We start from the raw sequence: 72,089 nt of genomic DNA, 5'->3' as shown, positions 1-72,089 counted from the left end.
CGGATTGAATGCTCCAATCAAAAGAAATAGGGTGGCTGAGTGGATAGGAAAGCAAGACACTTGTATATGCTGTATACAAGAGACTCACCTAAGATCAAAAGACACACACAGGCTGTAAGTGAAAGGTTGGAGTAAGATATTTCATGCAAATAGAAATGAGAAAAAAGCTGGAGCTGCAATACTTAGATCTGACAAAATAGACTTTAAAATGAAGAATATATTAAAAGACAAAGATGGGCACTGTATAATAATAAAGGGATCGATCCAAAAAGAGGACATAACCCTAGTAAACACCTATGCATCCAATATAGGAGCACCTAAATATATGAAACAGATATTGACTGCCATAAAGACAGAGATCAACAGTAACACTATCATAGTAGGGGACTTCAACACAACTCTGACAACAAAGGACTGCTCTTCCAGACAGAAAATCAATATAGAAACAATGGCCTTAAATGACACATTGGACCACTTTGATTTAATGGATATTTTCAGAGTATTTCACCCCAAAACTGCAGAATACACATTCTTCTCAAGCGCACATGGAATATTTTCCAAGATAGACGACATGTTAGGCCACAAAACAAGTCTTGAAAAACTTTAAAAAATTGAAATCTTACCAATTGTCTTCTCTGACCACAGTGCTATGAAATTAGAAATCACTACAGGAAAAAAATCTGGAAGACACATAAATTCATGGAGGCTGAATAGCATGTTACTAAATAAAGAATGGGTCAACCATGAAATCAAGGAAGAAATCAAAAGATATCTTGAGACAAACGTAAATGAAAACATGATGACCCAAAATCTGTGGGATGCAGCAAAAGCAGTCCTAAGAGGGAAATTCATAGCATTGCAGGTCTACCTAAAGAAACCAGAAAAAATCACTAATCAACAATTTATTTTCACATTAAGGGATCTGGGAAAAGAACAGTAAAATGAGCCGAAAGCGAGTACAAGGAAGGAGATAAAGATCAGTGTGGAAATAAATGAAATAGAAACCAGAAAAACAATACAAAAGATCAATGAATCCAAGAGTTGGTTTTCAGAGAAGATAAACAAAATCGACAACACTTTAGCTAGACTCATCACAAACAGAGAGGACCCAAATTAATAAAATCAGAAATGAAAGAGGACAAGTGACAACAGACACAACAGAAATACAAAAAATTTTAAGAAATTACTATGAGGAACTATATGCCAAAAAATTAGACAATCTGGAAGAAAAGGACAAATTTTCAGAAGCATACAACCTTCAAGGCTAATTCAAGAAGAAATGGAAGACCTGAATAGACTGATTACCACGAGTGAAATTGAATCAGTAATCAACAAGCTCCCAACAAACAAAAGCCTTGGACCAGATGGACTTACAGGTGAATTTTACAAAACATTCAGAAAAGAATTACCACCTATTCTCCTCAAGCTCTTCTAAAAAATCCAGAGGGAGGGAAGGCTCCCAAACACTTTTTATGAGGCCATTATCACCCTGATCCCAAAATCAGAAAAGGACACTACAAAAAAGAGAAAACTACAGGCTGATATCTCTAATGAACATAGATGCAAAAATCCTCAACAAAATATTAGCAAACAGAATTCAGCAATACATTAAAAAGATCATACACCATGATCAAATGGGATTCATTCCTGGTATTCAAGGGTGGTTCAACATCAGCAAATCAATTAATATTATACACCACATTAACAAAACGAAATATACAAATCATATGATCATATCAATAGATGCAGAGAAAGCACTTGAGAAAATCCAGCAGCCATTTATGATAAAAACCCTTAAGAAAGTGGGAAAAGAGGGATCATATCTCAACATAATAAAGGCCATATATGATAATCCCAATCTAACATCATAATCAGTGGGGGAAAGCTAAAACTATTCCCCTTAAGATCAGGAACAAGGCAAGTTTCCCACTTTCTCCACTTCTATTCAACACAGTGCTGGAAGTTCTAGCCACAGAAATCAGACAAGAAAAAGAAATAAAAGGCATCCAAAATGGTAAGAATGAAGTAAAATTACCATTATATGAAGATGACATGATACTATATGTAGAGAACCCTAAAGACTCCACCAAGAAATTATTAGAGCTGATAAATGAATTTAGTAAACTGGCAGGATACACAATTAATATTTAGAAATCAGTTGCATTTGTATATACCGATAATAAACTATCAGAAGGAGGAATTAAGAAAGCAATCCCATTTACAATTGCTTCAAAGACTATAAAATACCTGGGAATAAAGTTAACCAAAGAAGTAAAAGATCTGTACTCAGAAAATTATAAGACACTGAAGAGAGAAATTAAAGAAGATACAAATAGATGGAAACACATACCATGCTCAGGGATAGGAAGAATTAATATAGTTAAAATGTCCATACTGCCTAAGGCAGTGTACAGATTCAATGCAATTCCTATCAAACTACCAAGGACGTTCATATAATCCTAAAATTTATATGGAACATAAAAGACCCCGGATAGGCTTGGCAATCTCGAGAAATAAGAACAAAGTGGGAGGTATAACGATACCTGACATAAAATTGTACTACAAGTCTACAGTAACCAAAACAGCATGGTACTGGCATAAAAACAGACACATAGATCAATGGCACAGAATAGAGAGCCCAAAAATAAATCCGTGCCTATATGGTCAGTAAATCTACGGCAATGAAAGCAAGAATTTACAGTGGGGTAAAGACAGTCTATTCAATAAATGGTGCTGGGAAACCTGGACAGACACATGTGAAAAAAGGAAGCTGGACCACCTCCTTATACCATATATAAGAATAAAATGGATTAAAGACTTAAATGTAAGATCTGAAACCATAAAATCCTAGAAGAAAATATAGGAAGAAATTTTACAGACATTACCTGGAGTAAGATTTTTACTGATATATCCCCTATGGAAAGGGAAGTAAGAAAAAAAATAAACATGTGGGATTATATCAATCTAAAAAGTTTTTTCACAGCAAAGGAAACCATCAATTAAACAAAAGGCATCCTACTGAATGGGAGAAGATATTTGCCAACGATGTATCTGATAAGGGGTTAATATCCCAAATTTATAAAAAACTCACTCAGCTCAACTTCAAAAATACAATCAACCCAATTAAAAAGTGGGCAGAGGACATGAAGAGACATTTTTCTAAAAAGGACATACAGATGGCAAACAGACATATGAAAAAATGCTCAACCTCACTAATCATGAGAAAAATGCAAATAAAAACCACAATGAGACACCACCTCACCCCAGTCAAAATGGCTACCATCAATAAATTAACAAACAACAAGTGCTGGCGGGATGTGGAGAAAAAGGAACGCTTGTGCACTGTTGGTGGGATTGCAGATTGGTGCAGCCACTATGGAAAACAGCATAGAGGTATCTCAAAAATCTGAAAATGGAACTACTTTATGACCCAGGAATTCCACTCCTACGTATCTATCTGGAGAAATCATAACTTTAATTAAAAAAAAAATTTATGCACCCCTTTGTTTATTGCAGCACTATACACAATAGCTAAGACATGGAAACACCTGAAATGCACATCGGTAGACGACTGGATTAAGAAACCATGGTACATTTATACAATGGAGTATTACGCAGCCATAAAAAAGAAAGAAATCTTACCATTCGCAACAATATGGGTGGACCTAGAGAGCATTATGCTAAGTGAAATAAGTCAGACAGAGAAAAACAAATACCGTACGATCTCACTTATACATGGAATCTAAAGAAAATAATAAATGAATGAACTAATCAGAAACAGTCTCAGAGACACAGAGGAAAAACTGAGGGTTGCTAGATGGGAAGAGGGGTTGAGATAAGAGGGAAGGTGAGAGGATTAGAAAGCACAGTCAGTAACCACAAGATTGCCACGGGGTTACGAAAGTCAATTTGGGGAATGTAATCAATAATGTTGTAAAGATTTTGTAGGGTATCTGATGGACACTTGTCTCATTATGGAGACCACCTCAGGGATGATGTGGATGCCTGATCACTGCACTGTACACCTGAAGCTGAAGCTGAACAATAATGAATGTCAACTACAATTTTACATATATATATATATATATATATATATATATGCATATATATAATATATATACATATACATATATATGTATATACATATATATACATATGTACATATGTATATATATATATATATATATATATATATTTACAAGAAGCAGAGTACAGCATTAGGAATAGAGACAGTGGAAATGTAATGGGTGTGTGCGATGTCAGAGGGATAATGGGTGGGTGGAGGGGCGTTGTCACTGTGTGAAGGATATAAATGATAAATGTCTAACTATTACATTGTTTTGTGCACCTGAAACTAATAAAAAATGTTTAAAAAAAGAAGTACAAATTTGTTGGTATACAGTAGTCATGGGGATGTAGGGTATAGCACAAGAATATAGTCACTAATATTGTCATAACTAGGTATGGTGCCAAATAGGTACTAGATCTATCTGGGTGATAGATGTGAATGGGTGAAAGAGGTGAATGCATTATGAAATACAAATTGATAGTTAAAACAATATGGGGGATATAATCAACAGTGTTGTAAAGATCATGTAAGGTGCCAGATGGGAAATGGACTTATTGGGGCATCACGTCATAGACTGTAGATGTCTGACCTATGTGCTGTGCACCTGAAGAGCTGAAGTAGAATAATACTGAATGTCAGCTATAACTAAATATATAGGTATATATAGTCACACGATATGGAGTACAACATAGGGAAGATAGTCAATGGTATTGTAACAGCTGTGTAATATGTCACAAGGGCAGTAGCTTGGGGGGGTGGGTTATCGCTTTATGAGGGTTTTAAATGTCTAACTATCACATTGCTTTGTACACCTGAAACTAAAAAAAAAAGTAACAAGAGACACCGATGGATATTTCTTAATGACAGAGTGAAAATACATCAAGCACTTGGAGTTTTGGTTAAGATGCTAGAGTAGTTGAATTCTGTGCTCACCTCCTCTCATGACCACATCAATATTACAACTAAACTACAGAACAACCATCGTTGAGCATCACATGAAATCTAGCTGAACAGAAGTCCCACAACTATGGACATACAGAAGAAGCCACCTTGACACTGGTAGGAAGGGCAGAGTCACAGAATGGGCTGGTGCTACACACACATGTGAGTTAAAAATCAGGAGGGGTATCATGGCTGCAGAGGTTACCCCCAGAGGAATGAGGGGTCCCAGTGTTACACTGCATCCCAAGTCCAAGGGTACAGGGCTGGTAGAGAAGTCCCATAACTTCTGGCTGTGAAAACCAGTGGAGACTGTGGCTGGGTGAAATGAGGGTGGCTGGAGTCCCAGGTGTTGCTCTTAAAAGGCCTGCACATGGACTTAGGTGCTGATGGACTTACTTGCTCTGAGCTCCAGCACTGGGGCAGTAGCTTGAAAGTTGACAGGGAAATTCTAGAATGAACTGAATTGTCTGTCTTCACGGCAAGGACTGAAGTGGCCACTTTCTCCCAGGCAGAAGTGCTGGAAGAATCCATTATTTCTTTGTTGAGATCTACCTCCTCTTGGTTTGCAGACACAGGCGACTGCCATAACTGACTCTGCATCCACCTAGCTAACACCATTGGTCGACCCTACCCTGGTGATTCCCTGAGACCCTGCCTCACCCAACTTATAAACCTACCCATGCAATTTCCATTGCATTTTCCATACAAATTTCCTGTTTTGGCTCATGTGACAGACCTTCTTAAAATCTCTCAAAGTTTCAAAAAACCCCAAACGAACGGCATCTGTCATCGGCATGTCCATACCTTTTGCTGAGTAGTCCCAATCCTGGCAATAATAGCAGCCAGCATTGGTTCATGGCTTTGTCTCTTGAGGTACCTCCAAGCCCAGCATGAGTGGTGGCCAACTGTGGATTGCTTTGTGGCTCATGCCCAGTGGCCCTACACAGCATACAGGCAGTGCCTAAACTTGGCCTACAACAAGGCCCCTCCCAGGAGGCCTTGGGTCCAGCCCACCAGTTTGCCATCTTTGGACTGAGCCTTAGCATCACATGGCTGCCTCCAAGGATGATACACACAAAGGGCAGAATGGGAAGGTACCACAATCCTGCTAAAGCCAATCCTGCTCCATAGCATCAGCCCCTGCACAACAGCTCCTCCACTGTAGTCACAGCCAGGTCTCACAACCAGTCACCTGAGGGTCAATCCCTTGTTTGATGTGCAGACAGCAACCAGGGCTGAACTACAACAGGAGTGCACACACAACTCACACAAGGGTCACACATGAAGCACGTGGTTCATGTGACAAAGAAAACTGTGCCACTGGGTCCCAGAGGACACCTAAGGCCACTCTACTAAGATCTGGAGACACAGTAGCCCTATCTAATACATAGAAACAAACACAGGGAGGCAGTCATAAAAGAGAGACAAAGAAACATGTCCCAAATAAAAGAACACAACAAAGCTCCAGAAAAAGAAGCAAAAAAAATGCAGACAAGCACTCTACCAAATGCAGAGTTCAAAACATTGGTTATAAAGATGGTCAATGATCTCAGAGAAAACTTCAATATAGTGAGAGGAAACGTAAAAATATAGACAGAAAACATAAAAATGAATCAGTCAGAAATAAAGAATGTAATAACTGAAATGAAGAATATATTAGAGGGAATAAATAGTAGATTAGATGAAGAAGAGATCGAATCAGTGGTTTAGAAGATAAGGTAGTAGAAAACGCCCAATCAGAACAAAAAGAAAAACAAATCCAAAACAATGAGGACAACTTAAGGAGCGTCTGGGATTGCATAAAGTATAGCAATATCCACATCATAGGGGTACCAGGAGAAGAAGAGAGAAAACAAAGAATCGAAAACCTATTTGAAGAAATAATGACAGAAAACTTCCCTAATCTGGCAAAGGAAATAGGTATACAAACCCTGAAAGGATAGAGAGCTCAAAAACAAAAACAAAAAACAAACAAACAAACAAAAACAATGAACGCTGAAAGGCCCACTAAAAGACATTTTAAAATTAAAGTGCCAAACATTGAAGATAATGAGAGAATCTTAAAAGCAGCAAGAGATAAGCACAAGGGAGCTCCCATAAGACTGTCAGCTGATTTCTCAACAGAAACTTTGCAGGCCAGAGAGGATTAGCAGAAAATATTCAAAGTGATGAAATGCAAGGACCTACAACCAAGATTACTCCACCCAGCAAAGCTGTCATTTACAATCAAAGGACAGATAAAGATCTTCCCAGACAAGAAAAAGCTAAAGGTGTTCATCACCACTAAAATAGTATCACAAGGAATGTTAGAGAGACTTCTTCAAGATGAAAATATGAATAATAAAATAGTAATAACTACATATCTACAATTACTTTAAATATAAATGTATTAATTGCTCCAATCAAAAGATAAGGTGGCTGAATGTATAAGAAAACAAGACTCTTACATAAGCTGCCTACAAGAGACTCACTTGAGATTGAAAAACACACACAGACTGAAAGTAAAGTGATAGAAAAAGATATTTCATGAACATGGAAACAACAGCAACAAAAAGCTGGGGTAGAAATACTTATACCAGACAAAATAGACTTTAAAACAAAGGCCTTAACAGGAGACAAAGAAAGACCCAGCAATTCCACTTCTGGGTATTTGTCCAAAGAAACCCAAAACACTACTTGGAGGGGACATGTGCATCCATATGTTCATTGCAGCATTGTTTACAATGGCCAAGATATGGAGGCAGCCTAGATGTCTGTCGATGGATAAATAGATAAAGAGGACGTGGTACATGCTAGGTTGGACAATTAAGTTGGAGAACTCATGCTAGACAAAGTGCTACATACCTCATTGCTGAATATCACTATGGTCACCTTCGAAGTACTCCTCTTGGGAAGCTATGCACTGATGCCAGCACCTAGTCCACCATTCAAAGCAATTTTGGAACTCTTTTCTGGAATGGCCATCAGAGCTGTCGTCATATTACCTTTGATGTCCTGAATGTCATCAAAATGTCTTCCTTTATCTTTGGGTAAATAAATAAGTCATTTGGGATCAGATCAGGTGAGTAGGGAGGATGTTCCAATACAGTTATTTGTTTACGGGCTAAAAGCTCCCTCACAGACAGTGCCATGTGAGCTGGTGCATTGTCGTGATGCAAGAGCCATGAATTGTTGGTGAAAAGTTCAAGTCATCTAACTTTTTCATGCAGCCTTTTCACACTTCCAAATAAACTTCCAAGTAAACTTGGTTAACTGTTTGTCCAGTTAGTACAAATTCATAATGAATAATCCTTCTGAAATAAAAAATGGTTAGCGACATCATTGCAACAACTTCATGAACTTAATTGTCAGACCTCATATATACAATGGAAAATTGCTCAGCCATGGATGGGAATGGGTTCTTGTCATCTGCGACAGTATGGATAGAACTGGAGGTTATCGTGCTCAGTGGAGTACGTCAGATGGTGAAAGACAGATGCAATGTGATTTTGCATACATGTGTAATCTAAAGAACAAAACAAACAAACAAAACAGAAACAAATTCATAGATACAGAGAAGGTTTTGATGGTTGCCAGATAAGCATGGGGTCAAGGATGTGGGTGAAAAAGGTGAAGGGATTAAGAAGTACAAATTCGTAGTTACAAAATAGTCATGGGTATGTACAGTAAAGCACAGGCAATATAGTCAATAATATTGTGATATTGTGGTACAATGTCAGATGATTGCTGGAATATCATGCTAATCACTTCTTTAGGTATATAAATTTGATAAACTATGGAGTACACCCGAAACTAATATAATATAGTATGTTAGCTATGTTTTAATAAAAATATTTTTTAAAAGAAGACATAACAATTATCAATATATATGCCCCAATCCGGGAGCACCAAAATATATAAAGCAACTACTAACAGAACTAAAGGGAGAAACTGACAAGAACACAACTATAGTAGGGGAACTAAATATGCCATTGATAGCTATGGATACATCATCCAAACAGAAAATCAACAAGGAAATATCAGCATTTAATGACACATTAGTCAAAATGGACATAATTGAAATTTACAGAACCTTTTATCCCAGAACACCAGATTATGCATTCTTCTCTAGTGCACATGAAACATTCTCAAAGACAGACCATATGCTGGGACACAAAATCAGCCTTAACAAAAGTAAGAAGATGGAAATCATACCAAGCATGTTGTCCAACCACAATGATTTGAAATTGGAGATCAACTAACAAAAGAAAGTGAGAAAAACCACAAATATATGGAGATTAAACAACATTCTACTAAAGAATGACTGTTTCAAAAGCAAATGAAAGGAGAGATCTCAAGATCCATAGAGGCAAATGAGAATGAAAATGCAACATATTCAAACTTTTAGGATGCAGCCAAAGCAGTTAAAAAAAAAAAAGGAAATTTTGTTTCATTACATGCCTATCTCAAGAAACAAAAAATCATAAATAAACAACCTAACATTACTAGAAAAAAAATAAAATCCAGTAAGCAGAAGGAAGTAAATAATAAAAATTAGAGCAGAATCAAATGAAATAGAGAATAAAAAGACTATAAAAAAATTAATACAACACAGAGCTTGTTCTTTGAAAAGATTAATAAAATTGGCAAACCTCTGGCTAGACTCACTAAGGAAAAAAGAGAAAAAACACCAATAAGCAAAATAAGAAATGAAAGAGAAGTTACAGCAGATGTAACAAAAATATAAAGGATCATACAAGAATACTATGAAAGTTTATATGTCACAAAACTCAGTAACCTAGAAGAAATGGACAAATTCTTAGAAATGTATAACCTACCTAGACTGAATCACTAACACGTGGAAAATCTGAATAGACAGAGCAACAGTAAAGAAATTGAAACAATCATCCAAAACTTCCCCAAAAGCAAAAGTTCAGGACCAGATGGCTTCAATAGTGAATTCTACCAAACCATCAAAGAGGAGCTAATAGCAATCCTGCTCAAACTCTTCCAAAAAATTAAAGAAGAGACAGTACTCCCTAAATCATTTTATGAAGCCAACATTACCCTGATACCAAAACCTGGTAAGGATAGCACAAAAAAAAGAAAACTACGGACCATTATCCCTGATGAACACAGATGCAAAAATCCTAAAGAAAATACTAGCAACTCATACATAAAAATATATTAAAAAGATCATACACCACAATTAAGTGGGGCTCATTCCAGGGGCCCAAGAATGGTTCAACATACACAAATCAATGAATATGATGCACCACATAAAGAAAATAAAGGACAAAAATCATATGATCATATCAATCGATGCAGAAAAAGCTTTTGACAGATACAATATCCATTTATGATTAAAATACTTAATAAAGTGGGTATAGAAGGAAAGTACTTCAAGATAATAAAAGCCATATAGAACAAACACTCAGCTAATATACTTAATGGTAAAAAACTTCACACAAAAAAAGACTTCACACACACACACACACACACACACAAAAACTATTAGAAACAATAAACAAATACAGCAATGCTGCAGGATACAAAAATCAATGTACAAAACCCATTGGGTTCCTATATACTAACAATGAAATTTCAGAAAAAGAAATTAAAAAAAAATTCCTCTTGTAATTGCAGCAAAAAAAAATAAATTACCTAGGAATAAACAAAGGATGTGAAGGATATATATACTGAAAACTACACGAAATTATTAAAAGAAACTGAAGAAGGCAAAAATGGAAAGATATTCCATGTCCATGGATTGGAAGAATCAACATAGTCAAAACGGCCATACTACCTAAACAAAACACAGTTTTAATGCAATCCCTATCAAAATCTAAATGACATTTTAAAAAATAAATAGAACAAAAAAAAAACATTTCTATGGAATCATGAAACACGAAATAGCCAGAGCAATTCTAAGAAAAAAGAACAAGGCCAGAGTTATCACACTCCCTGACTTCAATTTATACTGGAAAGTGACAATAACCAAAACAGCATGGTACTGGCAGAAAAACAGACACGCAGACCAATGGAACAGAATTGACAACCCAGAAATAAACCCGCATATAAATGGGCACATAATTTTCAACAAAAGAGCTAAAAACATACAATGGAGAAAGAAATCACCTTAAATAAATGGTGCTGGGAAAATTGGAAAGCCATGTGCAAGAGAATGAACCTAGACTACTGTCTGTCACCATATACCAAAATTAATTCAAAATGGACCAAAGACCTAAATATAAGACCTGAGACAATACATTGCATAGAAGAATGCATAGGTATTAAACTTAGCGACCTTAGGTTCAGAGATTATTTTATGAATTTGACCTCAAAGGCAAGGGAAGTAAAAGCAAAAATTAATGGGATATATCAAACTAAAAGACTTCTGCACAGCAAAAGAAACCATCAATAAATCAAAGAGTGAACCAACCGAATGGGAGAATATATTTGAAAACAACACCTCTGATAATGCACTAATATCCAAAATATATAAAGAACTCACACGACTCAACAACAAAACAAACAATCTAATTAAAAAATGGGTGGAGGACCTGAACAGACACTTCTCCCAAGAAGACAACAGACGACTAACACATATGAAAAGATGCTCAACTGCACTAGCTATCAGGAAAATGCAAATCAAAACCACAATGAGATACCACTTCACACATGTTACAATGGCTATCATCAACAAGACAAGTAATAACAGGTGTTGGAGAGGCTGTGAAGAAAAAGGAACCTGGGATACATCATCAAAATGGTAGCGTGAGGTGAGCCTCTGGAAATCTCCCTTGGAATTTACAACAAATTGAAAAACTATAACTCCACAAAGGACTACCTGCACAGCAGACAGGCAAGACGAAGAGGCTCACTACTGAATTCACATCAAGGTGGGCAAATTGCACAAGCAGGGGAGGAGAGAAGAGAGAAGTGCGGAGAGGGACCCACGCAGGTGCAGGACGCAGACCTAGTTCAGTGCTCCCAGCTCGCTGCATCCCGGAACTACCACAGCTGTGGGAAAGGGAAGAACTTGGACTGCTAGGCCTCCGTTTATGGCCCACAGGGCTGTGGGGACAGCATATAACATGGCTGAAGCCAACACTCACAGCAGAGACCTCAGAGCAAAGATTGAGGGAACAAGACTGAAAACGGCGGTTTAAGCCCTCACTGCTGAGCAGAGAACAGAAGCCTTAGGCACTGAGACTAGCCACCCCATCCCTACCCTCCCAGAGCTCGCCCCGCCCCCACCTGCCCAGTGCTATTAGTGGAATAGTAGCAGTGACAGATCAAAACAACAGAATATTTGCAGTTCTGAGAACTGTGGTCAGCAGACACAGATTCACAGCCCAACTAGTTCCAGCAAAGGGGAGGGAGCTGTGGAAGCAGGACTGCCTGTGGTGGTGGTCGCTACCACTGCTCTGGGCCAATTCTCACAACTCACCCCGCCCCTGTACCCACCTATCTGGGGGGATCCCTGGAGGAGTAAACAGAACTACTGAAACACATGGGCTCTGAATCTGGTGCAGGAAGAGCTTTGGAACTTCAAAAGCTCTCCGCATCCCCACGGGGATGTGGTGCCCTAAGACCCAGGCAAACTGTTAACAGAGGAGAAGTCTGCCTTCCAGGAAATACCCACATTGTGTGAGAAACTGGAGTAGTGCAGAGAAAACATGACACTACAGTGTGATAGAGAAAAAAAAGACTGCAGTCAGAGAGAAAATAAAACATTTTACAAACATGTACAGGAAAACAAAAGAAAGACCTCTTCCTATCAACCTGTTGCAGAACCCACTCCTTTAGATGTCTAGGAACAGAAATAATAAATCAGTAATTGCCACGAATAACCAAGGCAACAAGACAGCTCAGAAAGAAAGTGAAAAGTCTCCAGAAAAGGAACTTAAAGATATGGAAATATGTGACTTAAATGACAGAGAATTCAAGATTGCACTTCTTAAAAAACTCAATGAGATGCAAGAAAACACAGAAAGGCAGTTTAATGAACTCAGAAACACAGTCAAAGAACAACATGAGCATTTTACAAAAGAGATTGAATTAAAAAAAAAACAATTAGAATTTCTGAAGATTAAGAGCTCAATAGAAGAAATGAAGAATGAAATAGCCAGCTTAATTAGTAGAGTTGACCAGATGGATGAAAGAATCAGTGAAACCGAAGTTAGAAACCTGGAAATGGCACAGATGGAAGAAGAAAGAGACTTGAGACTTAAAGAAATGAAAGAACTCTACAAGAATTTTCTGACTCCATCAGAAAGAGCAATATAAGAATAATGGGCATACCAGAAGGAGAAGAAAGAGAGAAGGGAACAGAGAGTATATTCAAACAAATAGTCGATGAGAACTTCCCAAACTTGTGGAAAGAACTGGATCCTCCAATCCAAGAAGCAAATTGATGACATAATTACCTAAACCCCAACAGGTGTTCTCCAAGGCACATTGTATTGAAGCTGTCTAAAATCCACCACAAACAAAGAATCCTCAAGGCAGCCAGAGAAAAGACGATGGTAACCTACAAAGGAAAGCCCATTAGATTATCATCAGATGTCTCAGCAGAAACTCTACAAGCCAGGAGGGAATGGAACCAAATATTCAAACTGTAGAAAGAGAGAAATTATGAGCCAAGAATAATGTATCCAGCAAAGATATCCTTTAGATATGAAGGAGGAATAAAGACCTTTCCAGACATACAGAAGCTGAGGAAATTTTCGAATACACGACCTGCCCTACAAGAAATACTAAAGGAGCCTATTCGACCACCATCAAAAAGGACAATTTGTGGCACCCAAAACATAAAAAGGGGGAGAGTAAAGGCCTGAACCAGAATATGGGAATGGAGAAAGTAGGCGTGCTGAAGAAAATAGAATAAATATCAAACATTCTTTTACATAAATTTAAGGGTAACCACTCAAAAATAATCCGGAACTGAAATATATACTGTAATAAAAGAAAAAACAAAGGGAAACATCATAGAATACCACCACACAGAAATAATAGACAACAACAAAAAGGCAAAGAAATAAGGAGACACAGCCTTACCAGAAAACTAAAGACAGCACGACGGGAAATCTTCACATACCAATAATCACCCTAAATGTAACTGGACTGAACTCACCAATAAAAAGGCACAGAGTAGCAGATTGGATCAAAAAACTAAACCCAACCATATGCTGTCTCCGAGAGACACATCTCAGCTACAAGGACAAGCATAGACTCAATGTGAAAGGGTGGAAATTGACACTCCAAGCAAATGGTATCCAGAGAAAATCAGGTGTAGCCATAAATATATCAGATGAAACAGACTTTAGGGTGAAAAAATAACAAGAGACATAGATGGACATTTCATAATGGTAAAGGGGACTATAAACAAGAAGACATAACAGTCATCAATATTTATGCCCCAATCAGGGAGCACCGAAATATACCAAGCAACTACTAACAGAACTAAAGGGAGAAAGTGACCAAAACACAATTATACTAGGGGACCTAAATACATCACTGACAGCTATGGATCCAAACAGAAAATAAATATTGAAATAGCAGCTCTAAATGACACATTAAAAGAAATGGACATAATTGACATTTATAGAGCTTCAGACTTCAGACTAAAACGTCAGACTATACATTTTTTTCTAGTGTACATGGAGCATTCTCAAGGATAGACCATATATTGGGACATAAAACTAACCTCAGCAAATTTAGGAAGATTGAAATCATACCAAGCATGTTCTCTGATCACAAGGCTTTTAAATTCAATATCAATTGCAAAAAGAAGCAGGAAAATCCACAAATGCATAGAGATTAAACAACATAATTTTAAAGAATGACCAGGTCAAAGAAGAAATTAGAGGAGAGATCAAAAGATACATAGAAATAAATGAGAATGAAAATACATCCTACCAAAACTTTGGGGATGCAGCGAAAGCAGTTTTAAGAGTGAAATTTATATCATTACAGGCCTATATCAAGAAACAAGAAAAATCCCAAATAAGTAACCTCACGTTCCACCTTCAAGAACTAGAAAAAGAAGAACAAATGAAACCCAAGGTCAGCAGAAGAAAAAAAATAATAAAAATCAGAGCAGAATTCAATGAAATAGAGAACAAAAAGACAATAGAAAAAAAATTAATGTGACAAAGAGCTGGTACTTTGAAAAGATTAACAAAATTGACAAACCCTTGGCTAGACTCACTAAGATAAAAAGAAAGTAGACACTAATAAACAAAATCAGAAATGTGAAAGCGGAAATTATTACAGACACCCCAGAAATACAAAGGATCATCCAAGAACACTGTGAAGGACTATATGCCACCAAATTCAATAACCTAGAAGAAATGGACAAGTTCTTAGAAACATATAGCCTTCCTAGGCTGAACCATAAAGAACTGGAAAATCTAAACTGACCGATCTCCAGTAACAAAATTGAATCAGTCATCCAAAACCTTCCCAAAAGAAAAAGTCCAGGACCAGATGGCTTCACTAGTGAATTCTACCAAACCTTCAAAGAAGATCTAATACCAATCCTGCTCAAACTCTTCCAAAAAATTGAAGAAGAGACAGTACTCCCTAACTCATTTTATGAGGCCAACATTGCCCTGATACCAAAACCTTCTAAGGACAACACAAAAAAGAGAACAACAAACCAATATCTCTGATGAATACAGATGCAAAAATCCTAAACAAAATTCTAGCAAATCAAATGCAACAATACGTTAAAAAGATTATGCATCACGACCAAGTGGGGTTCACCCCAGGGGCACAAGGATGGTTCAACATATGCAAACCCAGCAATGTGATACATTACATAAACAAAAGGACAAAAATCATATGATTTTACCAATTGATGCAGAAAAAGCATTTGACAAGATACAACATCCATTTATTGTGACGGGCCAGCCGCCACAAATCGAACAGTACCCGAATGGGGGAGTGGGAATGAAAAAAGACACTCACACAAATGATGATGCGGCCGGTCTTCAGTGATCCTGAAGCACCGAGTTACTATTCTTCACCAATTTATACCATCTGTGTACATGCAGCTTAACAATCATGAGTATGCATTATCTCATTAAGAGTAAATTTATGACTTTTACATACAAACTACAAAATCCTTGAAACTTTCCCAAAGTCATTATCTCATGACAAAGCCTACCAATTATCCTGCTAGTCTTCAGTCCTCAGTGTCCAAGAACCGGTCACTCCCACCTACTTTCTCAGCAGCTTGCAAGCACCCTCCAGGTGCAGGCAGAGATAATGCCTTAGAAGCTGAAACAAGTTAATCACAAACTGAGCCACTCTGCAAGGCTTTAGAATAACAAGAAGTCATGGCTCCCCACAATTTATGATTAAAATAAAGCAAAATAAAACTTAACAATATAGACATAGAAGGAATATACCTTAATATAATGAAGGCCATATATGAGAAACCCTCAGCTAATCTCATAATTCAGGGTGAAAAACTGAAACCCTTTATTCTACGTTGAGGAACACGACAGGGCTGTCCCCCATCACCTTTGCTTTTCAACATAGTGTTGGAAGTCCTCGCCCGAGTATCAGGAAAGAGAAAGAAATAAAAGGCATCCAAATAGGGAATGAAGAAGTTAAATTATCACCCTTTGCAGATGACATGATGCTATATATAGAAAACCCTAAAGACTCCCCCAAAAAGCTATTAGAAACAATCGAGGAATACAGTAAAGTTGCCGGCTACAAAATCAACATAAAAAGTCCATTGCATTCCTATCTACTAACAATGAAATCTCAGAAAAAGAAATAAAAAAAAAGCAATTCATTTTGCAATTGCAGCAAAAAGAATGAAATACCTAGCAATAAACTTCACCAAGGATGTGAAAGTCCTATATGCTGAAAACTACAAGACATTTTTAACAAGACATTTTTAAAAGAAATTGAAGAAGACTCAAAGAAATGGAAAGACATTCCGTCCTCATGGATTGGAAGAATCAACATAGTTAAAATGGCCATATTACCGAAAGCAATATACAGATTTAATGCAATCCCCATCAAAATCCCAATGACATTTTTTAAAGAAATAGAACAAAAAAATCATCAGATTTGTTTGGAACCACAAAAGACCCCAAATAGTCAAAGGAATTTTAAGAAAAAAGAACAATGCTGAAGGTATCACACTCCCTGACTTTAGCTTGAATTAAGGGGAACAATAATGAAAACAGCATGGTATTGGCAGAAAAACAGACACATAGATCAATGGAATAGAACTGCGAACTCAGACATAAAACCACATAAATATGGACAGACAATTTTTGACAAAGAAGCTAAAAACATACAATCGAAAAAAGACAGCCTATTCAATAAACGGTGCTGGCAGAATTAGAAAGCCACGTGCAAAAAAATTGAAACTGGACTGCTATCTGTCACCATGTACCAAAATTAATTCAAAACGGATCAAAGACTTAAGCATAAGACCTGAAACAATAAACTGCATAGAAGAAAACATAGGTACTAAACTTATGGACCTTGGGTTCAAAGAACGTTTTATGAATTTGACTCCAAAGTCAAGGGAAGTAAAAGCTGAAATAATTGAATGGGAGCATATCAAACTTAAAAGCTTCTGCACAGCTAAAGAAACCATCGACAAAATAAAGAGGCAACCAACTGAATGGGAAAAGATTTTTGCAAACAGTGCCTCCGATAAGGGGCTAATATCCAAAATATACAACGAACTCATGAAACTCAACAACGAAAATCAAACAACCCAATTTGAAAATGGGCAGAGGACCCGAAGAGATATTTCTCCAAAGAGGACATACAATGGCAAATAGACATATGAAAAAATGCTCAACATCACTAATCATCAGAGAAATGCAAATAAAAACCACAATGAGATATCACCTCATCCCAGTCAGAATGGCTATCATCAACAAGACAAATAGTAACAAGTGTTGGAGAGGCTGTGGAGAAAAAGGAACCCTCATACACTGTTGGTGGGAATGCAGATTGGTGCAGCCGCTATGGAAGGCAGAGTGGAGGTTCCTCAAAACTTACGAATAGAATTACCGTACGACCCAGCAATCCCTCTGCTGGGTATCTACCCAAAAAATCTGAAAACATTTATCCATAAAGACACATGTGCTCCAATGTTCATTGCAGTTTTATTTATGGTGGCCAAGACATGGAAACAACCAAAATGTCCTTCAATAGATGAATGGATAAAGTTGTGGTATATATACACAATGGAATACTATTCGGTGGTTAGAAAAGGTGAAATAGGAGCATTTGTGACAACATGGATGGATCTTGAGACTATAACGCTAAGCGAAATAAGTCAGACAGCAAAGCAGAGAACCATATGATTTCACTGATATATGGTATATAAACCAACAACAAGAAAAGAACATAACAAACAAATGAGAAAGAAAAACTCATAGACACAGACAATACATTAGTGGTTACCAGAGGGTAAGGAGGGAGAGGGGTGGTAGATGAGGGTAAGGGGGATCAAATATATGGTGATGGAAGGAGAACTGACTCCGGGTGGTGAACACACAATGGGATGTATAGATGATGTAATACAGAATTGTACACCTGAAATCTATGTAACTTTACTAACAATTGTCACCCCAATAAACTTTAATTAAAGAAAAAGAAAAAGGAACCCTTTTACACTACTGGTGGGAATGTAAATTGGTACAGCCACTATGGGAAACAGTATGCAGATTTCTCAAAAAATTAAATATAGAATTACCATATGACCCAGCAATCCCTCTCCTGGGTATCTACCCCAGAAATCTGAAATCATTTATCCATAAAGATATATTTACCCCTATGTTCACTGCAGCGTTATTCATCGTGGCCAAATCATGGAAACAACCAAAATGTCCTTTGATAGATGATTGGATAAAGAAGATGTGGTACATATATGCAATGGAATATTACTCAGCCATAAGAAAAGATGAAATACTGCCAGTTGTGACAACATGGATCGATCTTGAGATTATGGTGCTAAGTGAAACGTCAGACAAAAATAGTTGAGAACCTTATGATTTCACTCATATATGGGATATAAAACTGAAAGCAACAAATGAACAGAAGAAACAAAGAAACAAAAATTCATAAACAGACAACTGTTTAATGGTTATTAGAGGGTAAGGGAGAGGGGGCAGTTAGAAGAGGGTAAAGGGGGTCAAATATATGGTGACAGAAGGTTTGACTCTGGGTGGTGAACACAGAATGCAATATATAGATGATATATTATAGAATTGTAGATTTGTAACCCATATAATTTTATTAACCAATGTCACCCCAGTAAATTTAATAAAACAAAAAAGCAGTGAAGCTCATTGTTAAAGAGGAACTCTAAATAATACACTTAGCTTCACTGACTGCCGGCCCAATTAACAGAGCAGAAAAACATCAGCACTTTGTAATTCCAGGTTTTGAATTCCTGAGCATTAATTTACAAGGTTCTTTTCCCAGGGGAAATTTGCCTAATTTATCATAAGTCCTGTACCCTGATCTGAATAATGTCGACAACGGACAGCAACTTGAATAGCTGTAAGGATTAAATCAGATAAAGTATAAAGTACCTATTGAGTAATATCCTTGTGTAAATGTTAATAACCTTTTCTCAGGTCACCCTCCAGAGAGAGCAACAACTCTGCTTTCATGCCAGCCTTGCTTAACACCTCAGGGACCAGCTCCACCATCTTGGTGCAAGGTTTCATCTCTATAATCAGGATCCTGTTGCGTGAGTACCCATTTGGACAAAATGCTGGGGGACTTTAAGACAATCCGTATTTTAAGCTTTGGAAGCTCATCTCAAAAAAGGAAGCTGATGAATATATTGTGGGGAGGGAAGGAGAAGAAGCCCCATTCCTGTTCCTGACTTGTTACATAACCCAGGAAAAGTGTAGTGCTTCTGTGGGCCTATTCTTGATCATCCAAAACATGGGAATAGTGATGCCTTCCTCAAAGAGCTCTGGTGAGAAGAAAAGGAAAAAAAAAAACGTTTGGCATATTGCATGACTTGGACAAATGTTAGTACTGCCCAACCTGCCTCCTCCCTCCTATGACAGAGATGACTTTAAAATAAACCAAAGGGCATATCTGTCATAAAGAGCATCTGGAAATGTAGCCAAGCAAAAGAAACGCATACACATTTACCTGGTGCATGAATTTTGGTGTCATTTCTGTGCTGTGGATGAATTAAGTGAGGAATTTTGAGAAAGGGAAGAAAACAATTTGTTTATTCCAGGTGATTTCCTGTCCCCTTCTTTTATCTTCTAGTTTGATACTAGAAGAGCAGTTTCCAACTGAGCTTCAAGAAAAGACAACATACATGGGAGCAAAGCCATAAAAGGTCTGCTGAACAGAAGACTGGCTTCAGGTGGCCCGTGACTATGCTGAACTACTGGACTTTGGGTAAATCCCGTCCCCTGTGCTGGCCTCAGCCCTAACACAGAAGAATGCTCTAAACAGAAATTGGTTTGGGGTGTAAGTTTGACCCCAGATGCCTTTAGTTGCAGGATGCATGATCTTTAATAAGCAATTTCCTTTCTCTGACTCACCTTTTCTCTTGTATTAAGTGGGAATCGGGATGATACCTGTCCCTTAGATTGTTTATATTACAGAAGTGTGGAAAATAAATTGTGCACGTGTCCCTTTTAACTCTTGCCTGCAATTCTGAACTGCTGATTGCCAGTCAATGAAAAAGGTCCCACAGAACTGACCATAATGTGAGATTCCATGCTATTGCTGTTTGTTTGGAAGTGAAAATAAATGACATGGACATGGAGCACCCGGTGTCAGCTCTGAGAAATGCACTGGGCAGACAGGCTGCCTCTCCCTCACTCCCAGGTGCTGAAGTGAGATCCCATCCACAATACACCTTCAGAAAGGCAGAGGGGACTGTACAGTGGATGGATGAAAAGACAAATGCAAGCATGGTGAGAGGTGTGAAAAGGCCCATTACCCATTCACCTGTGTGCAAATTATAAACTTGTTCACAGTATGGACTTTGAAAACATTCAAATGTTTGGAAGGAGAAGTAAAATATATGAGTCCTCATCTCCCTTCCTTCCACAGTCCTCACTAGCCAGTAGGCATCTCTGGCAAAGCCCTTTTGTGTCAGGTCTTATACCTGACTAAGTCACACTGTCTCCAAAGGCCAATATCCCTGGAAGCAGCATGTATCCCTTTTCATCAGAATTTATTGACAAACTACCTATGAGTCAAGCCAGATGTATCTGCTAGAAACTGCCAGGGTGAATGGGGGAGTTGGGGGTGGAGAGGGCAAGGGCTTTCAGTCCTGGACCCATTAGCTCATTGTTGGGCAGGGGAAGAACGATCCAAGACACACAACACACACTGTGCAACATCACTCTTTATTATGAAAATAAACAGCAATCATGAGTGGGGAAAATAGAACTGACACTCAGGTTACGTAACTTCAGTTTCTTGGTCAGCCAGGCCTCCAACCCCAATCATGGGCATGGCCTTAGGTTGGAGAAAAGAGAAACCAAAACGATGACGATGAAATCCAAAGGCTTTTTTTTTAGGGGATTTGTTTGAAGGCCTCTGCTGGGATCTGGCCATTGGTCTGGAGGGGAGAAAGTCAGGATGTCAGAAGAGCCAGCTCTCTGAGTTTCATTCCCAGGGCACTAGCCTCCACATTTGTGGCCTTCCCAAAGACCCAGAAATTTCCATCTTTAAATCACTTGATTCTCAAACCTCACCTTGAGCATAATGAAGATCTGACCAGCTCTGGTGTAGTTCCACTGGCTGTCCTGAAGGCACCTGGAGTGGGAGAGTAGGTTATCTCCATTAATACCACAGTAGACACACCAGCCATAAAATGCCACCACTAAATCTATGCGACTTTTTTGCTGGGACACAGGTACCAGAACGAGCACTATGTGTAATGAGGAAGAAAGTCCTAGTGAAAACCAAAACATCTGCAATTAGCATTCATGCCCACTAGAATTCAAAATAGAAAAATTGAGCTGTTCAAAGAACAAGGGAGCTTAATATATATTGATAAAGATGTTCAAGACAATAACAAATGAAAACTTAAAAAATACAAGTTTTCAATTATATTCTATTGAACTATAGTACACATACCACAGCATTTACCAGTTTAAAGTGTACAGTTCAGTACCTTTTAGTATATTACAAGAATGTGCAACCGTCACAGCTTTCTAATTGCAAAATATTTTTATCACCTCAAAAAGCAACTCCTTAAGGATGTGACATAGGAATGGCGGCAGCGGGGTGCACTTTTTGAGTTCTCCTCTGGATCTTATCACAAACGGGACATCTATAACCCATCAAATGACTCTCTGCTCATCACGCAGAACAGCTAAGAGACTCGTGCAAGGATTTCTTGAAGGAAAATATACACAACACAAGAGTCACCTTTGGCGCACATGCAGAGAAGAACAAAGTAGTGCAAGTCAAATATAAAGGACACATACTACATAAGACAACCCAGCAAGAACAAAGAACTCTAGGGGATCTACCTAAAACATCCAAGCAAACACAGAGAGTCAGCCAGAATGGGGAAACAAAGATACACGTCCCAAACAAAAGAACAGAAGAAACCTCCAGAGATGGAACCAACTGAAACAGAGGTAACCAACCTATCAGAGACAGAGTTCAGAACACTGATGATAAGAATGTTTAAGGAGCTTAGAGATGACATAAAGAAGGATAGAAAAATCATAATGAACCACCAATAGAAAAATCATAAGGAACCAACCACTAAAGAACATAATTACCGAAATAAAGAACTCACTAGAAAGAATTAACAGCAGGTTAGATCAAGAAGAGGATCGAATCAGCGATTAGAAGACAAGTTAGTAGAGATCACCCAAACAGAACAACAGAAAGAAAAAAGAATAAAAAACAATGAAGATGGTTTAAGAGACCTCTGGGATAACATCAAGCGCAACAACATGTGCATCATAGGAATACCAGAAGGTAAAGAGAGGAAGCAAGGGATTGAGAACATATTTGAAGTAATAATGTCCGAAAACTTCCCTAACCTGATAAAGGACACCAACATACAAGCCCAGGAAGTGCAGAGAGTTCCAACCAAGATAAACCCAAACAGGTTCACACCAAGGCACATTATAGTTAAAATGGCAAAGGTTAAAGACAAAGAGAGAATCCTAAAAGCAGCAAGAGAAAGACAAAGGGTTACATATAAGGGAACTCCCATAAGACTATCAAATGACTTTTCTGCAAAAACATTGAAGGCCAGGAGGGAGTGGCAGGAGGTACTCAAAGTGATGGAAAACAAAGGCCTACAACCTAGATTGCTTTATCCAGCAAGGCTATCATTTAAAGTTGATGGAGAGATAGGCAGCTTCCCAGAAAAGAATAAGCTAAAGGAATTTATTACCACCAAGCCAGCATTGCAAGAAATACTAAAAGGACTTCTGCAAGACCCTTGTGTATGTTGTATACAAGAGACTCACCTCAGATCAAAAGACACACACAGGATGAAAGTGAAGGGTTGGAGTAAGATATTCCATACAAATGGAAATGAGAAAAAAGCTGGAGTTGCAATACTTATATCTGACAAAATAGACTTTAAAATGAAGAACATATTAAAAGACAAAGATGGGCACTATATAATAATAAAGGGGTCAATGCGACAAGAGGACATAACCCTTGTAAACATCTATGCACCCAACATAGGAGACACCTAAATATATAAAACAGGTACTGACTGACATAAAGACAGAGATCAACAGTAACACTATCATAGTAGGGGATTTCAACACACCTCTGACAACAAGGACAGGTCTTCCAGACAGAAAATCAATATGGAAACAACAGCCTTAAATGACACATTGGACCACTTTGATTTAATCGATATTTTCAGAGCATTTCACCCCAAAGCTGCAGAATACACGTTCTTCTCAAGCGCACATGGAACATTTTCCAAGATAGACAGACAGTATGTTAGGCCACAAAACAAGTCTTGATAAATTTAAGAAAACTGAAATCATACCAATTGTCTTCTCTAACCACAGTGCTGTGAAATTAGAAATGAACTAAAGGAAAAAAACTGGAAGACACACCAATTCATGGAAGCTGAATAACATGTTACTAAATAATGAATGGGTCAACCAGGAGATCAAGGAAAAAATCAAAAGATATCTCGAGACAAACGAAAATGAAAACACCACAACCCAAAATCTATGGGATACCGCAAAAGCAGTCCCAAGAGGAAAATTCGTAGCATTGCAGGTCTACCTAAAGAAACAACAAACATCACTAATCAACAGTTTATCTTCACACTTAAGGGATCTGGAAAAAGAACAGCAAAATAAGCCCAAAGGGAGTACTAGGAAGGAGATAATAAAGAACAGAGCAGAAATAAGTGAAATAGAAACCAGAAAAACAGTACAAAAGATCAATGAATCCAAGAGTTGGTTCTTAGAGAAGATAAACAAAATTGACAAACCTTAAGCCAGACTCATTAAAAAAAAGAGAGAGAGGACCCAAATTAATAAAATCAGAAATGGAAGAGGCGAAGTGACAACAGACACTGCAGAAATACAAAACATTTTAAGAAATTACTATGAGCAACTATATGCCAACAAATTTCACAATCTGGATGAAATGGACAATTTTCTAGAGGTGTACAACCTTCCAAGGCTAACTCAAGAAGAAACAGAAAACCTGAATAGGCTGATTACCACCAGGGAAATTGAATCAGTAATCAACAAGCTCCCAACAAACAAAAGCCCTGGACCAGATGGCTTTACAGGTGAATTTTGAAAAACGATCAAAAAAGAATTATCACCTATTCTCCTCAAGCTCTTCCAAAAAATCCAGAAGGAGGGAAGACTCTCAAACACTTTTTACGGAGCCACTATCACCCTGATCCCAAAATCAGACAAAGACACCACAAAAAAAGAAAACTACAGGCCGATATCTCTAATGAATATAGATGCAAAAATCCTCAACAAAATATTACCGAACAGAATTCAGCAATACATTAAAAAGATCATACACCATGATCAAGTGGGATTCATCCCTGGTATGCAAGGGTGGTTCAACATCCGCAAATCAATTAATGTGATACACCACATTAACAAAATGGAAAACAAAAATCACATGATCATATCAATAGATGCAGAAAAAGCATTTGATAAAATCCAACAGCCATTTATGATAAAAACCCTTAAGAAAGTGGGAATCGAGGGATCATATCTCAACATAATAAAGGCCATATATGATAAACCCACAGCTAACATCATACTCAATGGGGAAAAGCTAAAACCATTCCCCTTAAGATCAGGAACAAGAAAGGTTGCCCACTTTCTTCACTTCTATTCAACATAGTGCTGGAAGTTCTAGTCACAGCAATCAGACAAGAAAAAGAAATAAAATGCATCCAAATTGGTAAGGAGGAAGTAAAATTGTCATTATATGCAGATCACATGATACTATATATAGAGAACCCTAAAGACTCCACCAACAAACTATTAGAGCTGATAGATGAATTTAGTAAAGTAGCAGGATACAAAATTAATATTCAGAAATCAGTTGCATTTGTATATACCAATAATAAAACATCAGAAGGAGAAATTAAGAAAAGAATCCCATTTACAATTGCTCCAAAGACTATAAAATACCTGGGAATAAATTTAACCAAATAAAAGATCTGTACTCAGAAAATTATAAGACACTGAAGAAATAAAAGAAGATACAAATAGATGGAAACACATACCATGTTCATGGATAGGAAGAATTAATATAGTTAAAATGTCCATACTGCCTAAGGTAATATACATATTAAACGCAATTCCTATCAAACTACCAATGACGTTTTCCACAGAAATAGAATATAGAATCCTAAAATTTATATGGGACCATAAAAGACCCCGGATAGCCTCAGCAATCTTGAGAAATAAGAACAAAGTGGGAGGTAAAACAATACCTGACATCAAATTATACTACAAGGCTACAGTAATCAAAACAGCATGGTACTTGCATAAAAACAGACACATAGATCAATGGAACAGAATAGAGAGTCCAGAAATAAATCCATGCCTATATGGCCATTTAATCTACGACAGTGGAAGCAAGAATGTACAGTGGCATAAATACAGTCTATTCAATAAATGGTGCTGGGAAACCTGGACAGATACATGCAAAAAAATGAAGCTGGACCACCTCCTTATACCATATACAAAAATAAATTCAAAACAGCTTAAAGACTTAAATATAAGATCTGAAACATAAAATTCCTAGAAGAAAATATAGAAAGAAACTTCACAGACGTTACCCGGAGAAAGATTTTTACTGATATATCCCCTCGCGCGAGGAAAGCAAGAAGAAAAAATAAACATGTTGGATTGCATCAAACTAAAAAGTTTTTTCACAGCAAAGGAAACCATCAATAAAACAAAAAGGGATCCTACTGAATGTGAAAAGATATTTGCCAATGATATATCTGATAAGGGGTTAATATCACAAATTTATAATAAACTCACTCAACTGCAAAAAAACAAACAACCCAAATAAAAAATGGGCAGAGGATATAAAGAGACATTTTTCTAAAAAGGACATACAGACGGCAAACAGACATATGAAGAAATGCTCAACGTCACTAACCATCAGAGAAATGCAAATAAAAGCACAATGAGATACCACCTCACCCCAGTCAAAATGGCTACCATCAATAAATCAACAAACAAGAAGTGCTGGCGCGGATGTGGAGAAAAGGGAATGCTTGTGCACTGCTGGTGGGATTGCAGATTGTTGCAGCCACTGTGGAAAACAGTATTGGAGGTATCTCAAAAATCTGAAAATGGAACCACCTTATGATCCAGCAATTCCACTTCTAGGTATCTATCCGGAGAAATCCAAAACTCTAATTCAAAAATCTTTATGCACCCCTGTGTTTATTGCAGCACTATATACAATAGCCAAGTCATGGAAACAACTGAAATGCCCATCGGTAGATGACTGGATTAAGAAACGGTGGTACATTTATACAATGGAGTATTACGCAGCCATAAAGAAGAAAGAACTCTTACCATTTGCAACAACATAGATGGACCTAGAGAACATTATGTTAAAAGAAATGAGTCACACAGAGAAAGACAAATATCATATGATGTCACGTATATGTGGAATCTAAAGAAAATAAGTGAATGAACTAATCAGAAACAGTTTTGGAGACATGGAGGAAAAACTGAGGGTTGCTAGATGGGCGGTGGGGGTGGGGATAAAGGGGGAAGGTGAGGGGATTAGAAAACAGTCGGTAACCACAAGATGGCCACGGGGTTTTGAAAATTAATCTGGGAACGTAATCAATAATGTTGTAAAGATTTTGTAGGGTATCTGATGGACACTTGTCCCATTTGGGAGACCACCTCAGGGATGATGTAGATGCCTAATCACTGCACTGTACACCTGTAGCTGAACAATAATGAATGTCAACTATAATTTCATATATATATATATATATATATATATATATATACACACATGTATATATATGTATGTATATATAGTTACAAGAAATGGAGTACAGCATTAGGAATAGACAGTGGAAATGTAATGGCTCTGTGCGATGTCAGAGAGATAGTGGATGGGGGGAGGGGGTTCACACAGTGTTAGGGATATAAATGATAAACGTCTAAGTATTACTCTGTCTTGTGTACCTGAAACTAATAAAAAAAAAAAAAAGCAACTCCTTAAGATAAGAGACCACTCCCTATTCCTCCCCTTTCCCTAGACCCTGGCAAACACAAATCTGCTTTCAGTCCCTGTGGATTTGGCTATTATGGACCTTTGATATAAATGAAATCATACAACATGTGACCTTTTGTGACTGGCTTCTTTAACTTGCCTTAATGTTTTCAAGGTTCATCTATGTTATGGCATATATCAGAACTATATTCTTTTTTTATGACTAAATGATACTTTACTGGATTTATTTATCCATTCATTAGCTAAAAGACATCTGAGTTGTTTATCCACTCTTTGGGTATTAGGAATAATGTTGTTATGACCCTTTCTCTAAAAGCTTTTGAGTAAATGTGTTTTCATTTCTTTTGGTATATACTTAGGAGTGGGATTACTGGGTCACGTGGTAACTCAATGTTTAATATTTTGAGGAACTTCCAAAAAATTTTCCACAGTGAATGCTCCATTTCACATTAATACCAAATAATATATGAAAGTTCTAACATCCCCACATCCTCATCCACACTTATCTTCTGTTTCACTGAAAAGCCATCTTAGTGTGTATGAAGTGGTATCTCCTTCCTGTTTTGATTTGCATTTCCCTAATGACTAATAATGCTGAGCATATTTTCATGTGCTTGTTGTTTATTTCTCTATCTTCTTTAGAGAAATGTCTATTCAAATCATTTTACCATTTTTAAATTGGGTTGTTTATCTTTTTGTTGTTGAGTTGTAAGTGTCCTTCAGATATTTTGGAAATGATATGAGATATGAGATTTACATTCCCCCATTCCGTGAGTTGTATTTTCACTTCTTTGATAGTGTCCTTTGACGCACAAAAGATTTTAATTTTGATGAAGTTCAGTTTTTTTCTATGGTTGCTTGTGCTTTTGGTGTCATACCAGGTGGTAAGAGGAGTGGGGGGTTGGTAAATAAGGGTAAAAGGGATAAAATATATGGTGATGGAAGGAGAACTGACTCTGGGTGGTGACCACACAATGTGATATATAGATGATGTATTACAGAATTGTACACCTGAAATCTATGTGACTTTACTAACAATTGTCACCCCAATAAACTTTAATTAAAAAAAAAGAAACTATCACCTAATTCAAGGTCATGAAGATATATACCTATGTTTTCTTAGAGTTTTTATAGTTGTAGATCTTATATTTAGATCTTTGATCCATGTTGAGTAATATTTGTATATCGTGTGTGCTAAGGATCAAAATTCTTTTTTTTTCTTTCTGCAAGTGGATATACAGGTGTTCCAGCACAATTTGTTGAAAAGACTTTCGTCTCCATTAAAATTATTTTGGCACCTAGTTGAAAATCAATTGACTACAAATGTCAGGGTTCATTTATGGACTCTCAATTTTATTTTATTAACCTATATGTCTATCCAAATATCAGTATTAACACAGTCTTGATTATAGTAACTTTGTAGTAAGTTTTGAAATTGTAAGGATCGAGAATTATAAGTCCTCCAAACTTATTCTTCACTTTCAATATTGTTTTGACTTTTCTAAGTCCATTGCATTTCCATGTGAATTTTCGGACCCCCTCATCAATTTCGTGAAAAGAGACAACTGGGATTTTGATAGGAATAATGTTGAATATGTGGACCACTTTGAATAGCATCACCAGCTTAACAACATTAAGTGTTGCAATCCACAAACATAACATGTTCTGCCATTTTTTAGGTGTTACGTAATTTATTCCAAAAATGTTTTAAAGATTTCAGAGTATAAGTTTTTCACTTCTTTAGTAACATGTCTTTCTATGTATTTATTCTCTTATTCTACTATAAATGGAATCATTTTTAAAATTTCATTTTAGGATTGTTCATTGTAAGTACATAGAAAAACAAATGATTTTTTTTACATTGGTCTTGTGATCCTGAAACTTTAGTAAACATTTTTTTTTTTATCTATTCTCATAGATTTTTAGTGGATTCCTTAGGATTTTCCATATACAAAATTATGCCATCTGAGCATTGTACTGTTTTTAAAAATCTTTACATGTATCATCATAAAATTAGGATGTCTTTTTCATGGGCCTACTTTATTTTTAGAAGCAAAATATCCAAATAATTTTCCAAATTGCCTATGTGTTTCCGTTTGTCAGCCCCACACTACCAAGCTCCTTTCTATATTCATATACCCACAACACTCACTTCTGAGACCACAAGAGTTTCATCCCAGACTGGGTGGAGAAAGCCAGCACCATATCCCTCTGCTCCCGTGAAAGGGTGAGCAGGGACCTGTAGACGGGCATACGCACTGGGATGGCGAAGGTGCTCTGGGTCTTTTTAGGGATGGTGTCCCTCACAAACAGCTCATCATTCACGATGAATATACTGGAGGGAAAATGGGCCATTAGACAACTGACGAATAAACAACCCCAAGCCCCAAACAATGATCCTGCTCCCATTGCCACTCAGCAACCAGATTCCTTCCATACCCCAACTGTGCCTGTCCCCCAGGTTCCTTGGCTGCTAGCTCTGCCCCTCCCACAGAGCCCACTCTTGGAGAGATTCTCTACCAGCTTTACTAGATTTGTAGGTTTAACCCCAAAGCACTTACTCTGTAAAACAGCCTACAGGACAGGACAGTCTAATCCTATTTTTAGAGGAAGACATTGTGTCACAGAAAGGTCAAGTGACTTGACCAAGGTCACAACCTCATAAGTGTTGGGTCAGAACGAGAACCCAGTGCTCTAACCCCAGAGACCAGGCTCTTAACACCTATGCTGGACTGCTGCTTGGATCTACCTGTTGGCTTCCACAATGTTGAGAAAACCCCAAGGAAATGCATGTTTCCACACCCCTGGGCCCAGGCTGGGCTGGGTGTTCCCACCCACAGTGCAGGACTCACCCGGAACTGCTGGCAGGGATAGCGATGAAGGTCCGGGTGAAGGCACGCACAGAACCTTGAGACTTTCCTTCCACTTCCACAAAAAACAAACAACAGCCCTTTAAAGTCGCACATGCTTCACATGCTCACACTGCTTTCCCCTGTCAGGGTCTGGCTTGACACTCATGCCAAAGGGAACAACTGTTCACTGGGAATCAGGGTGTGGGGGGTGGGGAGGGCAACAATAGGGACCATCTGCTCTCACTGACAGGGATGTTACCACGTGCCGGGCCCTGGGACAACCCCTTCACAAGTTCATAGGTTTCATTTTGTACAGCTACCCAAGAGGTGGGATTTATTAAGTCCATGTGGCAAATGAGGAACATGAGAGGTTAGGTAATGGGCCCAAGTCCTCAGAGTAAGCATCTAGGACGACAGATTTCAAAGTCCACAGTGTGTGCCCACAACGCCCGAGCTGTGTGGGCATGGATGCAGGTCTGACTAGGATGATTTGAGGGAAGAAGGTATTCCGGAGAACACAGAGGGAACAGGAAGGAAAGGGGAGGGATAAGAGATATGGGAGAATTCAGAGAGGGAGCCCAGCTGGGGGGAGGCAGCAGTGGGACATCTGGGGAGGGGAGTCTACACACACTCACCTTCCTTGAACTCCCCATTGACAGAGAAGAAGAGCATCTTTTCCTGAAATGGAAGGGCCCAGGTGCTCAGTCACCACCTATACCTCCTACCCACCTACAGCTTTCAGGGCTTGCCTGAGAGAGGAAGCAGGTGCTCACCGTCTGGAACCAAAAGTCCACTACGAAGGAGCTGAAGTCATGCTGTGTTTTGGGCAACACACAGAGGGAGCACACAATGTCACGTTTTGTATGCTTCAGCAGCTGAACCCGCAGGTCTGTGGGGAGGACAGTGAAAGTCATGGTTGCCACACCCTGGGCCCCATGACTGACCCCTTCATGCCCCCGTTCCCTGCCCAATCTAACCCATCACACACGCACAGGGGTCCTTGAGGTTCTTCATATTCCTGTTATCCTTGAAGTACTCAAACAAGCTGCTTCTAGGAGAAAAAGAGCAACAGGAGGTGGTGGTCTGGCCAGTGTGGAAGTTGCCAAGAGCTGGCCCATGTGTGGTGGAGAACCAAATGGCCCAAGATCAGAGTCTGAGCTGTGATACTCACGGGTCAGGGTCTACAGGGTTGAAGGGAATGGTCAGGGAGAAGCAGGCCTCGTCATGATAAACACGGAAGAGACGGCGCCGGTCTCCATAGTCATAAGTCAAGTAATACCTGTGGGGAAACAAAGGAGACAAACTATGTCGTCTGGTCAGTAAATGATACTTCAAAGTCCTTTGGAAACAGATCTGTACTTGGATGGCCTGGTCCGCCCTGCCCTCCCCAATCCTGGTGGTCCCAAGGGCACTTACTTCTTCAGGAAGTGCAGGACTAGACTCTTCAGCATCTCAGATATTTTATAGCTTTCCTGGAATCAAAAGACACTTGAGACTATGTTGCCGACAAAGTGTCCCTTGCAACACCCCAAATGTACTTTGATCCTTCTTTCTTACCTTGCAAGGCTTTATTAAGTAGGGTCTGTCAATGCCATTGATAATTGGTGATGGTAACACCTGGCCATCCTGGAGAAAAGAAGAGGAAGTCAGCAGTGGAGACCAGGGAGGTGGTCCTGGATGATCAGGAAAAGGATGTGCCCAGGAGAGGGTGAGGGTCAGAAGTCAGGTGCAAAAGGACTCTGAATATTCCATGGACGTGATTGCAATGGGTGTCTGCATCATGAGGTCCTGGAAGTCTCTACTGTTATATTCGGGGTGTGTGTGTGTGTGTGTGTGTGTGTGTGTGTGTGTGTGAGTACATTTTCCAGAGAGCATATTCATGGCTTTTTTAGGAGTTCATGTCCCTGAAATGGATAAGGGTCTGATGCAAACACGTGACCTAGGCAAGACTCAAAGTGCTTGAGGGCAGGTGTGGAGGTCGTCAACGGTAGTAAGAGACAATGATGAATGTAGGTACTTACCAGGCGTAACAACTTGGGGAAACATTTTCTGACGGCACTGTCCAAAACCAAAAATAGAAAGGAGTGGTTGATAATTTGGGTTGCAATGCTTCCATTTAGTTAAAATGCCAAAGCCATTAACAAAGACCAGTGTGTTCTGTCCACTCAACAATCCCGTTTTCCCACCTAAGCCTCTGATTTCTAGGTTTCTGGGTCCACTTCCCTGCTGAGCACTGAGCACCTGCTCCTCTTCTCTCACTCACTCTCTCTTCTCCCCCTCCTTACCCCTGAGTAGCTCCCACTTAAACTGCCCTGACTCCCTTTTCCTATGCTATAAGAAGCAGCATTTGTATACCAAGATTTAGGGCTTCTTCCCCAATCCTGCCTCCCTTCCTTCTTCCAGGTCCCCACTGAAGAGGGAATGGGGTGGGAGCCCAGGGCTCAGCTACCTCACCGGGGGGCATTGTGCCAGGGCCAGGACACACCCAAGGGATGGGTGAGGATGTTGGGGCAGAGGGTTGACTGAGGCAGTATGCAGGAAGAAGGGAAGGAAAGAGAGGGGGATGAAGACAAAAAGGGAGTGAAGATAGGAGGGGAGTGATGGGGGAGACGTAGGGGAGTAGAGACAAGGGAGAAAGAGAAAGCAAAGCAAAGGGAAGGGAAAGAAGCTCTGCCATGGGAGTGGGGGTCAGGGTAGAAAACAGAAGAAAGGGGACATGGCTCCCCTGCTGCAGCACTTTCCTACACCTGCCCCTGGCTGATCCTGGGACCTCAGGTTGGAAGGGAAAACATGCACCTGTTGGGCTGGGTGCCCGTTGGGTGCTGGTTGAGCCTTTGTCACTGATGGGAGGTCAGTCTGACCTGGGAAATAGAGCAGCCAGGGGACAGGAGACCTTCCCCAAAAGGAGTAAAAGGTCAGGCCCCAGCTCAGCCTGGGGTAGTGTCTGTGGCCTCCTACTATGATCACTGCCTTCTCTCCTCATGGCCCCTGTGCACCTGTTCCCGTCTTAGTTGGTTCTTCATCTGAGGAATCATACCTGTGTCAGGCTACCCTGGGCTTCTCTGAAAGACCAGGCAGGAAGATGTGATGTGTGGAGGGAGGGAGGGGCAGTGCCCCTGAGAGGTCTGTCCTTCTGTCTCCTCTACACCCTCTGCCCTCTGCCTTCTTGCCTTGGGAGGTGGTTCTGGCCCCTTGACTCAAGGAAACCTGGTTTCTGCAAAAGAGGGTCCAGCTCCTGGCATTGGTCCAAAGGAACAGATGTCATGTTGCCAGCAACCTGGAGCCTCAGCCCTCAGCATGGAGCAGGAATTACCCATGTCAGTTTGCGATTGGAGAAGAGATCCTTTTGGAACATGGGAAAGAGGGTTCCAAACTAAAGAAGATAGGGAAACTCTGTATCATCTCAGAAGCAGAAAGTCCTGTCTCAGCACGAGGCCCTAGGCTGGAAGAGCCTTCTCAGTGCAGGGCACCAGCATCTGGCTCACGGCTGGACCCACCTGGTCCTGGTGAGATAGGGATGTCTTGCTTCCTGGAGCACACTCTTGGGTGGGCATGCTAGAGAACACCAGAAGCAGAGTGAGGAACCAGATACCAGACCAAGAAAACTGGTGAGCAGATTAGAGGAAGAAAAGACCTCAGGTGAGGTGAGAGATACAGAAAAGAAAAGGTCCTCCCAGAGGACCAGGGTTGCCACCTTCTGTAGATGGACACTTTTAGGGATACTCTGATCTCTCAGGGGGCAAGCATCCCCAGGAAGGGTGACAGTGGTTATCACCAACCTTGTGTAGGTGGACTGGTCTGGGAAAGTGTTGCGCAAGGGGTTCCCTTCCAGCCACAACTCTTCGAGCTTCAGCTCTTTCATCTTGTTCACCTCACATATGGACTGCAACTGAAAAATATGAGAAAAAACTGGAAAGGGAGTTCCAGGGAAAGAAAGAAATCCAGACCTCTGCACCCACAACCCCTTCCCTCCTCCACAGATGGTTTCCACTACCTCCTGTCATCACTCTGATGAGCACCCCCCCACCTTTAACCCAACTTGGATCTGGCTCCTGTTTCAAACCTGATTTTTGGAGAGGTTCAGGATCTTGACTGTGGGGGCCATCTGTATAAGGTCAGACAGGCCATTCAGCTGGTATAGTTTGTTGCTGCGCAAGTTCAAGGACAACAGCTTTTGGGGAAAAAAAATCAGAGTGACGGTTACTATCTAGGGCCTCAGGGACAAATCTGCCCCCTGACCATGAGTTCTTCCCTCTACTGGGACACCAGCACTGGGTCTAAGGCCTCACCTCAGGGAAATTCTCTTTGATGATCTGCAGGGTGGCAGCCATGCAGTTTCTTCGATTCAGGATTATATCAATATCAAGGCCCACCAAGTCTTCAGGAAGACGAGAAGAAGGAATCAGAAGACTGAAAGGGTCCACGACCACCACCAACCCCTTAACATGCTACCATCCATAAGTCTCCTTTCCAGGCCGACCTTACTATCCTCTCACCTGCCCTAAAATTATTAATGTCAGCCATACCTGGGTCAAAGCGGAACATCTGGAGGTCAAGAGCTTTCTGGGAGGGATCATATCGCTTGTTCATGGTCAGCTGCAGAGGAAGATGGAGAGAAAGTGCTGAGGCTACGGTGGTGATAGGAAAATTGGGAATCGGAGGAAGAAGAGGTGGGTCTGGGCGTGGGCACACAACATGCCTTGAGTCTGCATTACCTTTAGCTGCTCCATTTCCTTTGGCTCCAACTTATCCCGCACAGAGTAGGGTACAACAGAAGTACTGACAAAGATAGGTATCTGCAGGAAGGAGCGGTGGGGTAAGCACTAGGAACTCCAGTTCCAAAGAAGATGACCAGCCCCTGACCTATCCTTCTGCCCCTGGACTATGTACAAGCAATGCCCTCCACACACACCTTTTGGTTCTCCTCATCACAAATCTTATAGCTGACATCCTTCAATGCAGAGGCAGCGCTAGCACCCTGGACAAAGAACCGGGCCCAGTTGTTTGCATAGTTGAACTACAGAGATTGAAGCAACAATAGTGACATAAGCCAATGGCCCCTGCTGAGCCAGGTCTCTCCCCCTTCCCTGTGTGCCCTAATGTGGTTTCACCATCCTCTCTTACATCCACTGGAGTGAAAGGGACACTGCAATGGCTCTGGATTGAATTCATTAGCCATATTTTGTCATACTTCATCCCATCAGGAACCTAAAGGTGAAAAGAAAAGGAAGAGAGAGAGCAGGAACAACATGCAAAGAAGGCTGGAGAACAGGCCCAACACAGGGTTCTTTTCCCACCTTGTGTCAAAATCAAAAGGACTTCTAAAAAGGGGACTGCAGACATAATTTCTTATGTTTGTGCCAAATATGGAGTTCTTAAATCCCTTTTTCTCTATTCCAACTCTCCTTGATTTAATCAACATAAGGTGTTAGATATGATTCTTCTTTTATCAATTTCCAGGAGATCCTCCAGAGACCCAACCCTCCATCTCCTACACTCATCTTGAACCAAACTGAGACATCTAGTGAGGAGTCGTTTCATCTCCTTGGCAGTAGTTCCACTTTTGCCTTTAGACAGTCTCTTCCATTTTCCCTACAGTCCTCCTGCCTCCTTTATACTGCTTCTCTGAATGTGCCCTTAGAGGAACAAGAATGTTACCTCCTAGTAATAAAAAGGAAAGATTACAAACTGTCCCCAACAAAGTACCTAGCATCTTTCTATGAGACCAACATAAGTCTAGCTGACCTTTTTCGCAAGCATGTTCCACATATTTTTCAGGACACTCACTGTGATTTTGAACCAGCTCCCCAGGGTTCCATCTTGTGTGTTCTGCCCCACTTCTCCCTCACGAGGTTTTCTACCTTTCTGCACAATAATCTGGATACGGCCTTCAATGCGCAATTCCACTCCTCTGTTGTGCCGGATGGTATTCAGACTACTATGGGAGGAAGTGGAAAGAAGGAGGGTGGCAATAAATGCTAAGAAATCTTGTATACACCTTCACCTCTCTGACACCAGGACTACAATTAGGACTGCTCAACCATTATTTCACTTCTAGCGTTCTTCAGTTTTCCAGTGAGAAGAAAAAAAGAAGACAACGAAGAGTTAAAAAGTTGCAGTCCCATGGGAAGCTGCATACAAACGAGGCTGCCTGGTCACTTACTGCTTTACTTGGGGGATCTGCTGGACATCCTTAATCCCCTGTTTCCCATTATCTTTCTGGAGTTGTGAATGCTGACACTTGTTTCCACCATGCTCACAGAGATGATTCCTCTTGCCAAAATGACGTCGGAAACAACTCCAACTTTTCTTTTGTCCTTGACGTGAGTTACCAACATCTTTGTCTTCTGAAAAGGGGAACAAAAATACAAGTTTGAGAACATATCAGTGCCCCACTTCCCAGGTACCACATCTTACACCAATGCCATGGTAGGGCAAGCAAAGTGCCAACCTGCCCTAAGGCACTATTCCCACAGACTCCAGAAAGGAAACTCCTCTGCCTATCCAGATAGGAGAACCTTATCTAACATATGGTACTGTCAGTGGAGAGATCACAGAGGAGGAAGTAGAGGAGGAGGAAGAGGAAGAGGAGGTAACTGCGTTGAACCTTTTTAAAAATGGAGCAGGATTTACAAAGAAGAGTGGTGTATGTATCCATGGGTTAGACTGAACACCAGCCATACACCAGGACGGCATGCGAATCTTGCCCCTCTCAGACCTAACAACCACACCAATACCTGGGAGCCAAACTCTTTCATGCTTCCCAAACCCAATCAGACACCAAACCGTATCCACCAATACTCAGTAAGCTGTTCTTCCTCTGCCAGGGCAGTACAAGCTTTAATGTCAGGTGGGACTGAGGTAACAGCCTCCTAAAACCTCACCCTCCCTCCAGCCTTACTCCCAACAATACTCTGTTTGAAATATCCAGAGTGAGCTTCCTCTTTGTCCAGTCTAAAATGCCTTTCAGCTCAGGAGACAACTCTTTCTAAACTTGGCTTTTCTGTAACAAGGGTCTGAAGGACTGAAATGAAATGACATTTCAAGTACCATTTCCAAGTCTCTAGGGATTCTTCTTTTCTCTTTCTATTATCAATATTTAATTTTAAAAAAATTTTTTTACTAAAATTAATTGGGGTGACAATGGTTAGTAAACTTACAAAGGTTTCAAGTGTACAATTCTGTAATACATCATCTATATATCACATTGTGTGTTATCAATTTCTAATTTGACCCCATTATGGTCAGAGAACATGCTCTACATGATTTTGATTCTATTGAAATTGTGAAGGTTTGTTAGATGGCCCAGGAGATGATCTACCTTGGTGAATCTTACATAGACACCTGAAAAAAAATTGTACTCTGCTGCTTTCGGGTGGAGTATTCTATTTATCATGTAGATCCTATTAGTTTATTGTGTTATTCAGAGATCCTATATCCTTCCTGAGTTTCCCTCTAGTGATTCTAAGACTTGCTGAGTGGGCAGCTGTTGAAGACCCCAACTATAATTATGGACTTGACTATTTTTCTTTTCAGCACCAGAAGTTTTCACTTTGTGTATTTCAAAACTCTGTTGTTCGGTGCATATACATTTAGTATAGTTATATCTCCCTGGTGGAGTGATTCTTTTTTCATTATTTAATGCCTCTCTTTGTCTCTTATTAATTTTCCTTGGTCTGACATCTACATCTACTCTATTGGAGCGTGTAGCCACAGGTATGCTTATAAAGTGTCTTGGTTATATCACACCCTGTATTAACAACTAGAATCTGTCGTGGTCCACCTCTTCCCCCAACAAACACTCCCGCCAACATATGTAATTCACCATGTAGAAAGATTTGGAAGCTTTTCAGCATCTACAGAAATAAGATACCATCCACGCATAAGTTAGATCATATGGTGTTTGTCTTTCTCTGTCTGACTTATTTCACTTAGCACAATATCACCTAGGTCAATCCGTGTTGTTGCAAATGGTAGGATTTCATTTCTTTTTGTATAACCAAGTAATATTCCATTGTATATATGTGCCACATCTTCTTTATCCAATCATCTATTGATGGGCACTTAACTTACATTGATTCCATATCTTGGCTATTGTAAAAAATGCTGCAGTGAAACAGGGGTGTATATCTCTTTCCAATTATATCTGTGTACACCTGTTTTCATATTATTTGGCGAAACACTCAAAAGAGGAATTCCTGATCATATGGTAATTCCATTCTTCAATTTTTGAGGAACCTCTGTACTGCTTTCCACAGTGGCCGCATCAATTTACAATCCTACCAACAGTGTACAAAGGTTCACTTTAGCACATGAATAGTTTCAAATATAAGAGATAGTCTGCTAAGAATATTTAATGATATTTACCCCAATATACTTGTCCACTAACACAGTGTATGGAAGCCTGATTTCCTACAGTATGCTTAGCCAATTAAAAGTCATACTTACACTTTGACCCAGAAATTTCACTTTTTGAATTTGTCATGCAAATTATTCTCTGCCTAAATATATACCTATAGTTATAAAGCTGTGCTTTACAGGCTCTTTAATGCAGAAGATTGATGCAACCAGATAGTGTCTGATATTGTCAAAAGCAGAGTAGAAGTGATTGTGTTTGGAATTAAGGATGGATAGAAAGGCAGTGACATTAGTACTTGACACACAAAGTGAAAAAAGATGGATGTATGGGTCAGAATGATGAATGTGAGCATTGGGAGGAGAATAAAACACAAATGGAAAAAGCCTCTGAGGTACTGAATTCATCCTGACGATACACATCTCGTCTGTCTCTATAATTCCACCTTCCAGTTGAAAATGACAAAAACAGTTCCTACACAGTCTGAGAAAGGAGAGAGTACAGGGGAACAGCGTGCAAAGATGGGTCCCTTGGACGGAAGGCTGGAGTTCAAGGTGTCTTGATTCCAAACATCACTGTACACCAGACTTTGAGTGACTCCCATCCTAGTGCTCAATTAAGCCCTAACAGAGTCACACATTATTGGTTATGGGCATAGGATATGAGGTCAGATTGGACAAGATTTGACTCCTAATGGTAAATTCTATGGTCCATGGCAAGTAACTTTGACTTTATGGTGACCCACATAAGTTTTTCCCCCTTAAACTGAGGATAGTAATAGTTTCTACCTCATGAGGTAATTAAGAGAATCAAGTTAATATATGGAACGACATGGAAAGCACCTGGAGAAATGCTTGTGACCTAGTAAGCTTTATAAGTAAGTTAGCTATTACTAGGCCAGGTACTTAGTACAATGTCTGGTTTTTAGTAAGGACCTAGTAAGCTTTATAAGTAAGTTAGCTATTACTAGGCCAGGTACTTAGTACAATGTCTGGTTTTTAGTAAGGAAAGAATACATGTTATTGTATTCATTGTTACTAGTCCCCTGGAAAATGAGAAAGAAAAGAGATCGGTGTATGGAAGAAGCTTTCAGTGTCAGCTGTTAACATCTAATACAATTCAACACACTTTCATTAAAAAAAAAAATCCACAGATTGGGAATAAAAGAATACATCAGTAATCAACAGAGAAATGCAAATAAAAATCACAACATCCTATCACCTAACCCCATTAGGATGGTTACTATTAAAAAAATGTAACAGGAAATAAGTGTTGGTGGGGATATGAAAAAGGTGGAAAGGTAGTGCACTGTTGGTGGGAATGAAAAATAGTGCAGCCTCCATGGAAAACAGTATGGAGATTCCTAAAAATATAAAAAAGTAGAAATATCATATAATCCAGCAATCCCAATTCTGGATATATAACCAAAAGTATTGCAAGTAGAGTGTCAAAGAGATATACACACACCTGTGTTCATAGCAGCACTATTCATAATATACAAGCAGTAGAATCAACTAAAATGCCCAGCCATGGATGGATGGATAAACAAATTATGGTACACACACACAGTGGATTACTGTCCAGCCTTAAAAAGGAAGGAAATCCTGTCACATGATTCAATATAGATGAACCTTAAGAACATTATGCGAAATGAAGTGAAGTGGACACAATAAGACAAATACTGTATGTTTCCACTTATATGAAGTATCTAAGGCAGTCAAATGCACAGAAACGGACAACAGAATGGTGGTTACGAGGGACTGGGGGAGGGACAGGAGTAATGGAGAGTTGCTGTCAAATGTATAGAGGTTCAGATTTGCAAAATGTTTCAAAACAATGTGAATATACTTAACAGACCTAAACTGTACACGTAAAGATGGTTATGATGGTAAATTTTATGTTGTGTTTGCTACCGTAATTTAAAAAACTGTACTACAGTATGATTACTCAGAAGTCAATATTAATGAACGTTTATGTTGAGGTGTATAAATATAAACATGAAGAAGTCAAGGAAACATAACATGTGAGAATGCCAACCCTGTTGGTAAACGAGTGGTTGTAAAGCAGAATATTTATACTTTTGTGTCCATGCTTTGTATAAAAGGCTGGGTTGAGGTTTTGCCAGGTGTTTCGAGTGAAGCACTATTCCTATTGATTCATTACACAGCTTAAAAGAAATAATTCATTAGTGATAATCAGATCCACCAGTCTTCTCTCTGATTAATAGGCTGCATCCCTTTGGATGACTCACCCAATTTCACTTGATCCCAAATTACTTATAAGTAGAAATTAGGGGTAACCACCACTTGATCAAGATGTGAAGCACGTGCCACACTCCAAAAGCTTCCAAATTATTCTTTTCATCTCCCAGCTCCACATAAACCTTGATCTGCCTTCTGTCACGATATATCAGTTTTGCCTGCTCCAGAATTTCATACAAATGGAGTCATTCATCCTGTATGCCTTTGTGTCTGGCTTTCTGAGTCAGTGTAATATTTTTAAGATCCATCCATGTTCTTGCCTTTTTTATGACTGAGTAATACCCCATTGTATGTGTCTGTTTACCTTTGATAATGTTTTAATGAGGTTTCAGGAGGAAGTGAAACTAGATATTTGTGTTAAATCAGCTACCTTTCTTGAATAGTCTTCTATTCTTTTATAATCCATATAATTTCTTCCTTTATCACTCCTTTATTTCTCTGGGAAACTATTATCTTAAGACCTTTTTCAGCCTTTTCTATTCCCTCAGTGCAAATCATTTGATTTGTTGAGTTTGTTCTGTCCATCCCATGCTTACCATGGGTTGTGACTGTCTCTTGCAGACGAGGCTTCACTGCCTAGTCAGCCGTTAGACTCCTGGGTGCTGGGATTTAATCCATACCTTGCCCTGGCCTCATCAGTGGTTGAGCTTCCTCCATGGCTCTACGACTGGAGGCCGCTGCTATACCACTGTGTTTAACCATTTCCTTTCTTTATTATAAAGAGATTGTCCTCTCTTTCTTACATAGAAATTATTCTTTCATGCTTCCCAGCACAGCTTGCATTTATAATTATTGGAATACTATGCGTATTTATTATTGGAATATTATTATTCCAAAATCACAAGTATAGCATTTCCAAATTAAGTACTGTAAAATGTTTGCACTCTGAACACTGGAATTGTTCAGGTAGTTCTCAAACTTGTTTACACACTAGAGACACCTGGGCAGATTGAAATAATCAGTAGTACTAGGCTACACCCACAGCAAGTAAAGCTGCACTGGGGTCAGACCCAGGCAAACACATTTTTAAACTGTCCATGTGACTGCACTGTGCAGCCAATTTTGAAAACTGCTGTTCAAATATCAGCTTTTGGTTGATGTTTGCCAGAAGTTCCTCAAATAGCTGTCACCTCATTTTGCTGAGTGTCTACTCAGTGTTGTTTCCGGGTGCTAGTGATTCCATTAGCTTAGACTAGGGATTGGCAAAGTATGGCCCATGGGCCCAACTTGGCCTGTCGCCTGTTTTGGTAAGGCCTGTAAGATAAGTGTGGTTTTCACATATTTGAATTGTTGAAAAAAATCAAAAGAATATTTCTTGACACATGAAAATTATTTGAAATTCACATGTCAGCCTCCATACATAAAGTTTTATTGCAACGCAACCATACTATATCTACTGCAGCTTTCTCTCTACAATAGCGGAGGTGAATAGTTACAACAGAGACCAAATGGCCTACAGAGCCTCAAGTATTTATGATCTGGCCCTTTCCAGAAGAAGTTTGTTGAGTTCTGGCTCAGAGCAAGTGTCCCGAAAGCAAGTGCACAGTAACTCTGCTAAATGGCTGAGTTTACAAAACAGCCCCTTTGGCAAAGCCCAGAAAGAAGATTTACCGTAGACACTTATGACTTCATTATAGGGCCTTTTCCTCAGTAGTCCATTTCTTCTTGGTGTTCTGGGTCAGGTGTGGGAATTGAGTAAGGTATCATTCGCTATCAAGATGGCTCAAGTCACAGATCTAGAATTTTATTTATATATTTTTTACGTACTTATATTTTATTATAAATAACTATCTACATTTTATTAGCTTTTACATTGATCAAATGCAACTTTCAAAGATGTTCAGATATTTCAATATCTAAGGGCTCTGTTAAGCTATTCCCCACCTCCAAGTCTGCTGATGGTCAAACCAACGCGACTAGCCTTCCATCCCAGCTGCCTATTCAGGTAAACAGCACTCACCTTGACCCAGGAGGTTAAGTGCTTCTACACGTGTAGTAAAAAAAAAAAAAATACGATGAATGTTTAAATGAAAAAAATATTACAGTAAAATACACATTGTCATTAATCTCCCTCAAAATGCTCCCCCTCGCGTAGAACACACTTATCCCGTCGTTCTTACCACTTTCTGAAACACTTCTGGAAGTCGTCATTTGTGAGTGCCTTTAAGAGCATTTAAGAAACAAGGTGTGTAGAACATGGCCTGAGAAATGGGCAAAAGGTTTCATCCACTGTCATGACAGTGTTCCATGTCACACATCACTTCTGGTGTGGCAATTTCTGCCAATTAAAAACATTACAGTGTGTCCTCATCCACCGTATTCACTGCATCTGGCACGGAGTGGCTTCTGTCTCTTCCCCAAAGTCAAAGTGACAATGAAAGGTAAACAATTTGAATTGATTCAGGACACCGAAGCAGCCACAGCAATGCAACTAAAGACACTCACGGAAGAGGACTTCCAGAACTGCTTCAGAAAGTGGCAAGAACGATGGGATAAGTGTGTTCGAAGTGACGGGGAGTATTTTGAGAAGGGTCAATGGCAATGTGTCCTTTACTATAGTAATTTTTTTTTTAAGTTTAAATTCACTGTAATTTTTGATCACACCTTTTACTTGGCCTATGATTCCAAGATCCCAACATCCCCACTGAAATGAGGATGAACATGTCAATGACAGGATCTCTCATGTCCGCCAATTCAGAACACTTCAATGTCCTCCTCACCAATACGTCCCCGAATTCTGTGAGGAAAGGAGTGTCCTCTGAGTCCCTAACAGCACCTGCTTGTTCCACCGACACACTGACTTCAAAGACATTTCTATTCAAGTGACCACCGGTGGTAAGTCTTTGCAACTCTTTTACCATTACGTGCCGTGGAATTCAATATTTCATCCTCTAGTGTCAACTGGATCCTTACTGTCTTCAGGTCTACCTGGGCAGACAACCTAATCCAGATCATCATTTCTTTCAGGTTCCTTTGCTTGCAACCAATTTTGGTGTCAAGAATTCTATTAATCAATGTTTCCACTTGTCTATGCTAGAATTCATTCTAGCTAGCTATTTCATGCAAAAAAGACATATTTCATAAAATGCATTACATAGCTTCCAAAACTTCATGAGGGCCAGACAAGCTGGCTTGTAAGCTGCAGAGCCAGCGAAGCCCATTCACACCTTAGGATTCTCGTTGCTGAAAAACCACTGCTGCTTGACGGCTACATGAATGTGCTATGTCTGTCCCAGAAAACCCAAAGACCTTTCCCATCATACACATCACTGGGCCACGTGTGGCTCCCATCTCATTCACTTACCCCTCCAAGTCTCACTATGGTGCATATGTTTGGTACATGGAAATCAGTTTGGAACCTTAGATACAAAGGGCTCTAGTTCGCGAGTGTGCACCCACACAGAGCTCTCCATTCTTGCTTTAAGCTTTCCAGTCTCTATAGTATAGGAACGCATATAAGAGGGTTTACGAGTGTTGGACTATCTTCCAAGTTACACAATTCATAATATATTGCAGAAAACATTTTCTACTATTCTCAATGATACATTCACAATGAACATGTTATTTTTTTCTGTTTGTTGAAATTATTTTGTTTATATTAGTCTTACATGAAATAAATTTTCTGGAGGCACTATGGGTGGCAGGCAACCAGCCCCAACTCATGCTGAAGTCTTTCTTGGACAATACTCAAGTGTCTATGGACACGAGATGGGTGGTGGCTGGCCTCAGTGTGCTTTGAGACTTTTGAGAGGTGCCCCAGGCTCAGCACTGGCGCCAAACCTGAATCTGCATTAACCTGCTGAACACTTGCCCATCCTGGCAACTACCTGGGACCCTGCCTCACCTGACTCACATACCACCTGAGGCTCTTTCAGCAGCTGATTCTTATGGGCCGGCAGATGGCCACAGGCCTTGGGGTGCCCAGCGCCTTTTGATAAGCTGCCCCAGGCCTGGTACTGGTAGCAACCAGCCTTGGTTCTCAGCGTGGTCTCTCACTCGTGCATCCAGGTCCAGCACAGCAATCAACGTTGATAGCTCTGTAGCTCTTACCAGTGAGCCCCCACCAGTCACAGACAGTAACTGACCTTGGCCTGCATGGGAGCCCCTTCCAGCAGGCCCCAGAACCAATACACTTGGAGGCCAGCTTCACAGCACAACAGAGCACTACCTGATCAGCCCCAAAAGGGGCACACCCAAAAGGTGGTCTCAACAGGCACATGAGCCCACTGGGGAGAATCCTTCTCTGTGGGGTCAGCCTCCCATACAGCAGCTCATGTGATGTGGGTGTGACCAATCTTCATAGCCAGTCAGCCTGAGAGTCAGTCCCACCCTGTGACAAGCCAACAGCAATCAAGGCTCAACTACAACAGGAGGGCACACACAACCCACACAAGGTTCACTCCTGGAGCATTCAGCACAGGAGATCAGGAAGATCACGCCACTGCAGCAATACAGGACAGCTACTACATGAGGCCACCCAGTGAAGACTGAGAGACATAGGATTTCTACCTAATACAAAAAATAGAACACAGAGAGGCAGACAAAATGAGGAAACAAAGAAATATGTCCCAAATGAAAGAACATGAGAAAGCTCCAGAAAATGAACTAAAAGAAATGGAGGCAAGCAACCTCACAGACACAGAGTTCAAAATACTGGCGATAAGAATGCTCAAGGAAATCAGCATAAATTTCAACAAAGACAGAGTAAGCAAAAAAAGGACATGGAAACCATAAAAAGGAACCAGTCAGTAATAAAGAATACAATACCTGAAATGAAGAATACACTAGAAAGAATCACCAGCAAATCAGATGAAGCAAAGGACTGAATCAGTGATTTGGAAAACAAGGTAGCAGAAAACAAAAAATCAGAACAACAAAAAGAAAATACAATTTAAAAAAATGAGGATAGTTTAAGGGAACTCTGGGACAACATAATGCATAACAACATTCATATCAGAGGGGTACCAGAAGGAAAAGATAGGAAGCAAAGGATGGAAAACCAATTTGAAGAAACAGTGACAGAAAAGTTCCATAAAATGAAGAAGAAAATAGACATATAAGTCCACGGAGTGCAGAGAGTTTCAAGCAAACTAAACCCAAGAGGGCCACCCAAAGCACATTATAATTAAAGTGCAAAAGATTAAAGACAAACACAGAATCCTAAAAGCAGCAAGAGAAAGGCAACTAGTTATTTATGAGGGAACTCCCACATACCTGTCAGCTGATTTCTCAACAGAAAGTTTGCAGGCTAGAATGGAGTGGCAGGAAATATTCAAAGTAGGGAAAACTAAGGGACTACAACCAAGACTACTCTATGCAGCAAGGCTATCATTTAAAATTGAAGGAGAGATAAAGAGCTTACTAGACAAGAAAAAGCTAAAGGCATTCATCACCAACAAGTCAGTATTACAAGAAAAGTTAAAGGATTTCTTTAAGAAGAAGAAGCAGGGGGGAAAAAAGCACATAAATATCAACAATAAAATGGCATTAAATATGTATCTATCATCAATCACTTTAAATGTCAATTGATTAAAAGTTCCAATCAAAAGACAGCGTAGCTGAATGAATTAGAAAACAAGACCCATACATGTCTACAAGAGACCCACTACAGACTGAAAGACACACATAGACTGAAAGTAAAGGAAAGAGATATCCCACACAAACAGAAATGAAAAAAAAAAAAAACTGCAGGGATAGCTATACTTATACCATACAAAATAGACTTTAACACAGAGACTATAATAAGAAACAAAGAAAAACATTCCATAATGACAAACGGATCAATCCGACAAGAGGATATAACCCTAGTAAATATCTCAGCACCCAACATAGGAGCACCTAAATATGTAAAACAAATATTGACTGCAACAAAGGGAAAGATCAACAGTAATATAGGCATAGTAGGTGACTTTAACACTCCATTGACACCAATGGACAGATCTTCCACATACAAAATCAAAGAAACAACAGCCTTCAGACACACTAGACTAGGTAGATTTAATAGATATATTCAGAGCATTTCACCCCAAAGCAGCAGAATATACATTCCAGTGCACATGGAACATTTTCCAAGATAGGCCACAAAACAACTGTCAATAAATTTAAGAAGATTGAAACCATATTATGTGTCTTCTCTGACCACAATGGTATGAAACTAGAAATCAATTACAAGGAAAAAAACTGAAAAACACACAAACACATGCAAGTTAATAACATGCTACTAAAGAATGAATGGGTTAACAATGCGATCAGGAAGTAATCAAAAGCTTTCTTGAACTAACTGAAATGAAAATACAGCGACCCAAAATCTATGGCACAGCAGCCCTAAGAGGGAAATTCATAGAATCAAAGGCCTACTTCAGAAAAAAAAAAAGTTTCAAATAAACAATGTAACCTTACACTTAAAGGAATTTAAAAAAGAACAGGGAATAAAGCCCAAGGTGAGTAGGAGGAAGGAAATAAAAAAGATCAGTGGAAATAAATGAAATAGAGACTGAGAGAAACAATACAAAAGATCAAAGAAGCCAAGAGCTTGTTCTTTTAAAAGATAAACAAAATTGATAAACCTTGAAACAAACTCATCAAGAAAAAAAGAGAGGACCCAAATAAATAAAATCAGAAATGAAAGAGAAGTGACAACTGACACCACACAAATACACAGGATTATAAAAAAAAGTACTACAAGCAATTATACACAAACAAATTGGAAAAACTGAAAGAAATGAATAAATTTCTAGAAACACACAATCTTCCAAGACTGAATCAAACAGAAAAAGAAAATCTGAACTGACCGATTACTACCAATGAAATTGAATCAATAATCAAACAACTCCCAACAAACAAAAGTCCTGGACTGGATGGATGCACAGGTGAACTTTACCAAACACTCAAAGAAGAATTAGCACTATCCTTCCCAAAGCATTTTAAAAATTCAAAGGAGGGAAAGCTTCCAAGCTCATTTTACGCTGATTCCAAAGCGACATTACAAAAAAAGAAAATTGTAGGCCGATATCCCTGATGAACATCCATGCAAAAATCCTGAACAAAATATTAGGAAACTGAATTCAGCAATACATTGAAAAGATCATACGCCATGATCTAGTGGAATTTATACCTGGGGTTCAAGGTTAATTCAATATCCGCAAATCAATTAACACCACATACCACATACACAAAATGAAAGATAAAATTCATATGATCATATCAATAGGTGCAGAAAATGTGTTTGACAAAATCCAGCATCCATTTATGATAAAAACTTTCAGCAAAGTAAGAAGAGGGAACATGCCTCAAGATAATAAAGGCCACATAGGACAAACCCACAGCTCACTTTATACTCGACAGGGAAAAGCATTCTCCCTAAGATCAGGAACAACACAAGAATGCCAACTTTCATCACTTTCATTCAACATAGTACTGGAAGTCCAAGCCAAAGCAATCAGACAAGAAAAAGAAATAAAAGCATCCAACTGGAACAGGAAGAAATAAAACTGCGATTATTTGCAGATGGTATCATACTACATATAGAGGATCCAAAAGATTCCACCAGAAAAGTATTAGAACTGATAAGTGAATTCAGTAAAGTAGCAGGATACAAAAGTAATATTTGGAAATCAGTTGTATTTTTACACACCAATAATAAACAATCAGAAATGGAAATTATGAAAACAATCACATTTACAATTGCATCAAAAAAAAAATACCAGGATGTCATCAAAATGAGGCACGAAGTGAGCCTCTGGAAATCTCTTTTGGAATTTACAACAAATTAAACAACTTTAGCTCCACAGAGGAATCCCTGCACAGCATACAGGAAAGCCGATAAGGCTCACTACTGAATTCACCTAAAGGTGAGCAAATTGTGTCAGCAGCAGAGAAGGGAAGGGAGAAGTGCAGAGAAGGAGCAGCGCTGGTGCCGGACGCAGACCTAGCTCGGGGCTACAAGCTCGCTGCACCCTGGAACTACTGCAGCTGCGGGAGAGGAAAGAACTCGGATTGCTAGCGTTCTGCTGATGGCCCACAGGGCTAAGGGGACAGCATATAACACAGCTGAACCAAACACTCACAGCACAGACCTCGGAGAAAAGATTGAGGGAAGAAGGCTGAAAACGGTGGTTTAAGCCCTCACTGCCACAGAGAACAGAAGCCTCAGGCACTGAGAATACCCGCCCACTCCCTACACTCCCAGAGCTCAGCCGGACCCCACCTGCCCAGTGCTTGAAGCAGAACAGTAGCAGTGTCAGATCAAAAGAACAGAATACTTGCAGTTCTGAGAACTGTGGTCAGCAGACACAGATTCGCACACAATCAGTTCTGGCAAAGGAGAGGGAGCTGTGGAAGCAGGACTGGTTGCAGTGGTGGTCACCGCCATTGCTCTGGGCCACCTCCACAACCCACCCTACACCTGGCCCCACCTATCTGGGTGGATCCCTGCAGGAGTAAACAGACTGCGGAAACACTTGGGCTTTGAATCTGGTGAAGGAAGAGCTTTGGAACTTCAAAAGCTCTCCGCATACCCACACGGACACTGCGCCCTGTGACCCAGACGAACTGTTAACAGAGGAGAAGCCCGTCTCCCAGGGAATCCGCCCATTGTGTGAGAAGCTGGAATAGTGCAGAGAAAACATAGCACTACCATGTGAGAAAGAGAAAAAAAGGCTGCATTCGGAGAGAAAATCAAACATTTGACCAACAAGTGCTGGAAAACAAAAGAAAGACCTCTTCCTATCAACCTGTTGCAGAAGCCACTCCTGTAGATGTCTAGGAAGAGAAAAAATAAATCAGTAATTGCCATGAATAACCAAGGCAACAAGACAGCTCAGAAAGAAAGTGAAAAGTCTCCAGAAAAGAAACTTAAACGTATGGAAATATGAGACTTAAATGACAGAGAATTCAAGATTGCAGTTCTGAAAAAACTCAACGAGATACAAGAAAACACAGAAAGGCAGTTTAATGAACTCAGAAACAAAATCAAAGAACAACATGAACATTTTACGAAAGAGATTGAAATTTTAAAAAAGAACCAAATAGAATTTCTGGAGATTAAGAACTCAATAGAAGAAGTTAAGAACGAAATAACCAGCTTAGGTAGTCGAGTTGATCAGATGGAGGAAAGAATCAGTGACATCGAAGATAGAAACCTGGAAATTACACGGAAGAAGAAAGAGACTTGAGACTTAAAAGAAATGAAAGAACTCTGCAAGAACTTACTGACTCCATCAGAAAGAGCAATATAAGAATAATGGGCATACCAGAAGGAGAAGAAAGAGAGAAGGGAACAGAGAATATATTCAAACAAATTGTCGATGAGAACTTCCCAAACTTGTGGACAGAACTGGATCCTCGAATCCAAGAAGCAAATAGAACACCTAATTACCTCAATGCCAACAGGCCTTCTCCAAGGCACATTGTATTGAAGCTGTCTAAAATCAACGACAAAGAAAGAATCCTCAAGGCAGCCAGGGAAAAGAAGACGGTAACCTACAAAGGAAAGCCCATTAGATTATCATCAGATTTTTCACCAGAAACTCTACAAGCCAGGAGGGAGTGGAACCAAATATTCAAACCGTTGAAAGAGAGAAATTATGAGCCAAGAATAATATATCCAGCAAAGATATCCTTTAGATATGTAGGAGGAATAAAGACCTTTCCATACATAGAGAAGCTGAGGAAATTTTCTAATACACGACCTGCACTACAAGAAATACTAAAGGGGGCTATTTGACCACCATCACAGGGACAATTTGTGGCAACCAAAATATAAAAAGGGGGAGAGTAAAGGCCTGAACCAGAATATGGAATGGAGAAAGTAAGCGTGCTGAAGAAAATGGAATACTCTAAATATCAAACCTCCTTTTACATAAACTTAAAGGTAACCACTCAAAAAAAAAAAACACAGAACTGAAATATATACTGTAATAAAAGAAGAAACAGAGGGAAACATCATAGAATACCACCACACAGAAATAATAGACAACAACAAAAAGGCAAAGAAACAATGGAGACACGGCCTTACCAGAAAACTAAAGATAGTATGACAGGAAATCCACTAATATCAATAATCACCCTAAATGTAACTGGACTGAACTCACCAATAAAAAGGCACAGAGTAGCAGATTGGATCAAAAAACTAAACCCAACCATATGCTATCCCCAAGAGACACATCTCAGCTACAAGGACAAGCATAGACTCAAAGTGAAAGGGTGGAAATTGACACTCCAAGCAAATGGTATCCAGAGAAAATCAGATGTAGCCATAATGATATCAGATGAAAAGACTTCAGGGTGAAAAAGATAACAAGAGACAAAGATGGACATTTCATAATGGTAAAGGGGACTATACAACAAGAAGACATAACAGTCATCAATATTTATGCCCCCAATCAGGGAGCACCGAAATATACCAAGCAACTACTAACCGACGTAAGGGAGACATTGACCAAAACACAATTATACTAGGGGACTTAAATACATCATTGACAGCTTGGATAGATCATCCAAACAGAAAATAAATAACGAAACAGCATCCCTAAATGACACATTAGATGAAATGGACATAATTGACATATATAGAGCACTTCATCCTAAAACATCAGACTATACATTCTTTTTTAGTGTACATGGAACATTCTCAAGGATAGACCATATATTGGGACATAAAATCAGTCTCAGCGATTTAAGAAGATTAAAATCATAGCAAGCATATTCTCTGATCACAAGGCTTTGAAATTGGATATCAACTGCAAAGAGAAAGAAGGAACAAACACAAATACATGGAGAATAAACAACATGCTTTTAAAGAACGACCGGGTCAAAGAAGAAATTAGAGGAGAGATCAAAAGATACATAGACACAAATGAGAATGACAATACATCCTACCAAATTTTTAGGGATGCAGCGAAAGCAATTTTAAGGGGGAAATTTATATCATTACAGGCCTATCTCAAGAAACAAGAGAAATCCCAGATAAATAACCTCATGTTACACCTTAAAGAACTAGAAAAAGAAGAACAAATGAAACCTAAGGTCAGCAGAAGAAAGGAAATAATAAAGATCGGAGCAGAACTAAATGAAATAGAGAACAAAAAGACAACAGAAAAAATTATTGTGACAAAGAGTTGGTTCTTTGAAAAGATTAACAAAATTGGCAAACCCTTGACTAGACTCACTAAGATAAAAAAAGGGACGATGCTAATAAACAAAGTCAGAAATGAAAAAGGGGAAGTTATCATGGATGCCACAGAAATACAAAAGATCATCCAAGAATACTACGAAAGACTATATGCCACCAAATTCAATCACCTAGAAGAAATGGACAAGTTCTTAGAAACATATAGCCTTCTTAGGCTCAACCATGAAGAATTGGAAAATCTAAACTGACCAATCACCAGTAACGAAATTGAATCAGTCATCCAAAACCTTCACCCCAAAAAAAGTCCAGGACCAGATGGCTTCACTAGTGAATTCTACCAAACCTTTAAAGAGGATCAAATACCAATCCTGCTCAAACTCTTCCAAAAAATTGAAGAAAAGACAGTACTCCCTAACTCATTTTATGAGGCCAACATTACCCTGATACCAAAACCTGGTAAGGATAACACAAAAAAGAGAACAGCAAACCAATATCTCTGATGAATACAGATGCAAAAATCCTAAACAAAATTTAAGCATATCGAGTGCAACAATACATTAAAAAGATTATTTATCACGACGAAGTGGGGTTCATCCCAGGGGCACAAGGATGGTTCAACATCCGCAAATCCATCAATGTGATACATCACATAAACAAAATAAAGGACAAGAATCATATGATTTTATCAATTGATGCACAAAAAGCATTTGTCAAGATACAACATCCATTTATGATTAAAACACTTAATAAAATAGGTATAGAAGGAAAATACCTTAACATAATGAAGGCCATATATGACAAACCCTCAGCTAATCTCATAATTAATGGTGAAAAACTGAAGCCCTTTGCTCTACATTCAGGAACACCACGGGCTGTCCCCTATCACCTCTGCTTTTCAACATAGTGTTGGAAATCCCCACCAGAGCAATCAGGCAAGAGAAAGAAATAAAAGGCATCCTAATTGGGAATGAAGAAGTTAAATTTCCACTCTTTGCAGATGACATGATGCTATACGTAGAAAACCCTAAAGACTCCACCAAAAAGCTATTAGAAACTATCAGTGAATACAGTAAAGTTGCCGGCTACAAAATCAATGTACAAAAGTCCACTGCATTCCTACATACTAACAAATGAATCTCACAAAAAGACATAAAATAAATTCCTTTTGCAATTGCAGCAAAAAGAATAAAATACCTAGCAATAAACTTAACCAACAATCTGAAAGACCTATATGCTGAAAACTACAAGACATTTTTAAAAGAAATTGAAGAAGACACAAAGAAATGGAAAGACATTCGGTGCTCATGAATTGGAAGAATCAACATAGTTAAAATGGCCATATCACCCAAAGCATTATACAGATTATTGCAATACCCATCAAAATCCCAATGGCATTTTTTAAAGAAATAGAATAAAAAGTTATCAGATTTGTTTGGAACCACAAAAGACCCCGTATAGCCAAAGGAATCTTAAGAATAAAGAACAATGCTGGAGGTATCACACTCCCTGACTTTAGCTTGTGCTACACAGAGCAACAATAATCAAAACAGCATGGTATTGGCAGAAAAACAGATACATAGACCATTGGAATAGAATTGAGAACCCAGAAATAAAACCACATAAATATGGACAGATAATTTTTGACAAAGAAGCATAAAACATACAATGGAGAAAAGACAGCCTCTTCAATAAATGGTGCTGGGAGAATTGGAAAGCCTCGTGCAAAAGAATGAAACTGGACTGCTATCTGTCACCATGTACCAAAATTAATTCAAAATGGATCAAAGACTTAAGCATATGACCTGAAACAATAAACTGCATAGAAGAAAACACAGATACTAAACTAATGGACCTTGGTTTCAAAGAACATTTCATGAATTTGACACCAAAGGCAAGGGAAATAAAAGCTAAAATAAATGAATGGGATTATATCAAACTTAAAAGCTTCTGCACAGCAAAAGAAACCATCGACAAAATAAAGAGGCAACCAACTGAATGGGAGAAGATTTTTGCAAACAGTGCCACCAATAAGGGGCTAATATCCAAAATATACAAGGGACTTATGCAACTCAACAAGAGCAAAACAAGCAACCCAACTGAAAAATGCGCAGAGGACCTGAAGAGACATTTCTCCAAAGAGGACACACAAATGGCAAATAGACATATGAAAAAATGCCCAACATCACTAAACATCAGAGAAATGCAAATAAAAACCCCAATGAGATATCACCTCACCCCAGTTAGAATGGCTATCATCAACAAGACAAACAGTAACAAATGTTGGAGAGGCTGTGGAGAAAAGTAACCCTCATACATTGTTGGTGGGAATGCAGACTGGTGCAGCTGCTATGGAAAGCAGTGTGGAGGTTCCTCAAAAAAATTACGAATAGAATTACCATATGGCGCAGCAATCCCTCTCCTGGGTATCTGCCCCAAAAATCTGAAAACATTTATACATAAAGACAAGTATGCTTCAATGTTCATTGCAGCTTTATTTACGGTGGCCAAGACGTGGAAACAACCAAAATGTCCTTCAATACATGAATGGATAAAGAAGTTGTGGTATATATACACAATGGAATACTATTTAGTGGTAAGAATAGATGAAATAGGACCATTTGTGACAACATGGTTGGATCTTGAGAGTATAATGCTAAGCGAAATAAGTCAGACAGAAAAAGCAGAGAATCATATGATTTCACTGATATGTGGTATATGAACCAGAAACAATAGAACAAGACAAACAAACGAAGAATCAAAAACTCATAGACACAGACTATAGTTTACTGGTTACCAGAGGGTAAGGGAGGTGGGGGGAGGTAGATGAGGATAAAGGGGATCAAATATATGGTGATGGAAGGAGAACTGACTCTGGGTGGTGAAAACACAGTGTGATTTATAGATGATGTAATACAGAATTGTACACCTGAAATCTATGTAACTTTACTAACAATTGTCACCCCAACAAACTTCAATTAAAAAAAAATACCTAGGAATAAATTTAACCAAGGAGGTAAAAGACCTGTACTCAGAAAATTATAAGACACCAAAGAAAAAAATTGAAGAAGATACAAATATATGGAAGCATATACCGTGCTTATGGAATGAAAGAATTAATATCGTTTAAATGTCCATACTTCCCAAAACAATCTATAGGGTCAATGGATTCCCTATCAAAATACCAATGGATTTGTTTCACAAGACTAGAAAAAATAATCCTAAAATTTATATGGAGCCATAAAAGACCCCACATAGTCACAGCCATCTTGAAAAAGAAGAGGAACATTGTAGATATCACACTACATGATATCAAACTATACTCCAAGGCCATAGCAATCAAAATTGCATGGTACTGTCATAAAAAATGACACATAGATCAATGAAAGAGAATAGAGAACCCAGAAATGGACCCACAACTTTATGGTCATTTAATATACGACAAAGAAGGAAAGGATATGCAATGGGGTAAATACTGTATACTCAATAAATGGTGTGAAAACTGGACATATGCAAGCAAAAAAATGAAACGGAACAGTCTTCTTACACCATATACAAGAGTAAATTCAAAATAGGTTAAAAACTTAAATGTCAGATCTAAAACTATTAATATAAAACTCCTAGAAGAAAACATAGGCAGTAAATTCTCTGATATTGCCCTTAGTAATATTTTTTTCTGATATACTCTTATCTCCTCAGACAAGGGAAACAAAATAAAAAATATGCGAACTGAAACTTCTTAGTTGTACTACATGAAACTAAAAAGTTTTTGCACAGCAAAGGAAACCATAAACACGAAAAGACAATCTACTGAATAGGAGAAGCTATTTGCCAATGATACATCCGATAATGGGTTAATATCCAAAATGTATTTTTTAAAAAAGGCATAAAACTCAACACAAAAAAAGCAAACAATCCAATTAACAAATGGGCAGAGGACCAGAATAGACATCTCTTCAAAGAGGACATTCAGATGGCCAATAAACATATGAAAAGATGCTCAATATTACTAATCATCAAGGAAATGCAAAATTAATCCACAACGAGATACCACCTCGCACCTGCCAGAATGGCCATCATCAATCAACAAAAACAGGAAGTGTTGGCAAGGATATGGAGAAAAGTGAAGCCTCATGCACTGTTAGTGGGATTGCAAACTGATGCAGTGATTATGGAAAACACTGTGGAATTTACTCAAAAAATAAAAAATAGTCCTAACTTATGACTCAGCAATTCCATTTCTGAGTATCCAAAGAAATCCAAAACACTAATGCAAAAAGACATATGCACTACTATGTTCACAACACCACTATTTACAATAACCAAAATATGGAAGCAAACTAAGTGCCCATCAATAGACAATTGGATAAAGAAGAAGTGATATATATATATATGCAATGTAATATTAGTCAGTCACAAAAAATGATATCTTACCATTTGCGACAACATGATTTGGATCTAAAGGGTATTACGCTAAGTGAAATGGATCTAAAGGGTATTACGCTAAGTGAAATAAGTCAAACTGAGAAAAACAAATACCACATGATCTCACTTATATGTAGAATCTAAAGACCAAAAAGAAAAAAAATACAGAAACAGAGTCATAGATACAGAGAACACACTGACAGTTACCAGGTGGGAGGTGGGTTCGGGGCCCAGGTGAAAAGGTGAACGATTAAGAAGTACAAATTGGTAATAATAAAATAGTCGCAGGGACGTAAAGTACAGCATGGGGAATATAGTCAAAAATTTTGTAATAACTATGTATAGTGCCAGGTGGGTACTAGAGTATTTGGGGGATCAATTCATAAATTATACAAGTGGCTAACCACTACGCTATACACCTGAAACTGATATAAAATAATAGTGAATGTCAACTATGATTGAAAAATAAAAGGATTATATTCATGTAACCTTCCCAGAAATAAAGCATGATAAATAATATACATATATATGCACACATGTTCACACACACACATGTTGGGAAAAAACATCTTTCTATTCCTAGTTGGCTGAGAGTTATTGGTGTTCTTGTTTAATCTTCATTGGTTGTTGAAATTTATTGGATGTCTTTTTCTCTCTGGAATCTTTGTGATAATCATCCTTGTCTTACTCCTTTACCTTTTTCAGGTGTTGAATTACATTATCGATCGCCATCTTGCCAGTTGTTTATTTTCTTACATTTTGAAAGCACTGCCATCTAGCAACTTTTACTCAACTCTTTCATATCTTTATTAATTTCATTAAAACTTGCACTTTTATTTTTTTCTTGACAGTATGGAAAGGCATGAGACAATTTTATATTAAGACAAATCAACAGTATTTTCTTCAACCATCTGGTTTTCTTTTATACTTTTTATCCTTGAATAGCATGGATATCCAAATTTCCAATATATTTATTTACTTGGAAAAGACCTGTGGGTAATGCTGGGGATTTAAATCAAGACGATCATGTCTATTAAATCCCACTGTTGGAATATCAGATCATTAAGGGAGATGGGATTGCAGCATTGAAAAAGCTTTCCGTAAGAATATATGGACTTCATTTAAGTAGATAAACACACAATGTAGAAAAAATGACGAGCAGAAACAGCATGGACCTTGGAATTATACATGTATCTGGAATGTGGTCTGTAACTTACTGCCTGTGTGATTTTAGGGAATACTTAATCTCTCTGAGCTTCAATTCCATCATGTGGTAGTCACTAGTGATGTTTGCCAAGTGTTTCCGTTTCTCCCCTGTTCCAGGCAGCTGGTAAAACTGCACATGTTGCTGGACCCCTTTTATATGCGTGGGGATGTGCATGTGACTCTTTCTGCCTAAGGGATGGGGGCAGACCTGTGTTATTTCTGGGCCAAAACCTATGGTGGTTGGTTTCAGACCCCCCCCCCCCCAAGAGCTCTCTACTCCTCAGGCACAGTGACTGACCATTTTCTAGACCATGGCTGCTCTGTCCGTTTGTGTCTGCAAATCATTCCCATAAGAATCATTTAGACCCCGAAAATCCACCCTCCTGTGATCCATGTGCACACCGGCCATGGACATGAGCTAGGAGTGAGGAATAAGCCACTGAGGTTGGGGATTGTCTATCTCCACGGCATATCGCAGCCTCTCTTTTCTCATATCTCATCTCCAAATTAAAGTAACACCTCAATTTTTTTTTCTGAGAATGCAATAACTTATATGGTGAGGTTATCAGCGCTTGACATATACTAGGAACTGAAAATGGCAGCTATAATTATTAAACAATGATAAAAACTGGGTTTATAAAAAGTGTGGACAATTGGTATAAAATGAGAAATATTGCATCTGCTCATCCTTACAGCTAGCTCAGTTGCATCTAGCTCTAAGAGTGGGGCACCATATCTGTCGTTATAGATAGGACTCCCTAATGTCTTGTACATATGCATTTATTTCTTATCATCCGTGATATCAGAAACATACTTATAAATTGGGGGAATGGCAAGAATGAACAAGTGGAAAGATTAAACAAGATAGAGAATGACTAATGAAATAAGATAAAATGAGTTAAAGAGCATTAAGTAGTTTCTTAATGTGAAGCACAGATTATAACATTAGGAAACATATATAACAGTATTCTTCGTAAACATAGGTATGAGGTATTCGTGTGCCAAAAAAAGGATTAGTTTGAGCTGGGTCTCCTAAAATGTCTTCTGAAGAACACTAACACCTCAAATGCTCTGTGGGGAAATGTTCCATTCCCTTGTAAATTGAAGAAACTACCTGCTATAAACTGCATGTATATGTTTCAACCTAATGGCCAACGTGATAATACTTGGAGGTGTGGCCTCTGGGGGGAATTAGGTCGTGAGGGAGGTGTCCTCATAAATGGAATTAGTGCCATTAAAAAAGAGACCCCAAAGTGCTCCGCTGCCCTTTTTGCCCTGTGAGGACACAGCAGGAAGACAGTCATGTATGAACCCGGAAGTGGGCTCTCACCAGACACTGAAACTGCTAGTGCCTTGATTTTGGACTTTCCAGCCTCCAATATTGTAAAAAATAAATCTCTCTTGTTTGTAGGCCACCCAGCCCATGGTGTTCTGTTATAGCAGCCTGGATGAACTAAGTAAGATACCACCCCTCTCTTTGAGATTCAAGTTGCATATCAGCATATTATCTTTTAAAAATACTACTGTAGGGAAATCCTTTTACCTTCGTTTCTGTATGTCCCCTTTTTCTTTAATGGAAGATCACATTTTTGTTCTTGCTGTCTCTTGGACATAGTGTCTTGTAGAACGACCTTGGAAGTGCTGAAAGGAAAGAAAAATACAGTGAATATAATGTAATAAAAATCACACAAGTGATAATATTCTTTAAATCTTTATCAAACAATATTTAAATTACTCATAAGTGTAAGCTCAATTCTTTATTTGCTGAACTTTACTCATTCAGCCCTGTGACATGATTTTTACGAAAAGCAAGTATCTGCTATAATTTTACTTAGTATGTCTTTCATAAGAAAATTAACTATTTTTTCCACATGATGGAAAGGAGGGAGTTTGCAAAGAATCTAAGAAATAACGGTTAGAATCACTATGCTGTACACCTGAAAGTAACATGAAATAATGTAGAATGTGAACTGTAGCTGAGAAAAATATTTTCTAAAATGAAAAGGAAACCAGAGGGTAAGGGAGGCGCCGGGGGGTGGGGTGGTGGTAGATGAGAGTAAAGGGGATCAAATACATGGTGGTGTGGAAGGAGAACCGACTCTGGGTGGTGAACACACAATGTGATTTATAGATGATGTAATACAGAATTGTACACCTGAAATCTATGTAACTTTACTAACAATTGTCACCCCAATAAACTTAAGAAAAGAAAAGAAAAGGAAGCAATGGTTTGAAAATCAGAGCTAATAGTGTCTGGTTGGACTAGTTTAAGCCATTTAAAGACCCCAAGCACAAAAATATTAGGCCATCCTGACCCACATGCACTTAAACTTAAAACAAAACAAAACAAAAACTACTGAATCTCTGCATGATAGTTACTTTCACACTTTCATTGAACAAAAATCAAATTCTTTTAAAAAATTCTATCTCCTTCCGTCTCTCTCTACAGAAGCAAATAGAAACAAAATTAAAATGAGATTTGGAGTCCTCTGTGCATATTGGCATCTAGGAACTCTCTGGTGTCCTTAATAACAACATAGTAAGAGGAGGGCAGAGAAAGCCATCACACTGCACAGACCGTGAATATTTCAGGGTGATAAGCAAGAGCAGTGCTTTGATGTGGGGGCAGGGAAGGGAAATGGGAAACGAGGTCTCATCCCATTTTCAGAGCCTGGGCACTTCAAGAAGTCCATAAACCCCTGCTGTGCCCTCTCCAGCCCCGCACTCTCCTGAGGCGTCCTCTGCCACTGTGCTCTCTCCTACTGAGACCTGCTCCCCTCCCCCACCAAGACCTGCTGCCCTCTCCTGCCATGCCCAATTTCATCGTGCCCTCTCCGGCCGTGCCCTCCTGCCCCACCCTCTCCCTCCGAAACCTGCCGACCTTCCGTAGGGCCCTGTCCTGCCTTGCCCTGTGCTGCAGAACCTGCTCTCGCCGCGATTTCTCCCGCCGCTTATTCTCGGACAAACCCTCCGCCCTCTCTGGCAGTAGCCTGACCCACCTTGCACTCTCTAGTCGAGACCTACCCCCTCTCTCCTTGTCTTCTCCTGCAGCACCCTCTGCCACTGCGCCCTCTCCGGCTGAGACTTGCCGCCCTCTCCGTAGGCGCGCCACCCTCCACGTGCTCTTCCGCTGCTCCCTCTCGTGCCACGTGCTCTCCCGCCCAGTCCTCTCCCTATGCGCGCTCTTCCACCACGTGCTCTCCCGCCGGGTCCTTTTCCTATGCGCGTTCTACCCTCTTACCTTCTCCCGCGGAGACCTCACGCTTTCTCCAGCCTTGCCCTCTCCCTTCGCGCCTTCTCCCACCGAGCCCTCTCCTGCCAAGGCCTACTGCCCTCTCCCGCCATGCCATCTCCCACCGTACCCTCTCCTGTTACCCTCTCCCGCACTGCCCTGTCCAGCCGAGTCCTGTCCCGACGAGCTCTGTCCCGCCATGCCCTCTCCCGCTGAGACCTGAAGCCTTCTCCTACCGTGAGCTCTCCTGCTGCGCACTCTCCAGCTGCACGTTCTCCCGCCGCACCCTCTCCCTTGGAGACCTGAAGTTCTCTCCAGCAGCGCCCTCTCTGGCTGCCCCCTCTCACTGTGCGCGTTCTCTAGCCGTGTCCCGTCTCGCGGAAGCCTGCCACCCTCTCCCGCTGGGTGCTCTACTGCTCTCTGGCCGCTCCCTCTTCAGCCTCTAATTCTGAGAAAGCTTCTATTATGGACTTGAGCCTCTCCTACCTGGCTTAAGCACGTCCTACCAGAGTACCACTCACCCTGGCAGGATATAAATGGGTGGAAAGGTTGGGAACCGTACCAGAGTCTCATCGAAATTCCCCCAGAGCCAGGGCACAGAGGACGGTTCTAGAAGTTTTTGGAATCTATGGGTCTGTTTCCTCAGAAAGCTAATCTGAGCTACAATTCAGGAGAGTTTTTCAACACACCTAAATACACCCTCTTATACGACCATAGGGGACTACAAGACTGCAGGATCCATCTAACCCACAGCTGTGGAGAGGAGCCTTACCTTACTTCCGGGGTCTTAGTCCGGGAACACAGGGCAGAAGTACCCAGGGTTCCGCAGCTTTTAATCCTCACGGAGCTGAGAGAGCTCAAGTCTCGCGTGATCATAGTGTGGTATGTAACCATAGGATATATGTGGCCAACAACGATTGTGTAGCAGCCCTGATCACATGATCACAAGGGCTTTCTCTGTGTAGTGATAGTAGGAGCCACGTGATGGTAGGAGCCACGTGGCTGATGACCCATGGATCTGCAAACTGGTAGCCCACAATTTCACGTGATAGAGATGGCTGAGGCTGTCATGTGACCATAGGAAGATACTTGCCCATACCATCCATATGACCCTACGGAGTAATTCATTTATGTAATTTTTGAAGGCTGAGGCTTCCACATGCTGTTAGCTAGTATGAGTCACATTACAGGAAGAATCCATGTGATGTGCAGGGTTTGATAATCAACATGCCCTAGTGATTTCAAGAACTGGATCTCCCATGTGACCATAGTGGCAACAAAGACACCACATGAGCTCAGGACTTAAGAGCTCATGGTGCTGACATGAACAGTAGATCTGGGCTTGCCACATAACTAGTTCCCACATGATGGCAGCATCCATGAGGAACCCATAATGTTTACAAGCTGTGTCAGTTTTGCCACATTAGGGTTTAACAACAGTAGGGTACTCCTGATCTGCATATTTCAGGAGACCATTCTTTTCACAAGACCTGGGGATACAAGATTGCCCACATTCCTGGGTTTTCCAGTGATGGTGGTACCTACAGTTACCCTTTTACAGCACGAAAGCTTGGGTTTCACCTGCCCCCACCTCTTCTACTTCTTTTTAAAAATATTTTTATTAAAATATAGCTAACATACAATATTATGTTTCAGGTTTACATCATAGTTATTCAATAGTACCCAACTGGTACTATACAGAGTAATTACCACATTGATTATATTCCCTATGCTAAAGAAGTGATCATCATCATAAGCCCAGCAACGATCTGACACTGTACCATGCTGTTGCAATATTATTGACTATATTGCCTATGCTGTATACTACATCGCCAAGACTTATTTGTTTTATATCTGGGACTTTGAACCTCTTATTCTTCTTTATCTTTTCCCCCTTTTTAAATTTTTCAATTAGAGTTGACATTCAACATTATTTTATATTAGTTTCAGGTGTACAGCATAGTGGTTACACATTTATATAATTTAGGAAGTGATCCCCCTGACTGGTACTCACCTGGCACTACACATAGTTATTACCATATTATTGATTATATTACCTATACTTTACATGCCCATGACTGTTTTGTAACTACTGATTTATATTTCTTAATCCCTTCACCTTTTTAACCCTGCCCCCAGGCCTGCTCAATCTGGCAACCATCAAAATGTTCTCTGTATCTATGAGTTTGTTTCTGTTTCATTTGTGTGTTTATTTTGTTCCTTAGATTCCACCTGTAAGTGAAATTATATGACATTTGTCTTTCACTGTCTGACTTACTATACTCAGCACAATACCTTCTAGATCCATCCATGTTGTCAAAGATGGCAAGATTTTGCTATTTTTTATGGCTGAGTAATATATCATTGTATTAGGTTGGTGCAAAAGTAATTGCGGTTTAAAGGGTTAAAAACAATCACAAAAACCACAATTACTTTTGCACCAACCTAATACATATGTACCACTACTTCTTTATACAGTCATCCATTCAGGGACACCAGGATTCCTTTATATATATATATATTTTTTTTTTCAAAAACCTCAATTACTTTTGCACCAACCTAATAACACTAGTTTGGCGGTGGTGAACTCCTTTAGCTTTTTTTTTCCCGGGAATCTCTTTATCTGTCCTTCGATTCTAAATGATACCGTTGGTGGATAGAGCAATCTTGGTTCTAGGTTCTTTATTTTCATCACTGAATATTTCAGGCCAATCCCTCTGGCCTGCAAAGTTTCTGTTGAGAAATCAGCTGACAGTCTTAGAGGAGCTCCCTGGCAACTAACTGTATTTCTCTTGCTGTTTTTAAGATTCTCTCCTTTTATTTAACCTTTGGCATTTTAATTATGATGTGTCTTGATGTGGGCCTCTTTGGGTTCATTTTGTTTGGGACTCTCTGTGCTTCCTGGGCTTGTATGAGGTCTGACAATAAGGTTCACTAACTTGCCACCATGCGCTTATATTGGCAGCACTGTACAAACATCTCAGAAAGGTTTCATAACCTCGGTATATCAGTGTCTCACAGCTGTGTTCATGTTGATGTGGACAGTGTCTTGCCGAGTGGCATTCATTATTGTTGTTGCATGTTTTTGTGTGCCGTCACGACAATGACTGAACTTGAATTACAGCAATAAACAAACATTACATTTCTTGTTAAACTTGGCAAGAGTGGAAGTGATATCAGGGACATATTAGACCAAGTTTATGAGGATAATGACATGAAGAAAAAGGCAGTGCACAAGTGGATTAAACATTTTTCTGAGGGGAGAGAATGCGTCACTGATGAAGAGAGGTCAGGGCATACAGTAATGAGCAAAATTGATGAAAACATTGCAAAAGTTAATTGAATTGTGAGTCAAAATCATCGGCTGACTATGACAAACATAGCAAACCATGTAAACATCAATAGAGAAACAGTTAGGAAAATCTTAACTGAAAATTTTGGCATGAGAAAGGTGTGTGCAAAAAGGGTCCTGAAGAGCTCACTAATGAACAAAAGCAAAGGAGAGTCAAAGTTTGCCAAGACGTTTTGGAGATGCAAGATGATGTTTTGAGCCATGTTATCACTGATAATGAGACATGGGTGTACTAATATGACCAATACAACCCTGAAACAAAGTGTCAAAGTGCACAATGGAAGTCAGCCAATTCTCCACAACCAAAAAAGTTCCATCAGTCCAAATGAAGAGTCAAAACGATGTTGCTAAACTTTTTTTTGATATCAGAGGGATTATTCATTATGAATTTATACCAGCTGGACAGTTAATCAAGTTTACTATTTGGAAGTGCTGAAAAAGCTGTGTGATAAAGTTAGACGGAAAAAAACCTGAACTTTTCGCCAACAATTCATGGCTCTTACATCACGACATTGCACCAACTCACACGGCACTGTCTGTGAGGGAGTTTTTTACCAGTAAACAAATAACTGTATTGGAATACCCTCCATACTCACCTGATATGACCCCCCCCCCCAATGACTTCTTTCTTTACCCGAAGATAACGGAAATATTGAAAGGAAAACATTTTGATGACATTCAGCACATCAAGGGTAATACTACAGCTCTGATGGCCATTCCAGAAAAAGAGTTCCAAAATTGCTTTGAAAGATGAACTAGGCACTGGTGTCACTGAACTTCGAAGGTGACCATAGTGATATTCAGCAACGAGGTATGTAGCACTTTTTCTAGGATGAGTTCGTGATATTAATTTTCAGACCTCGTATATCTATTTCCTTCACCAGGTTAGGGAACTTTTCTGTCATTATTGCTTCAAATAGGTTTTCAATTCTTTGCTCTTTTTCTTCTTCTTTGGTACCCCTATAATGAGAATGTTGATACACTTGCAATTGTCCTAGAGAGCCCCTAAACTTTTCGTAATTTTTTGGATTCTTTTTGCTGCTCTGATTGGGTGTTTTCTGCTAACTTGTCTTCCAAATCAATGATTTGACCCTCTGCTTCATCTAATCTACTGTTTATTCCCTGTAATGTATTCTTCATTTCCATTATTGTATTCTTTATTTCTGACTGGTTCTTTTGTATGTTCTCTATCTCAATTTTTATGTCTCCCATCTCTTTGTTAAAGTTCTCCTTTAGATCATCGAGCATCCTTATAACCAGTGTTTGGAACTCTGTGGCTGGTAGATCACTTGTCGCCATTTTGTTGTTCTTTTTCTGGAGCTTTTATTTGGGACATGTATCTGTTCTTTTATTTGGGACATGTATCTGCTCTTTTATTTGGGACATGTTTCTTTTTCTCCCCATTTTGGCTGTCTCTCTGTGTTGGTTTCTATGTATTAGGCAAGGCTGTTCTGTATCCTGGTCTTAATAGAGTGGATTTATGTAGTAGGTGTGTTGTGGGGCTCAGTGGCTCAGTCTTTCTGGTCACTTGAGCCATGCACTCCAGGTGTGTCCCTTTTGTGGGTTGTGGGTGCCCTCCTCTTGTAGTTGAGCCTTGGTTGGTATTTGCACATCAATAAGAGGGATTGACCCTCGGCTGATTGGTTGTGAAGACTGGAATTGACTACAGTGGAGGAGTTGTGGTACAAAGCAAGATCTGCCTCTGCAGGGCTCTGGTGCCTGTCCAATCTGCCCCTTGTGTGTGTCATCCTTGGAGGCAGCTGGGTGAAGCTCCAGCTCATTTCAAAGCTGGCCAATGGGGGCTCTAACCCCAGAACGACCTGGAAGGGAACTTCCTGCAGGTCAAGTTCCACAGGTGGGTGATGCTCCAGCTCATTTCAAAGCTGGATGCTGAGGGTCCCAGCCCCAGATCCACCTTCTGCAGGTCAAGTTCTGCCCCAGCCTGTGCCCCACCCAGGGCCACCGAAAAGGAGCCACTAAGAAATCTGCTGATGGCCACCACCCATGCTGTGTTTGGACTTGCCTTGAGAGGCCAAGCCTTGTATCAAGGCCAGCTGCCACTAGTGCTGGGCTTAGGGCTGCTCAGCCAGATGTACAGGACACACTCAAGCCAGATGCAGCTTTTCTGGGTTCCACGAACCTTTGAAAGACCCTAGGAAAGTCTTCAGCATGAGCCACGGCAGGCAGTTTGTATGAAAAAGCCACTGGAAGCAGCCTTGGTGTGCCTGAAGGTTGGCCGGGGCAGGGTCTCAAATCACTAGGGTGTGCCGAACAAACAGCATTAGTTAGCTTGGTAGAGACTCAGATTTGGTGGCTGCCTGTGTCTGCAGGCTGGGAAGAGGGAGGGCTCAACAAAGAAACATTGGGCTCCACTACCTCTTCTGTCTGAGAGAAAACTGCCCCGCCAGCCCCCATCCTGAAGTCAGACAACTCAGTTCCCCACCATATGTCCCTGCCACCTCTCCAGCTGCTACCCTAGCACTGGAGCTCAGAGCCAGTGATTCCATCTGTGAGTTAGTACTTGTACGGTCCCTTTAAGAGAAGCTCCTGGGACTCCGGCCGCATTCTGTGTCACTCAGTCTCAATCTTCGCTTGTTTTCACAGCCAGAAATTTTGGGGACTTCTCTCCCAGCACTGAACCCTGGGCTGAGAAGGGGCTGGGACACCTTGCTTCTCTGGGGGGTTGGTCCTCCACTGCCAAGCTATCCCTCCCAATTTTTAAAGTTCACACACAGGTGTGGGACCAGCCCATTCCGTGTATCTGCCCTTCTTACTAGTCTAGAGGTGGCTTCTTCTGCATGTCCTCAGTTGTAGGGCTTTGGTTCAACAAGACTTTAGGTGATTCTCAATGATGGTTGTTTTGTAGTTTAGTTGTAATTTTGATTTTGTGGTTATGAGAGAAGGTAAGCACAGGGTTTACCTACTGCACCATCTTGACCAGAAATCTCCCCACTTCTGCTTTAATGTGCTAATTTTGTGGGGGTTTTTATACTAATACATGAAATTTAATACATAAATTAATGCATAGCAGCAAAATAGGTCCTCTCTAAAACCAAAACCATTGCCATATTGTAGTGACTACTTTAAAAGCCTAAACAGTGGGTACAGGTAATTGTTGTTGACTTAATTTCATGCAAGTCTAAAGGAAACTGAAACAAACCCAAACAGTGAGTTTCAGTTGTTAATTTGAATGAAAATGTGTATAATGATTGCTATATGTCAAGCACTTTAAAATGTTAACTCATTTAATAGTGGCAATCCTACAGAATAGGTACTCTCATTATAGATGAGGAAGTTGAAGCACAGATGTGTTAGTTCATGCGCCTAAGATGTCACAAAACTTTCAGGTGGTAAGCCAGGATTTTCTCCCAGACACTCTTGCTCTGAACTGTGAGCTCTGATCTCCCACCAGATTCTCCAAAGAAAATTAATATTAATTCAGCTTTCCTAAAGACTAACAGGAAATCAATCCTCGGTTACTGAAACATGAAATCATGGAGGACCTCTTTGAAACACCATTTAAATAACTTCAAGTACATAATAAGCCTATTTTATATTAACATAAAAAATTGTTATAAAAGATAACTAAATTTCCCAAAACAAAATAGTAAAATGTGGCATTACTTTACATATTGGCCAATATTTTTTAATGTCTGGTTTTAATTATAGACAGTTAGATTCCCATAGTAGGTGATGCACTCAATCTGTTACAATATATTGTTTTGGTTAGTGTGTGCAAAGGTAATCTGGTCTCCCACAGACACATAACTAGGGGAAAAAAAAAGGATAATTAAGTAATTGTAGACATTTTTCTTTAGTACTACACCAAAACCCAACACTGATAGATTCTTACAGGTTAATTAAAAAGTATAATCTGAACCCAAAAATAAATAAATAAATAAATAAATAACTTCAAGTACTACCAGTGATTAGAACTAATCAAAGTTGAAGCTAATAAGGTTCTCAGATTTATTTTAATGTATAAATATAAACTTACTAATATGTGGAATATTTGTGTATATAAAAGTGGCATAAAATGCTACATGCTACTTGGAAACATTTCCTTTTTATAAATAAGCACTAAAAAGAGAAACGTTGTAGAGTTTATACATCATACCTGGCTCTTGCCTGAACTACAAAATTAAAAATGAGTGAAATCCGAATGAGATATTACCATATGTATACTTTGCACCTTCCTAGAAAGGACAGAGAAAGGGGAAGGAGAATGTACAATGTAGTTTTCTTTTTAATTGCAGTTTTATGAGTACCTCGTTTGCTGTTTGGTGTGGAAAGCTGAAGCTTTGCCTGTATAGGCAAATAAATCTTATGTGGTACGTCTGGTTTGCTGGCATAGGCAAACTTAATGCTATAAAAGTGGTAAGATTATTTTGCTAGGTCCCTGAATGTGGCATGGCTACATAAGAAAGCTGATGAAAATTCAACAGACCAAATCTGCACAGTAGTTAAATTTGAATATACTAGTAAGGGCATCAGACTGTGTGTTTATGGTTATAAGCCTATTTAAGGAAGTTGTGATTTTTTTGAGTGACTGTGCAAATTGATGTTCATTAGACAATTTTGTAAAATTATTTAAGGGACACAGGTAAATGTATGGTATGAAAATGGAGCCACATATTTAAATAGATCCTATTATGAAGCTTCAAGTTGGATTGAGGAAACATCTATATACAGTCACAGGATGGAATATGACATCAAGACCTGATATCTGTCCCAAATTTGTTTCTATAATTACCTACAGATGGACAGATCCACAATCTAAGATACACCAGAGTTACACTAGCCCACTATGCTCAATTGTAATTTAAATATATTGATGGTGATTGAAGTTAACTTCTTTCACAAATAGACAAGCCCTGGAGTTCTAATCATAACTTTTCTTCACAAGAGTCATGTTTTCTTCTATCAGATCTGATACTCATATTACTTTTTCCCCTCTGAGATGATTACCAGGATTTCTTTTTAGAGTAAAAAAATATATTTAGTTACATCAATGACTCACTAATATACATTGGGAAGGCAGGAAACGGGTGCTAAGCCTTTGGATGTACATCTATATGTACAGCTTATATGTGCTTATATATACAGCTTATGTATAAGCACAGCTTATATGTGCTATGCAATTTAGGCACTACATTTATCAGGTCCTTTGCATATTTAGGTGAGGCAAGTTGATAAGCCATTCTTGAATGTTTTTTGGCAAGAGTTACTGGGGAAACACAAGTATTTATTTTATTTTTCTGTTTTGTGGTGGACATTTTGGAGGTCAGTGTTAGTGGCTTTCAGAAGACTGGCTTTACCTAACACAGGGAAATGAGAAAGAGGAATAACAGACAGTTGTGATACTGTTAAATTAAACATAAAAACTCAAATTCTTTGTAGTTCAAACACAAATATGTACAACTGAACTATGTGTCCTATGTAAATTTACTTCCAGAAAGCAAAATTGACTTAGCTGCAAACATTATACAAGGGAATTAATCAGATGTGACTGTATCTTTATAGAAAATATAATCAAAACACATTTCTTTAAGAAATTCATTAATTAACTATAAGTAATTTCACTGTCAACAACAAACAACAGGAAAGAAGAGAACCAGTTGCTGAAATTGCTCCCTGACAAAGTACTCAATATGCTCCCTTCCCCTGACACAATGTAATATTCAACAACTCTAGATAATGGGCTCATTCTTGGGGACTGCCACAGCATAAAATTATATTCACAACGAAAATTTCTTTGAGGTCAAAGGATGGAGAGGAGTGAGAATGTAAAGATTCCTTACAGAGTTTTTGCTCATGAGTGGTGCCATTTGTGATGGTATGATTTATTGATACAGTTTGAAAACCCTATCCCTAATGAAGACCATTAAAAATAAGTAAGTGTGGTTCAAGTCTTTTAAAAATTATTAGGAGGGGAGAATTTACATGTTCCTAGCTTGGTTCTTGTTATCCACTCAATGTAGCTATTTTTTGCCTCTCCAAAAATAATTCTAACTACTCCCTTTGAAAATATTGTGAGATTAGTTTTACATAAGCAGCCATAATGTTTTCTGGTTACATTATCACACTTCAACCGATTGCTGGTGGATATATTTGCATATGACATAAATGAGTGAGCTTAACGAGTTTTTTTTAGAAGAAAATTGGACTTTGAGGACTAAGTGATATTGATGGATTTTGTATTTCCGTAATGTTACCAGATGATTTCCTAATTATTTACTTCATACGGTGTGTTTGGGCTGAATTATAATACTAAAATGTACAAAGTGCTCTACTAATTTGTTTTCATAATCTAAAAAAAAACATGGCATGTCTTGTGCTGTCTAAAAACTGACAGGTAATTGCAATGGTTGACTAGAATTAAATTCTGAAATTCAAATTTAGTTTAGTTTATCTGTTTTTATGTGGGATACTTTTATACAAAACAGTAATTAAAAGTCTCTAAAAATATAAAGTATAGGTGGACAGCCCCAAAAATTGGTAATTTAGTTTTACATTCACTCAAGTCACTTACGCAGTAACAGCCATTGAAACACATATTATATGACTATAATTGAAAATTAAATAATTTTCATATCCGCTACTCTAACTATAAGATCATACTTTATGTACACAATTTTTAGCTGGTAAATTCAGCAAGAACACACTCAACATCATAAAACAAAAATCTAATCAGTCAGAAATTTAAAAACATTGCAGAAGAGGGTGGTGATTTTCTCGATGTAGTTTCCTAAAGGGAACACATTCTTTTGAAAGGAATTGTAAACTGTAGCTTATAATTTGTTTCTTATATTAAATTTATCATTGATAAATTATTATCTGTAATTAGACCTGATGAAAGGCAGGATAAACAATGTTTTAAAAAAATTATTCTATTGAAAACATCAAAAGTATATTGACTGTTAAAAATAACTCATTGGCCAGGTTATTCAGTGGACTGAGTCAGTCATGAGATTAGTAAAAATGAAACAATGTGCATATTTATTTTTATTTATTTATTTTGACAAGAACACTTAACATATTTACCTTCTTAACAAATTAAATGTGCAATACAGTATTGTTATCTATAGGCATAATGTTGTACATCAGGTCTCTAGAGCTCGTTTATCTTGCATAACTGAAATATATGCATGTTGATTAGCAATTCTCTATTTCTTCCTCTTCCTAGCCCTTGGTAACCACCATTCTTTTCTTTGCTTCTATGAGATTAACTATTTTAGATACCTCATATAAGTGTAATCATGAAGTATTTGTACTGTGACTGGCTTATTTCACTTAGCAAAATGTCCTCAGGATTAATCTATAGCAGGATTTACTTCATTTTTAAGGTTGAATAATATACCATTGTATGTATATATCAAACTTTTTATCCATTTATCTGTCGATGTATGTTTAGGTTGTTTCCACACCTTGGCTATTATGAATAACACTGCAATAAATATGAGACTGGTAATATTTCAAGATCCTGATTTCAATTATTTTGGGTAAATACCCAGAAGTAAGATTTTTGTATCATACAGTGGTTGTATTTT

The 72,089-nt window shown here is 39.2% G+C and overlaps 1 protein-coding gene across 1 annotated transcript; it reads right to left on the bottom strand.

The window, feature by feature from the left end:
• Positions 1-21,545: 21,545 nt before the first annotated feature.
• LOC117038126 (nuclear RNA export factor 2-like) lies at positions 21,546-59,591 on the bottom strand. Its single transcript, XM_033134833.1, has 21 exons — positions 59,499-59,591; positions 36,743-36,926; positions 36,367-36,517; positions 35,704-35,787; positions 35,492-35,596; positions 35,295-35,375; positions 35,106-35,175; positions 34,869-34,957; positions 34,643-34,750; positions 34,359-34,468; positions 32,601-32,637; positions 32,137-32,205; positions 31,996-32,051; positions 31,751-31,858; positions 31,572-31,630; positions 31,353-31,468; positions 31,215-31,257; positions 30,580-30,652; positions 29,880-30,062; positions 21,727-21,787; positions 21,546-21,590 (listed from the first exon to the last, which is right to left on the bottom strand). The coding sequence occupies exons 1-21, from the start codon at positions 59,566-59,568 to the stop codon at positions 21,546-21,548; spliced, it is 1,902 nt and encodes a 633-aa protein (XP_032990724.1). The 5' UTR covers positions 59,569-59,591.
• Positions 59,592-72,089: the final 12,498 nt, after the last annotated feature.

Source organism: Rhinolophus ferrumequinum, chromosome X (genome assembly GCF_004115265.2).
Source record: "Rhinolophus ferrumequinum isolate MPI-CBG mRhiFer1 chromosome X, mRhiFer1_v1.p, whole genome shotgun sequence".
In the NCBI taxonomy this organism is placed as follows: Eukaryota; Metazoa; Chordata; class Mammalia; order Chiroptera; family Rhinolophidae; genus Rhinolophus; species Rhinolophus ferrumequinum.
The sequence above is the reverse complement of the archived record's forward strand: the minus strand, read 5'-3'. Positions and strand labels throughout refer to the sequence as shown.

Coding starts and splice junctions, on each gene's coding strand:
- LOC117038126 (XM_033134833.1), bottom strand. CDS start 59,568: ATGTCCAAGAGACAGCAAGAACAAAAATGTGATCTTCCATTAAAGAAA. Junction 21,788..29,879: donor AAACTCTTGTGGTCTCAGAA/GTGAGTGTTGTG, acceptor CTCCCACTCCAG/GTGCCTTCAGGACAGCCAGT. Junction 21,591..21,726: donor AGATCTTCATTATGCTCAAG/GTGAGGTTTGAG, acceptor TCTCCCCTCCAG/ACCAATGGCCAGATCCCAGC.